At 32.3% G+C, this 72,089-nt stretch overlaps 2 protein-coding genes across 5 annotated transcripts; both read left to right on the forward strand.

Annotated features, from left to right (window-relative positions):
- Positions 1–829: 829 nt before the first annotated feature.
- On the forward strand, positions 830–29,643 carry LOC108221034 (uncharacterized). Of its 4 annotated transcripts, none has more exons than XM_064092829.1 (13): positions 830–1,114; positions 1,952–2,049; positions 2,139–2,225; positions 2,305–2,473; positions 2,559–3,281; positions 3,490–3,641; positions 3,734–3,931; positions 4,010–4,100; positions 4,176–4,344; positions 4,755–4,865; positions 4,945–5,041; positions 5,220–5,267; positions 5,368–5,688. In XM_064092829.1, exons 1-13 carry the CDS (start codon positions 974–976, stop codon positions 5,405–5,407), a joined length of 2,124 nt encoding a protein of 707 aa, XP_063948899.1. In that variant the 5' UTR covers positions 830–973; the 3' UTR covers positions 5,408–5,688. The 4 variants fall into 4 exon arrangements, with proteins under 4 accessions (XP_063948899.1, XP_063948900.1, XP_063948901.1 ...); XM_064092830.1 differs by having other exon boundaries at positions 2,562–3,281; XM_064092832.1 differs by having other exon boundaries at positions 831–1,114; positions 5,220–5,299; positions 5,427–5,687.
- A 17,323-nt stretch (positions 29,644–46,966) lies between these two features.
- LOC135152737 (uncharacterized) lies at positions 46,967–48,814 on the forward strand. The gene is made up of 7 exons (XM_064093825.1): positions 46,967–47,029; positions 47,310–47,377; positions 47,521–47,607; positions 47,685–47,853; positions 47,958–48,138; positions 48,242–48,564; positions 48,662–48,814. The coding sequence occupies exons 1-7, from the start codon at positions 46,967–46,969 to the stop codon at positions 48,812–48,814; spliced, it is 1,044 nt and encodes a 347-aa protein (XP_063949895.1).
- Positions 48,815–72,089: the final 23,275 nt, after the last annotated feature.

Genomic DNA, 72,089 nt, shown 5'->3' on the forward strand with positions numbered 1-72,089 from the left:
TAATTTTAAAATTTTCTTTTATTTATATTATAAATCAATTTTAATATAATTTGGTGTTGAAAATATGAGATAATATTATTTTATTAGTATATTAGGAGTTCGTATTTTGTTTTTTATTAAAAAGTATATTATAAATTATAAAGTCGATAAAATTTCCCGAATCCCCGCGGGGAATCCCGTACCCCGTTCGGGGCGGGGATGTGGGTTGAAAAGAATCCCTGTTCGGGAATCGGGGCAGGGGTCGGGGATGGGGTTGGAATTCGGGGATCGGGGCGGGGATAACACTCCCCGACCCCGCGTCCATCCCTAATGTTTGAGTTGTTGGAGGGAAGCTAAATATTACTCCCTCCGTCCCCTCCGATTCTTATCGTTTGGAGGGGACTGCTCGACACGCATTTTAAGACTCATGAAAAATATAGTTCTATAATTTATTATTAAAATTTTCTTTTTCTGAATAAAAATTTAATGTTTAAATTTTTATTCAGAAAAAGAAAATTTAAAAAATAAGTTATGAAACTATATTATTTATGAGTCTGAAAATGCATGCCGAGTACTCCATTTCAAATGATAAGAATTGGATGGGACGGAGAGAGTATATTCATAAATAAAAGTTAAAAAATAATGAACTCTTAAATTTTTAAATAGTTTTTAAGAGCCTATTAGAGCTCTAATTTTTGCTTTCCCTCTTTAAATTTGAATTTAAAAAGCTTGTTTAGAGAGCCCACGCTCAAAAAGGGGCCCAACAGCCACCTGAGGATTGAGGCGTGGTAAAACAACAAAAAGACAACAAAAAAGCTTGGCGCCTACATTCAAATTTCTGTTTCCCCAAAAATATTTCATTTTCTCCCGCCGCTTCGTAACACAAATTGAATCTATATAAACCCTAACAAACAACAACGGCACACATGTTAATACACCACATTACACAAACATTTCAATATTTCATACGCGAACACATTCTCTCGCTGATTCAATGGCTGTCAATTCAATTCCCCAGGCTGCTTCGAACCAGAACAAATCGCAGAGCGAGACGAAGCAGCGAACAACCGACCCGGGTGTCCGTGTTATCGGTGGCAAGATTTATGACTCCGAGAAAGGGAAAACGTGTCACCAGGTATAAACTATTATATATAAGCCCTAGATTTTTACAAATTTATGTTTTTTGATTGCGGAATTATGTTGTTTGGTATGTGGAATTTAATTTGATGTTTGGCAATAGGTTTGATGAATTTAGGGTTTAGTTGTATTCAGTTCTGGTTATGTTATTTGAATTGCGCCGCAACATTTTAGTGAATGTTATTCATTTTTATTCGATGTTTGGCGCAGATTTGAATGATTTAATTTTAGGTTGACCTGAATTAAGATCTGGATTTAATTATAGACACTTGGTACAATGCATTTTAAAGATACTAGGCATGCCTGAATTTTAGTAATATTTGTTAGTAGCTAAGGTGTTTGATTATTTTGGGGATATTAGGGCTCATTGGGGATAAATTTTTTGGTTGAAATGTTTGATTGTAGATTTCTGTATCTTACAAATATTAGCTTGTTGAGAATCTTTTATCTCTGTCATTAGCTTGTAATGCTATGTTACCCTTAACTAACCAACTTTCCCAACACGGTAGTTTAGCTTAACGAATTAAATACCATGTTAAACAAATAGATGGTATAATAAGTCATTGATATTACTTAATATTTCTCATCAATTAAGCTCATATTAACTAACACTGTAGGATTTGGTAACATAATAATTTACCTTGTGGATGTTGATTTGCTGCTATAGTTGGGGAGGTTTCCATGCCCAGGCTTATCTGATTGTTATTGAATTCCAATATTTGAAATCCGGCCTTTGTTTTGCAATTTCAAGAAATAAATGCTTAAGTTACTTATATTGATGATACAATTTTCCTATATTGTTGGTTCCTAATATCTTATTTTTGAATGTTTCTAGTGTCGTCAAAAAACGAGGAGCTTTACCGCTGCCTGCAAAAATAAAAAGAAAGACAAGACTTGCACAATGCTGTTTTGCCATAAATGTCTTTTGAATAGGTTGGTTGTCTAGTAAATAATTTAGTTACAAATGCAAATTTCTCAGTCCAAGGGCTCAGTTTAGTTTATGTTATACTTGACCTGAACAGATATGGAGAGAAGGCTGAGGAAGTTGAAGTTTTGGAGGAATGGATTTGTCCAAAGTGCAGGGGCATCTGCAACTGCAGTTGCTGCAGGTCTGTTTTTCATTTTTTATAGTCTGATGTTGTAAATACTCCCTTGATTCTGATTGTTCCCTCCATTCTATTGCAATAGGAAAAAACAAGGCCATCAACCTACTGGTATACTGACCCATAGAGCCAAGGCAACGGGCTATTCTTCTGTTTCTGAACTTCTCCAGGCCAATGGTCCTGAAAACTTTGGCCTTGTCAAGAATGTAAAAGATACCGGGGCTACTCCCAAAAGGCCGAGTTCTTCAGGAAAAGTATGATAGTGTAATTATTTTTGTAAATAAAGAAATTATAGTATATATTGCTTAAATGTTTACGCCATGTGTATTCCTTGAACAGCAGGTTACTTCACCAGGAAAGAAAGGCAAGGAAAACTTACTCGATGGAAGGGTGGATATGAATTTGGAACATCCGACCCCTTCTAAGTTGAAAGAAATAGAAAAAATGCAAGGTGTAACTTTGGAAAATAATGAAAAGCAAAAAAAAACAAAGCAGGGCAAATTGAGGACAGTGTCTGCAGGTCAGAAGGATGCTGCTGCTCTGAAATTGTGTAGTTCTGGTGCCTTACCTGAAAGTACTCCAGATAAATCTCAGGATTCAGACACAGTGTCTGCAGGTCCGAAGGATGCCGCTGCTCAGAAATTGTGTAGTTTTGGTACCTTGCCTGAGAGTAATTCAAATAAATCTCAGGATTCAGACATAAGCATTCATATGCATGCAGAACCAAATGAAAAGGTTAATGATCCTAAACTGGGGGATGGTTGTATGAAAAAAGTTTCTGCAGAAGTACCTGCTGATACTTTTGGAAACAAAAAGAGAAATGCGAATAAGGACATTGAAGTAATAGACCAAGAAAAAACAAAGAAACGGGTAAAACATGATACAGGCATGCCTTTCGTTAAGGATAACAACAGTGGGTTGCAGTTCCAGAGCCAAGAGGTTGGTAATGATATTCCATTGCCTCATGGAACTGAATTAATAACTATAGGTGATCTCGAATTGCCACCAGAGGATGTTGGTAATGCCTTACAGTTTCTAGAATTTTGTGCAGCGTTTGGAAAGGTACCAGATGTTATATTTTTTCTCTTCTTCTAGCTGATTTGCATCTAGTTTTACAATATCAATATTGACATTGGTGTACTTCAGATTTTTCTAATTTACTTCTTTTTTCTTCGAATTCAAAAATGGTACTCGATCAAAAGCCTGCCATTTGGCATTTTTGTTTGTACTTGTAATACAATTTATGCTATTTTGTGTATATGTTGAATAGAATCTGAATATGAAGAAAGGACAATCAAGTGTCATACTTAAAGAGCTAATGAATGGACAGAGTAGGATACTCCGCAGAACAGAGCAGCACTCACCTGTTGTCCACTTCCACATCCAGCTGTTATCTTTGTTGCGAAAGGATTATACTTTGAGGTACCCTTATTTACTTTTGCTCCCCTGCTATCTTCAATTGCTTTTTCTTATCATAGATGACATTACCTTTTTATACTCATCAACTTTTACAGGTCTCACAAACTAAGTCCATCCCATGGAAAAAGTTCATGGTTGTTTGCTTTGAAGAGTTGTTTATCTGAATCCCCCAATGCAAAAGATTTATTACCTATTATTGGCCTGGATAGTGAAAGTGGTGGATACAATACTCTAAATTTCTCAATGAAGCTTAGAATATTAATCTTCTTATGTGATGAAGTCCTTGAAACTGAGTAAGCATAATCTTCAATTCCTCCCTTTTAATAATAAATTTAAATTTTTACTTATTTCCAATATGATACATTTTTCAGAAGAATAAGGGATTGGATTAACAATCAGGAATCAAAATTTGCTCAAAAAGCAAAACAAGCAAAGAAAAAAGTTCTTGCTGCAAAAGATAAGGTAAGTGGTATTATGAATTTCTTGTATTTTGGTCCTGTGCATTGCATACAACTTTATATGTATTCATACTTGCAGGTGAAGAGTTTAAAACAGAAATTGGCAGATGAACTTGCGAAAGAAATAACTGCAAAGGATGGTTCTTCACTTTCAATCTCTGAGCATGACGAGATAGTCAGTCAAATAAAATGTGAAGCAGCTCAAGCTCACAAGGAGATGCTTGAATCAATGAACATGGTACCTAAAGGTATGTTTATTATTTCAACGAACTACCATAGCTTATTGTTTCATTTTATTTCTTACCTAATTGTTTCCATCTTTGGGGCAATCTTGTGTCCAAATTATATGTTTGAGAAATTTGAACTTTGGACTTAGTACTTATGACCGATATTATCTTTAGATTGAAACCCCCACCCCCTGAATGGAGCCATATAACCTTCAGTCTCTTTTTGAAACCAGAGCTGTTTAAGTAATTTCTATGATAATAACACTGTTCCGTGAAGTATAAAATAAAATGCTAGACTATCTCTTAACAACGGGCTGCATTTCAGCTTTTAGGCAGAGTTAGTATTTAGTCAGCTATTTTTCTACGTATTTTTTGTGGTTTACAATTGTTTTTATGTCTTTGTATGTGTCTGACTATATTTCTTTGTGCAGCTAAAAAAAGATCGCAGGCTCTGAGAACACAACCACTTTTTCTGGATGGTGATGGGCGTGCCTTCTGGAGGTTAAATTGTTATCCTGAAGAATCAAATATCCTGGTTCAAGGTAAACTTTGATGCATATTTTATTTAAGGTGTTTTGAGATGAATTTTAGAAGGCAATCTAAATTTCTACCAATGTACAGATATAGGGAATGGGGATGATTCAATTGTCTTTGGTGAGAAATGGATAACCTTCGACAATGAGCAGGAGAAGGTGGTCGAAAAGCACATCTCTCTCCGGTGAGTTCTGAGTCCACTATTGAGTATTGACCAATCAATGGCAAGTCTTAAGGACTTTTTACAGAGATTTACTTGCATGAACTGCTGTATAAAATTCTTAAATTTGCTCGTGTTGGATGATTGACACCCTCTGGCTATATTATTGAGGATCTTAATTTATTTTTTGTCCTATGTGAAGGGAGAGAATGGTAAGAGCTCAGTCAGCTGCTATAATACCTTATGCATTGTGAGTTTGCGACCACTTCCTGTAAAGTTAAGGTAATATATAATTAGATATACATACCAAATACAGTACATGATACTGCTACTATCATTGGCTTATGCAGGAGTATTAGTTTTCACAAGGGTGGCTATAATCAAAGCTAACTACCTTTGATTTGTGCAGGGTGGTTGGAAACGTTTGCGACAGCTTCATATGATTATGTTATCTTCCTAAAGACCAAATTGTGCAAGTGTAATCAAGTTCATGAGCAGCTTTCATGTAGATTTGAGGAATATCTTAAATAAATGTTTTTGTAAAACTTATATCATTGTGTTGTAGAGAGAAACAATAGAGAAACAACAATGTTTTTATTAATACGTTTTCTATTATATGTAGTCATGCATAGTATAACTTGTGCTTGATCAGGGAATTTTACTTAGATGATTTTCTATATGTCGGGCTTCTTTTTATTAAACTAAATTAGTTTAATTAAAAAAATAAACTTAGTACATTATGTTAGAGGAATGTGGTTATCGGATATTAAGTTAAATTTGTCCAATATATCATCGTCATAGAACTTGATTAAGGTGGGTGGAAAAATATTGAATATGATTTTATTATAATCATTGTTCTCAATTATAATAGAAAGAATTTTTATATAACAAATATTTAAATAATAATAAGTTAAATTATGAAATTAGTAAAATGATCATATAAATTGGAATGGATGGATCAATTATTATGATAAACATATTATTATCATTAGCAAAACTTTACATGATGATTTGACTTTTATTATCTTAATATTTTATTATATAAAACCAATCCCTAAATACAAATTACAAATAAGTTTCATGATCACTATTTACAACTACATGAATCATTATTCATTAGTTTACGATGCATTAATCATTGTTTAATGATGTAAAATCGGCATTTTTTTGCATAATTAAAAAAATATACTTATGTTAACTATTGGTTGTCGTTTATTAATGATTAATTATAGTTGTAGGAGGTTCACGATGCAGTAAATGATGAGAGGAGGTGTGTTATGATGGTAAGTAGTGACTAGTTGTGGTAAGTTATGATGGTAAGCGACGGTGGTCGTGAGTAATGATAGACGATGTTGACAAAGTCGTAAAAGGTGTTAATAACGGTGGAACAAAGTCCATTATGGCAATAGAGGTGAAGATAATGATAATATACGTTATATATATATATATGTATGTATGTATGTATATATTTATATTTGAAAGATTTTTTTATTAATAAGATAGTGATTTGTGAGGTACAAAATGGTGATTTGATGATTTTTATAATTAAAAACAGTCATTAAAATTGATTTTCAGTTTGTAGGTTGATTTGGTTTGTATATGTATATCATATACACTTTTTGTATCTAATACTTATCACTCCTATGTATAATGATTTTACAATTTTCATCTCCCGCCAATGGAAAGTTGATTTTAAACCAAGATATCTTTTTGTTCGATGGTTTTAATTTTATTAAACATCAAATTTGAGAACAGATTCACTGTGAATCTGTTTATGGTTTGTCTCAGAAGTGAATATGGTGAATACAATCGTCGAGGATCCTCAACAAATTAAAAATAGAACATTGATTGTTTTAGGCGATGAAGTCTTGGAAATTTTCTAAACATAATTTATAATTTTTTTACGATATTAAATTAATAATTTTGTTACATGTTTTGTTATTTATTTATTATTTTTAATTAGAACAATAAAATAATAAATTATTAATCATGATATGAAGTTGGAAAAAGAAAAAAGCAAAGAAAAGAGTTCTTGCGACAAAAGAGCTAAACAATAATGAATCTCCTTTTTTTTTTTTATTTTGACAGAACTATAATGAATCTCCTGATTTTAATGACAACATAAAGTTTTAAATATCTTTTTACATGCATAAAAAGAGCTTGATTAATGAGCTAGCCAACGCAATCGTTGCAAAGCATGACAAGTATATGTGAAGCTCACCATACTAATCATAATTATAATAGCGTGTATTTAATGACATTTATTTCTAAATTAAAAATTCAAAATTAAACATACTCCTATAATAACAATCCAAAATTTTCATGGGAGTTAAAGTAGCACTGTAAGTTAATAATTCAAAATCATAAAATTAGAGAGGCAATTCTAAAAATCAAAAAAACTGAGATCTAATAAATTTACTAAATTAATTAGTTAACACATACCAGCAACAAATTTAAGAACGTTGACGGATACCAACCTACCTCAAAACATTTTTAAAAATTGAGGATGGCCGCAAGTTTGAGCTCTCTCCACGCACATCACTAAATCAAGTGAAAACTTGTCACCTGGTATTCTCTTACATGACCCTTTGAGAACTTGCTCTCATTTTTTTTGCCATTATTTTTTTTTTATCTTTGCTGATAAAAAAAGAATTGTTTGGGCTGGAATAGAATTATTTAATCTGTGCCTGAAAGAATTATTAGATATTTGCAAGATTTAATGCTTCCTTGACATAAATTGTCATAATTTATTGGATATACCGTTGGTCATAGTAAGATATTTATATTTAAGTGTGCTGGGTATTCCTCCGAATTACTACATGCCCAAGGTCCGGAAAATTTTGGTCTTGTCAAGAATGCAAATGAAAATTTTGGATTTATGCGGTTAAATGTTTATATCATGTATATTTCTTCAAAGGAGATTGCTGCATCAGGATAGGAAGGAAAGGAACTTGTGGTGTTTGAAGGAACTCTTGATGCTCAACCTCTTATTGCCATTCCACTGCAACAATATACAATGGAGGATCTGAGTTATCCATCTGAAGAATTCTACGATTCTTGCATGGAAACTCAGACTCATATTTTGAGTCTAGTCATGGAAATCTCGAATCGGCTTGGCGATTCTGCTGATGAGGTCAAAAAAGGAGAGAAAAGATTGGGAGAAGCTTCATACGGAGTTGAAGCTAATCAAGAGAAAAATGTTGGTGACCAGGAGAAGGATGATTGTCCTAGTGGTTTTGAAAGACTTCAACGAAAATCACTTGGCAATTTGCCCGAGTCTGAACCTCTCCAACTGTAGATTGCCAAGAAAAGCCATGATTCATTTAATTCAACAGATTCACAATCTATTGTTTGTCTCAGAAGTCAACCTCAGGCATACAATACTCCTGGATATTGATTGTTTGAGGCCATGAATTTCTCGAAACTTTGTAAAAATAATCTATAATTCCTCTGGGTTGTGAATTTAATAATTTTCATTACCTGTTTTGTTATTTATTTATTAATTTTAATAAGAACAATAAAGGAACAAATTAATAATCAAGATGTGAAGTTGGATAAAAAAGAAAACAAGCAAAAGAAAGAGTTCTTTCTGCAAAAGGGATAAAACATATTCACTCTCCAAATTTATAGACTATTCAATCTCCAGATTTATAGACTACATACAGTTCTAAACATCTTTGTACATGCATAAGAAGAGCTTGATTAATGAGTTGGCCAACACAACTATTATCAAGGATGACAAGTTTTTGTGAAGCTGACTATACAAATTATATTTATAACAGCCTGATTTCATGGACTATTATTTCTAAATTTAAAATTAAAAATTAAATATACTCTTGTACTAAGAATCCATAACTTTCATGAGAGTCAGAGTAGGAGTGTATATAAGTTAATAATTCAAAATCATAAAATCAGAGACACAATTTAAAAAATCCAATAACTGATATCTAATAAATTTACTAAATTAATTCAAATAAATGATAAGTGTTTAAAAAATAATGTAATTAAGCACCATTATGATTCAAGAAAGAAAAACTATAATGGAACTAGCTTTTCTTGCCCGCGCTCCGCGCACGGGTGTATTGATATTGTAGTTGTTTTTTGTGGCGTTGTGAAATAATTTTTATGATTAAGAACAGAAAATCAAACCATCAAATAATCTCAAATGAAAAATTAAATAAAATAAAATGTCATTTAAATCAACATAGTCCGGATGAAAATGTCATACTCTATAAAGGATTTGAGCATAATCTCAAATACTTTATTACATTATCGTTTCATAAAAATCTAAATATTGTAGTACGATTATTCAGCTATCTCGGAAATGTTATAATCAGAGATCTAGCAATGATACATATTTATCACGATTAAGCCGAGAACGACATAAAAGATTTATAAATTATTCTCATATTGTTTTGAAATTAAATATACAATTATATGATTCTATGTGAATGATGAGCAAATTAAATAAATATCTATGTCTCATGCTATATACCAACATAGACTTTCGATGTCGGTGTGTTGATAAAGCTGATATCTCCTGTAGTTGTATAAAATGTCATCAAATAGATTTGGAAATTAAATATATTTAAATATGTATATGTATATGATTGAGCCAAATGAAAATTTTAATCTAACATTCACACATTTGAACCTTCATATACACTTGCTAGAACAAAGATCACCGGTGTTTCTAAATCGTCTTGATAAATATGAATAGCAGATATAACTTAATATCTAAAGGTTGATGCAGTACTTCATCAATATATTTCACAGGAATATAATTTGAAAATATTGTGATATACCAAAACGGAATATTAGACATGGATTAGTAAACTTCGTTCAAAGAAACCAGATGAATATACTCGTCAATGATATGAAAACATCAGACTTACCACCCATTGTTTCTTCATGCATTATATTTGTATTAGTCTTGCAATTCTCTTTTTGAGAAAGTCGAGTTAGACCGTAAGCTCCGACTCCGAAGGTACTTGAAGAAACAATTTCACAACCCGGTGGTTTGGTATCCTTCTGTGGTCTTCCTTTCTTCCATGGGAGTACAGACGAATTTTTCAATCCTTCATATCGATTATCAGCCAAGAAATTTAGGCCTGTTGTTCTAGGTATTAGTCAGAATACATGGTTTGTATTTCATCAAGCATTCGGAGATGACAATTAAAAAACATCGATTAGTTATCTCAATTAAATACAAATTTTATAATGTATGCATAAATTAAGGGATAATCAACGTAGAATTATAATTGATTCACTTCACTTGACTTTAATATAATCTTTCTATAAAATATATAATATATATGTCTTTTATTAAAAATATATAAAGATTTAATCTCTACACTTCATTTGATTAATATTTAAATAAACTAAAGATGTCTTTAATAGAGAAGTAAACTAATTATATCATTACTAATTATATATGTTACATAAATGAATAAGATATTAAATCAATAAATTAGAATCACGGATTATAATTTATATAATAAGATTTCAAACCGCGTTGCAATTTAAAATTTGCAACGGATACCATATACTTAATTGAATCTAAATGTTTCCTAAATTTAAGGGATACACTATATTTAAATTTACATGGTACACTTTAATTTTTAAAGCAATATAATACTAAAAATCTTCTAGAGTGTTTAGGAAGTCTTTCCATGTTTAATTCGAAAGAGATAAGAAGTTAATAATTACAATTAAATAAAAAAATATTTTAGTAATTAATGTCAAAATCCGTGGGAATCAAATAAAGTTTGACTTCCCTATTTGCATATGAGCTATAACAGTCTATATCCATGTATCCGATTATTTAAAAATCTAATATATAAAAACTTCCTTATCAAGAACTAAAATTGTGGAGTGAAAAAGAACTCCATTAATTTGAAATTATAACAAAAATTCTAGATTTGAAAATTGAATATGGTTAATATGGAAACCACCACATATTATACAAAAAAGGATTAATGCCAAAATAATTGAAAATTAATATTTTGACTACTTTTCCCTATTTACATATGAGTTATAGCAGGCTAGATTCATGTATCTGGACGGAAATTGCGTCATATTCATTCTCGGTGGCTCTTATCAAAAAACAATGATATACGATAAGATGTAAAGAAAAAATCTAGATCAATAAGAAAATGTTGAGGAAAAGTGAATATAAATCTTCACACGATGAGCATCTGATAGTGGCCTGGATGAATCATCTCTATTCAGCAGTTGCAAGGAAAACTCAATAACAAAAAGAGGCTCAATAAATGCATTAGAGGACATATATGCATCATAATCACTATAATTACGAAAGGAAATTATGCAAAAATAATGTAAAAAAAATAATTACAAATTATCTTGTCATCTATACAATATAAAACTCAAAAACTGGAACAAAAATACAAAACAGAGAACACAGACCAATGCTAAGCCACAATCCCATATGCGTAGGTCGTATAGTTTCATAAAAGACTCTCTAACTTTCCAAACTTTCACCCAGTGGCTGCCTTAATCGAATATCAAGTGAATCAAATGAGTGCCCCACATGAGAATACCCATTAAATAACAGACACAAACTTATTACAAATTGTTGCATATCACACAAATGATTTCGCATGAAGATGTTAACAACAATACGATCACGTCTAAGACTTTCTAGAAAGCAAGACCAAGAGTACTGTATCTTGGAATAAATGCGTATGGAAACTTTACTTTAGTGCGGAAATCGTTTTGTAATACTTGAACCAATTTCACTCTAAATTCTTCATTCATTTTTTGCCCGCGCTCCGCGCACGGGTGTCTTGATATTGTAGTTGGTTTTTTGTGGCGTAGTAACATATTTTTTTTGATTAAGAATAGAAAATCAAACTATCAAATAATCTCAAATGAAGAATAAAATAAAATAAAGTAAAATGTCATCCAAAATAAATATAGTCCGGATGATAACCACATAGTTTATAAGATTTGAGAATCTCAAATACTTATTACATTATTGTATCATAAAAATATGAATTGTAGTACGATTATTCAGCATTCTTGGAGATGTTATAATCAGAGATCTAGCAGCGATTCATATTCATCACGATCAAGCCTGGAACAAAATAAAAAAACTATAAATTATTCTCATACTATTTTGATATGAAATATACAATTATACGATTGTGTGCGAATGAATGAGCAAATTAAATATATAACTATGTCTCATGCTATATACTGCACTCAAACTTGGATTAACATCGACTTTCGATGTCGGTGTGTTGATAAAGCTGATATTTCCTGTAGTTGTATAAATTGTCACCAAACAGTTTTGGGAATTAAATATATTTAGATTAGATGTGTATATAATCAAGCAGAGCTACATATTACCTACACGTGCCTTCTAAATTGCTTACAAATTCTGATCCTCAAAGGATATTATTCTTCAAACAAAATTAAAAAGTTCAAACCAATTAAATATTTAAAAAGTACTGATTATTCAGCTGATTGAGCATGCTTAAATATCAACTAAATGCTGCTTCACACACCTTATTATTACGACGCTCTGTTACTCTTTGGTATATAAATTTGAATTAATTTCATATTTATTTTAAAATAAAAAAATTAGAGAGTAAAACATATATAATGACACATCTCACAGTTTTTTATATATAAGAATTACTTTATTAAAACTAAAAAAAATAAAATAACGAAGATAACAATAACACATAAATAAATTTAACAAAACAATAGTCGTATCATAATTTTTGAAAGTATAACATATTTAATGGTGCATCAATACCTTATTCTTTTTTGTATAATCTTATGAAAATATTTTAACTATAATTTATTTTTAAATATTTTAAGAAAAGACGATTAACAGTTTAAGAGGTTATCACCTTTTCAATATATTTAATTTTTAATGCAGTATCATACAAAAAATCTTCTAAGTGCTTGGGAAGTCTTTTCATTTTTAATTCGAAAAAGATAAGAAGCTAACAATTACAATTAAAAATATGTAAATATACAAAAATATACATGTAGATGTGAAATAATTAGACGTATAAAGATAAAAAAATTATTGTTTGATTTATTTTAAATATATTTTAATTTTAAATATTTTAAGAAAAGGCGATTAGCAATTTAAGAGATAATTCAATTTGTGAATTTTTAATTTTTCAGGCAATATCGTACAATAAAGTCTTCAGAGTGCTTAGGGAAGTCTTCCCACATTTTAATCAGACAGAAATAGGAAGTAAGTAATTACAATTATAGATACACAAATATGGATATATACACATACATATGAAATCAATTAAAAGACTCAAAATAAGTAAAGTAAAGTATGTTACAATTAGTATTAATTGTATGAAATAAACTTCCCGTGCAAGTTATACTAATTATTATTATTATTATTATTATTATTATTATTATTTTGTCAGATCTACATACTCGTAGATGAGTTGTATCATAGATACAATAAACCGCATCAGGGATTACTTTCATTCAATAAAGTTTATCATCTAACCGAAAGATACGCAAAGATATCTCCGGACGTTTAGATAATAAGACTTTAAAGTCTGATAAGAAAACCCGTAAAGTCTCTTTCCAAGCTCCTGAAAATCAAAGCAAGCAAAAAGAAACATAAGAATGATAAATTAAGTAAAAGAAAATGTGTGGGTAAACTAAACCCAATTATGACATGATTTCTGACAAAAAAATAACAACTTATTCAAAAATAAAAATATTAGAACTTATAAAATTATGAAACAATTATGAAAAGTTATTATGTCTAACCAAAGTAAGAACTTTGGTTAGACACACAATACTAAAGAATTCATAATAAAATACATAAACAAAAATTTAATTTTATGTTAGGAAAAGAATGAAAAGAATTGATCCTTCTCTATATGAAAATTATTTATTAAAAAAATTTAAATCCCAATTAAAATAAGTTAACAAAAGTTATCATTAGCATCACAAAAGTATAAGAATTAATAAAATCTAATTATTAATCCAAGGACAAAATTATCCGCATAATATTCATCTAGGACAATAATCGTGTCAACCATAATGGTCCAAAAATATATGCCACCAATTATGGCCGCCCAAAAAAAATGGTACAAACTCCTTGAACATAATCAAGATTTATAAAAGCCATCAGTTATGGCATCCAATAAATTCTAATTAATAATTAATAAAACAACAAATTTATATGTCATTTAAGCCGAATAAATGCACATAAAATACTTACCAAACACACATCTATTCAAAAGCATGAATACAATCAATTAATCCCTAATATGTATAGGAAAATGCTAGAGACCCCAAAAAATTGTCCCAAATAATTTTCCCAAATGATGTGTCCAAATTTGATTGGCTGAATTCACTCCCATAATAATGAGACCCCCTACAGATTCATCAATCACCCAATCATAACTAGCCACTTGTTTGCCACATCATTTGGTAAAGATTTTTGGGAATTTTTTTTGGGGTCTCTAGCATTGCCCAATATGTATATATGTAAATATAAAATCGCATTTAACAATATTTAATTTCTTCTCATATATAACCGGTGAATTTAATTCCTTCCTATCCAAAATTATTACACACTAACATATATACATGTATAATATATAAAATTATGTCATAGTTAAAACAATTGATATTTAAATCATAACAAATCAATAATCTATTCTACATGCAACTAAAAACAATTTTAACAACTGAAACTTATAATTTAAAAGATCAAACACACATTAAACACGTCCACCAATCAAGAACTACCAAGAACACAAAGAACACATATGGAAACTTAAAACCACCCCGATTTTCGACTAAATTTGTGGCTGACCACAACAAATCGGGCCAAGATAAAACAAGTTAGAAAAATATGACCACTAAACTCAAACAAAATTCAGAACATAATCCGAACAAATTTCAACGAAGTTACAAATGAATCCGATCACCTAAAAAACCCGATACTACCTCTTCATCAGAAGAGAAGATAAATAAAACATGAACTAATGTATGTCTACTATCATAATAAAATACAAAAAGCAACCAAACGCAAAAAAAACACACAACAAACATCAAAAAAAGACGTACCTTCTAAAGAGACGAAGAGAATTTGATTACAAATAAAATAAAGGAATAATGTTACCGATTTTGAAGAAACCCATAAATCATCATCGGATCAGAATTCTGACGCAAAAGGAGATCGGAGGCTAAAGACAAAACTCTACAAAATTCTGGACGGAGATTTTTTGGGATTTTTGATTGAATCATTAATGATTGGTTATTTGGGATTGGGCATGTGTTTGATTGAAAAAGGAGGGTGACAGGGATGTATAAATGGTGGAAGGGAGGGCCGGAGCTATTCCTCGCGTTACCGCCAGCGACGGTGAATCTTGGATGGAGAGGGATTGACATCCTCTCTACTAATTATTCAATTAACATAGATTTTAAAACCATACTTAGAGAGGAGGAGAAAAATAAAAAAAGATGAGAGAGATGGTGATGAATTTGAATTTTTAAAATAAATGATAAGAATTGATTTGATTCTGAATTTAGAAATAATGATGATTAGTTTCATATCTTGGAGAGTATTTGAGAAGGCTTTTCATATTTAAATTAGAGATATAGGATGTCAATAACTACATTTAAAAAATAAGCTAAAAAATAGGAAGGGAATGATTTTTAGTTAAAACAATTAAAAACAAATCCATGAATGCATGCATAATTTGTGGGATTGTAAAGAACTTGACATATATGAATTAACTAATGAGTTGGCTGATGTGGCATAATTAAGATATGTGGCTTCAAAAACTCAAGTCCTTTATGTTCTTATAAAAATATTATAAAATACGAATCATGAAAATTTTATTATCTCTTTCAAAAACAATAGATAAAAAATTTAAAAACCCGTCAATGGTTTATTTAAATAGATAACGCGATCAAAATTATAACAAACTCCTGAGACAATGCATGAGACAAATGAGAACTTGAAATATAATGACTAAAACAACTACTTCACAAATCACAATGAACTTGAGCGACTAAAAATACTAATGTGCGAAATTATATATTCTCAAGATAATAAACAAAGACTACATCAATGTAAATAGGGAGGCAATTACATTGACATCATTTCGTCAGACTTCTCCATATGACGTGATGCTTCCTCAATGTTAACTACATTGCTAGCCTCATCGTCTACATTCCTCACTCCCGTCTAACCATTTTAGATGCCTTTACTACTTCCTTTGTATTGAGAATCTGGCTGATGAGCTTTACCAAAGTTTCCCACACCAAATACTCTCCGCGTCAACTTCTTTGAAAACCTGCTGCTCAGATCAATAATGAGTTGTTTTAAGGATTTTGAGATTGTTAAAAAAGCACCCAAGCTTTCGTCATTCCTTTTTAGATGCTTGTAGACAACTGACAACTATCCAAACAATTGTATCATACATACACATAAGTTATACATACATATGTAAATTCTAATGATTGATATTAAGTTCCAATAAATGATTTCATTTGTTATATAATCAATCTAAATAAGTATCAATAAGAATTTTCACACATTTGCACAGAAAAAGCTGAGATTCAATTTACCAAGTGAGACAACAATATATCATTATCCATTTATTGACAACTCTAAAATTTGTATCACATGAATCTGTTTAGCCAGATTGCTGTGTTGCTTATCAGAGACAAATGGTGGTTCAAGTATTCTATATACACATACACAAAAATAAATAATTAGTGTCAATTAAATGATAATCAAGCCAGCAAAACATATGATAACACCAAAAATCAGTTGAATGTAGTAGGAAATTACTATGCCTTTAGATTATTTGAGTCTCACGACTTGTCTCAGCCATGCTTTCTTCATTGTAGTGTAGTTTCCTCGGCCTTTGATAGCTACAAATTGTAAAAGAAGATCCCATTAACATTCACATCCACATATCTTGTAAATTAAAAACATGTTTAAAATTTTAAAAGAAGTGCTTACGGATACAGAAAAAAGAATGAAAACCTCAAACTATAACGTCAGAAAAGAAAAAGAAAAACAAAGATGAATACAGACAATCAAAGATATGAGGTCTTGATAACGGTTATATATATATCCACTATCTACAAAATATATAGATATATAGACATATACATATACATAGATATGAAATCAATCAAACAAATTAGCATAAATAAAATCATTGTTTTAATTCGTGTCATACTATTGTTCAACGAAAGCTATAATCAAGGAAATTTAAATATAAAATTGAAGAGAGACAACTAATATGATTCCAATTTTACAAATACTTACTTTGAATTCAAATTCTTAGATGGTAATGGAAAGAATTAAATGAAATTCACTCCCCATTCTGAAGCACCAAGTTTGAGTATAATCAAGGAGAGCTTCATATATAGTGACTACATGTGCCTTTTAAATTGTTTACAATTTTTGATCCTCAAAAGATATTATTCTTCAAACAAAATTAAAAAATTTCAAACCAATTAAATATTTAAAAAGTACCGATTATGCAGCTGATTGAGCATGCTTAAATATCAACTAAATGCTTCTTCACACACCTTACCATTACGATGCTATGTTACTGCTTTGGTATATAAATTTAAACTATTTTCATATTTATTTTAAAATAAAAAAATTAGAGAGTAAAACATATATAATGACGCATCTCTCATTTTATATATATAAGAATTACTTTATTAAAACTAAAAAAATAAAATAATGAAGAAAATAATAACACATAAATAAATTTAACAAAACAATAGTTGAATCATAATTTTTCAAAGTATAACATATTTAATGATGCATTAATACCTTATTCTTTTTTCTATAATCTTATGAAAATATTTTAACTATACTTTATTTTTATATATTTTAAGAATAGACGATTAGCAGTTTAAGAGGTAATCACCTTTTCAATCTATTGAATTTTTAATGCAATATCATACAAAAAATCTTGTAAGTGCTTAGGAAGTTTTATCATGTTTAATTCGAAATAGATAAGAAGCTAACAATTACAATTAAAAATAGGTAAATATACGAAAATATACATGTAAATGTGAAATAAATTATATGTATAAAGATAAGAAAATTATTGTTTGAAATTTTTTTAACTATATTTTAATTTTTAATATTTTAAGAAAAGGCGATTAGCAATAAAGAGATAATTCAATTTTTGAATTTTTAATTTTTCATGCAACATTATACAATAAAGTCTTCAGAGTGCTTAGGAAGTCTTCCCATATTTAATCAGAGAGAAATCGAAAGTAAGTAATTACAATTATAGATACGTAAATATATGAATATATACACATACATATGAAATCAACTAAAAGAATCAAAATAAGTAAAGTAAAGTCTGTTACAATTAGTATTAATTGTATGAAATAAAATTCCCGTGCAAGTTATACTAATTATTCAATTAACATAGAGCTTGAAACCCTATTTAGAGAGGAGGAGAAAGAAAATAAAAGATGAGAGAGATACCGATGAATTTGAATTTTTAAAATAGATGATAAGAATTGATTTGATTTTGAATTTAGAAATAATGATGATTAGGTTCATATCTTGGAGAGTAATTGAGATATCTTTTCATATTTAAATTAGAGATATAAGAAGTCAATAACTACATTTAAAAATAAGCTAAAAATTAGGAAGAGAATGATTTTTTGTTAAGACAATTAAAAACAAATTCATGAATGCATGCGTAATTTGTGGGATTGTAATGAACTTGACATATATGAATTAACTAATGAGTTGGCGCTGCTGACGTGGCATAATTAAAATATGTGGATTTATGACGTGGCATTTTACGAATTACGTGGACTTCTTGACGTGGCATCGTTCAGGAATTATGATATACATAGATATGATGCTGCATTTAGGAAATTTTAAAACCTATTTATTATTATTATTTTTTCACAAACATGTCTATCAAAATGACCGCTTGAAGAAAAAAGGGCCAATAACATACCAAACCGTATATAAGTTTGCATTTAAAAGGGACCGGTACTCAACTTCCTATGTTAAAAAGATAAGCAGTCCTAAGAACACAATACTAAAATATATTGGAGAGAAAAATATACCGGGGAGAAGAATGTGTAGATAATATTAAATATTAAAAAGGGGTTATGGGTGCCGAAGATGTAAGATTTTGCTGGAAAGTCAAATCATAAAAGTAGCACAATGCAAAAATATGCCCACCGCTAAAAAGCAAGGACAATAAAGATTGATGCAAGAATAACTTTGCGCCAAAAGTTTGTAAAAGATCGATGCAAAACAACCAAAGCTTCATATATGGTTTCATGAATATGAAAGGAGAAGTAGTTCTTAATTAGAAATTAAACACTCTCCAAACTCGTATAAGGCTTCTCTTGATAGAAAATTAAAAAAATAAAAAATAAGACATATTATTATATGTCTCCTTTTTTTAACTTAACTTTAGCTCCGATCATACTTGCATTAGGATTTCTCGTTCAAATTTTAACATCGGTTGAGAAATTTTTCAAGGCAGAAACGATATCTCATATCTCCTTTAAAAAAGATCATCTTTTTTGCCCAAGTGTAAGCTCTTGTTGAATCTATATTTGCTCGAGCATAGTTTATTATTAAAACGGTGTTTTCTATGCGCATCCCACCATAACTACAATGAATGACATTCGACACCAAATTACCTCTTCGGTTTTATTTTTGTGATGACTTACACACGTCAAAGTTTGATGCTCATGTGCTTGATAAAACGAAAAAGCATCTTTCATAGTATGAAAATGTTGATTTGTCTTTGGTTTATAAATATCATCACAATAAGGAGTCGAAAATTTGAAAATGTTAGGAATAACAAAATTACATCACATTCATCCCATCCTGGACTTGTTCTTTACTCTTCTCCGCAGATTAGAACTTTCCTGGGCAGAACTTATGTATGAGTGTTGAGGTATGAAATTCTTAACTTTTGATTTATTAATAGCATATCCTCACTACCTATGTACAAAAAAGCACAACACAATAATTAATTACTCTAAAAGAATATAACTTAGCAAAACAACATACATGGGTTAACCGGAAAATAATATAAATATCTACACTCAACACAACACAACACATGGATTACTTTCTAGTTTATTGAAATATTTTAAAAAGGACTACTAAACATGAAACTAAAAGCAAGAGTAATTCAACACCTTTGTGTTAGAGTACTCAAACAAAAAAAATTGTGAAAGAGAATGCAAGACAACAAATGTAAATGAGAATATCTAAAGACGTACTAAACACATGTTTGGCAATAAAATGAAAATGAATATTAATTATTTTAAAATTTAATTGAAGCATCAACTTAGTTAGACATGATTGGATTTTTCACTAAACAAATAATTTTAAATGATAAAGACAACATCTCATGTGTAAGTTATTCTAGAGAAAGAATAAGGATAGATATTGAACACACCATATGATTTAATGGACTCGGATTATAAATCTAGACACAATAATGACAGAAAAATATAATCTTTGAACAATCCTGTTATTCCTGCAAATAACCGTTAATACTTTTTTTTAAAATAAAAGAAACATAAAAAAACAGCAGCTCTTGGATCCTATATATATACCAACAACGGCCATGGTTAAGGCTCTAAAGACTCAACAAAAGATGGAACTCCATAGTTTTGTTTTTGAAAGTATAAAAACTTATTCATGAGTATTAATACAAAGTTTTGTTATTTGCAAATTAATATTTGCTATTTTGGTCGAGTATTAAACTAAAAGAGGCATGTATTGGACTTTTATTATTCTTGTATATTTTTTACAAAAATAAAATTGAAAACAAATAGTTAAAACCGGTATGCCTTTGTAAAGTTAATCTTAATATATATTTTTAAAAATAACAGTAAATTAATTATTATTAAAATTACTAAAATACATACACAAATAATTAAATATGTAGATCAATATTAGACAAATTAGTAAATCTGCAAATCTAAGTTGAAGATTTTGAGAAGTGTAACATGTATTAAAGAAAAGTATATTTAATTTGAATTTTCAGAAGAATTTTTATTCAAAATTGTCGAGTATATTCTATTCGATTTCATAAGAGTAGTGCTGAATCAATATATTTTCTTATATCTTGATGTATGTGATTTTAATTTATCAATGATAAGCAATATAATTTTCATAACCCGCATTGGAAAGTAAAATTATTTTTGAATTTTATAAGTTAACCAACATCTTTATGTTTTATAATTATCATATTAATTTTCATACTTAGTAATTAAAGTCCGTAAAAGTTTATTAGATTTGAAAATATTGGTGAAAATTATATTGTATAATGGGACAAATGGAATGAAAAAGGTATTTAATGACCAAATAAAGGCTAAATAGCTCCAAAAGTAGTGTAAATTTCACCTAGACGAGATAGACAAAATCACCTAGATCGTATCACCTTTTTGTCTCCTTCCTACCTTCTTTTGGGGATACAGTGAAGTTACAATCTCTTATATGTTAAGTTTTTTTGGTCAGAATATTGATTTAAAATTTTAAAATATACATTATAATAAATATTAAATATAAGAGAATGAGATATTATAAAAAATATAGATATCATAAAAAATACAAAAGATAACATTAAATACTTTTAAAGCAGGTATCCTTGTTTTCTCCTCCTCACCATATATATCATAAACAAACTTCTAGTTAACACATACCTGCAATCAGTTTAAGAACATTGACCGACACCAACCTACTTCCAAAACATTTTTAACAATTGAGGATGGCCGCAAATTCAAGCTCTCCTGGCACATCAGTGAATCGAGAAGTCAAAACTTGTCACCAGGTATTTTCTTATATGACCCTTTGAAAATTTTCTCTCATTTTTTTGTCATTAATTTTTTTTAATCTTTTCTGATAAAGAAGGAATTGTTTACCCTAGAATAGAATATAATTATTTAATCCGCTCGTGAAAGAATTATTAGATATTTGCAAGATTTAATGTTTTGCTTGACAAAAATGTCATAATTTGTTGAATATACTGTTGGCCATAGTGAGATATTAATATTTAAGTGTGTTCGGTATGTTGTTGGTTCTTGATTTTTTTCCCTTTTCAATGTTTGAAGTGTCGTCAGCATAGGAGCTCTGCTACCGCGTGCAAAGGTCAGCGGAAAAGGAAGCCCTGCACTTTGCTGTACTGTCAGAAATGTCTCCTTAATAGGTTGATATTGATAAAGCTATTTTATGAAACAAATACAGATTTTTTAGCCATGTTCATATCACAATTTTGCAAATTCGTAGCTTGGTAACTACTCATCAATTACTTGTACTCAACAGATACGGAGAGAAGGCAGAAGAAGCTGAAGCATCTGAGGTATGGAGTTGTCCAAAGTGCCGAGACATATGCAATTGCAGTATCTGCAGGTGTGTTTTATTGATTTTTTATGTTTGCCAAGTATTACATGTCGATTCTGAAAATACCGTCTCTTTAATTTCTTAGAGCAAAGCGAGGTCATTTACCTACTGGTAATCTTAGCCATAAAGCCAAGGCAGCAGGGTATTCCTCCGTTTCTGAATTACTGCATGCCAAAGGTCCTGAAAATTTTGGTCTTGTCAAGAATGCAAATGAAACCGGTGCTTCTCTAAAAAGGCGGCGTGCTTCAAAGAAGGTATGTAGTTGTTTATATAATAATGGAAAGTTTGTAATTAAATTTCTAAAATTTCTTTGGGATTTATGCGGTTAAATGTTTATGCCATGTATATTTCTTCAAAGGAGATTGAAGCACAAGGAAAGAAAGGAAAGGAACTTGTGGTTTTTGAAGGAACTGTCCTTGATGCACAACCTCTTACTGCCATTCCACTGCAACAATATACAATGGAGGAGCTGAGTTATCCATCTGAAGATATGATGGAAGAAGTTGGTGAAGCAGCCGAGGATGTTAATGCTGAAAATGGTAAAATTTATCAGTCTCTCGTCCTTAATTGGAAATCTAATTTTAAAACTGCATCGATCTGCAGACCTGTCTCCTGTCTTATTATGTGATGTATCTTTTGCAGATATTTCTTCTAAGATTGCAGTCCCTGACCGCCCAAAAAATTCTGATGAAAACGGAAAAGAGTTTGTTGGCGTGGCAGAAAACTATGCAGCAGGCAAGAAAATGTTTACCGATCAACCCTTTCTTGATTCACCTGAGAACGGAAAGGCTATGGAGGAGGAAACAGAAAGAGCCAATCAACAAGTCGATGAAGAGGCTGATAAGAAGAAACCCGATAATTTGGTAGCTCTCGGAAATAAGGTGGACAAACTTAGTACCATGATCACTGGGATCGACAAAAGAATTGCTACAATGAGTGATGATTTCAAAAATGTTTCCGAAAATGTCAGGAAACAAGCTACCACCTCTTATGCAGCTCAACAAGATCTTATAGAGAGAGTGAATCTCCTGCAACAATCCTACAATTCTTGCATGGAAACGCAGACTCACATTTTGAGTCTAGTCATGGAAATCTCGAATCGGCTTGGCGTTTCTGTTGATGAGGTCAGAAAAGGAGAGGAAAGATTGGGAGAAGATTCATGCGGAGTTGAAGCTAATCAAGAGAAGAATGATGGTGATCAGGAGAAGGATGATTAATCACTTGGCAATTTGCCAGAGTCTGGACCTCGCCAGCTGTAGATTTCAAAAGAAAAGCCATGATTCATTGAATTCAAGAGATTTACTATCTATTGTTTGTCTCAGAAGTCAACCTCTCTGGTGGATACAATACTCCAGGATTCTCAATATTAATTGTTTGTGGCCATGAATTTCTCGAAACTTTGTAAACATAATCTATAATTCCTTTGGGTTGTGAATTTCATAATTTTCGTTACATGTTTTATCATTTATTTATTAATTTTAATAAGAACCATAAAGAAACAATTAATAATCAAGATTTGTGAAGTTGGATAAAAAGGAAAACAAGCAAATGAAAGCGTTCTTGCCACAAATGGGATAAAACATATTCGATCTCCAGATTTATAGACTACATACAGTTCTAAACCTCTTGGTACATGCATAAAGAAGAGCTTGATTAAAGAGCTAGTCAATGCAACTATTGTCGATTGGATGACAAGTTTTTGTGAAGCTGGCTATACAAATTATAATTATAACATCCCGATTTCACGAACTATTATTTCTAAATTCTAAATTCAAAATTAAACATACTCTATACTAAGAATCCATAACTTTCATGAGAGTTTGAGTAGGAGTGCATATAAGTTAATAATTCAAAATCATAAAATTAGAGACATAATTCAAAAAAATCCAATAACTGATATCTAATAATTTACTAAATTAATTAAATTAATGATAATTGTTTAAAATATAATGTAATTAAGCACCATTATGATTCAAGCAAGAAAAACTGTAATGGAATATGATGGATATTTAACTCTCCATCTAAGAAATTTCGATTATATTTATTATTATTTCACAAACATATACGAGGGAGAAGAATGTAGATCAAATTAAATGTGGAAAAAATTCATGGTTGTTTGCTTTGAAGATTTATTTATCTGAATCCCCCAATGCCAAAGATTTATTACCTATTATTGGCCTGGATAGTGAAACTGGTGGATACATTAATACTCTATATTTCTCAATGAAGCTTAGAATATTAATCTTCTTATGTGAATAAGTCCTTGAAACTAAGTAAGCATAATCTTCAATTCCTCCCTTCTAATAATATATTTAAATTTTTACTTATTTCCAATATGATACATTTTTCAGAAGAATAAGGGATTGGATTAACAATCACGAATCAAAATTTGCTCAAAAAGCAAAACAAGCAAAGAAAAAAGTTCTTGCTGCAAAAGATAAGGTAAGTGGTATTATGAATTTCTTGTATTTTGGTCCTGTGCATTGCATACAACTTTATATGTATTCATACTTGCAGGTGAAGAGTTTAAAACAGAAATTGGCAGATGAACTTGCGAAAGCAATAACTGCAAAGGATGGTTCTTCACTTTCAATCTCTGAGCATGACGAGATAGTCAGTCAAATAAAATGTGAAGCAGCTCAAGCTCACAAGGAGATGCTTGAATCAATGAACATGGCACCTAAAGGTATGTTTATTATTTCAACGAACTACCATAGCTTATTGTTTGAGAAATTTGAACTTGGGACTTGGTACTTATGACCGATATTATCTTAGATTGAAACCCCCACCCCCTGAATGGAGCCATATAACCTTCAGTCTCTTTTTGAAACCAGAGCTGTATAAGTAAGTTCTATGATAATAACACTGTTCTGTGTAGTATAAAATAAGGGTCCTGTTCCCTGACAACTGTGTGTCAGGGAACAGTTATCCAACACATCATTCCCCAGCCGTTGGATCGTTGATCCAACGGCTGGGGTAAAAGAAAATATTTTTAGCGTTCCGCGGTTTTTTTCCGCGGATGGGGTGTTTGCAACAGACGATCCGCGTATTTTTTCCGCGGATCAGCGGGAGTTTTTTAAGCGTTCCGCGGTTAATATCCGCGGAACTATCAGACGAGTTTAAAACAAAAGAAACCGCTGAAACACAAACATATCAGTTGTATACATCACAAACCCTCGCGATCAGTTACAATCACACACAAAAACCACAGCCTCCTGCGATCATCCTGCGTGCGATCATCTTGCCTGCAATCACAAGGTGCCTGCAAATCCCCATTTTCTGCTTTGTTTGTATCCCTGCATTACAGTTTTGTGCTTATTTTTGTTTGGTGCTTCAATCTTTAGTTTTAAGCATACATTATTTACGATTGGATGTATAATGGATTGTTGGATTGTTACTTGATTTAGGCTTGATACATGTTGTGTAATTCATGTATTCTAGTTCATATATATTTCTGAGTGCAAAGTGTTTGGTAAAATGCCAGTAAGAAAATATTGTTTTTTTTGTTAGTTTTTGTCAGTGAAGCTGTGTGATTTGCTGATTTAACTTGCTATCCTTTTTTGAATGTAGCATTGTCAGTATAATTTAATTAATTAATTTAATTTCCTAGTGGTATTTTAATAAATTTTGGTATATATATATGTGTGCTTGAATTGTGGTATATGTAGGTAGTATATGTAGGTAGATTGTGATTGTGATTATGGAATTAGTGCTTTTCCTACCGATATTTTAATGAATATGATCATATAAATGGTTGTGTGGATATAGTATATGTAGGTAGTTTGAATATAGTATAGGTTCTTCTGTGCTTCTTATGAACTTCTTATGCTTTACTTGAATCTTTTAGTTTTATGTTGTCTGATGTTGATTTCATGTTAAATTTTCAGGATGGAAGATATTCTACCCGGGCCAGTTAGTCAGGAAGTTATCTTAGATAACTCGTATCATGTGAGTGCTGCTGTTTGGGCTGGTGTTGATCGGGGTCCATTGGAGTGTTTCTGTGGCAACCGGTCTATGAGGAGCTGGTTTCTTTCTGATGCTCAGAAGGAAATTCTACATGCTATAGGGTTTGGCGTGTTTGCCAATCCCAGACTTATACTTCAGACTGACGCGAGGCTAGTGAGTGCTCTTGTTGAGAGGTGGCGTCCGGAGACCAACACATTCTTCATGAGACAGGGGGAGATGACTGTGACCTTGGAGGATGTTGATTACATATTGGGGTTGCCCATTCATGGTCGGCCTTTAGTGAGAGATGCTATTGACAACCAGAAGGACTTTTTTCGGAGGAACTGGTTTGAGGAGTTGTCGACAGCTGACGTGGATTCGGCTCATACTAGGGGCGGGGTGAGGTACACATGGTTGTTTGAGACGTACGGAGCTGATCCCGGTCCTGATCCAGAGCGGATTCTCATCCACACAGAAGGATGCCAAGAAGATATCATGTTGTGTGTGGTTGTTGATGCTATGGTCTTATGAGAGGTTCGAGATTGGTAGACCTATTCCCGATGAGAGCAGGGGCAGCTATCCGGTAGCTGAGTTCTGGGCTATGCCTGACGAGGATGAGGAGGAGGACGAGGGTAAGGGGAAGAAGGGGAAGGTGGAGGGCAAGGGGACGGGAAAGGAAGAGGCGAAGGGCAAGGGGAAGGGGAAGGGGAAGGGGAAGGGAAAGGAAGAGGTGAAGGGCAAGGGGAAGGGGAAGGAAGAGGGGAAGGGGAAGGGGAAGAGGGGTAAGGGGAAGGGGAAGGGGAAGGAGCCTGATATTCCCGAGGAGATTGAGGAGGAGGAGGAGATTGAGGAGCAGGGCTGGATTGTGGGTGGGAAGAGAAAACGGGTTAGGCGTGACAGTAGAGCGGCGCCTCATCATAGCTTGCCACATTACAGGGGTGAGTTTGATGGAGTAGCATCAGACTTACTGAGTTGGACACCCTATTCCCATTTTCATGAGATGGAAGGGGATTCGGATGGGGATCATGACATATCTGCAGAGGATTGGGAGGCTCGTTATGCTGGCCTTGCTCGGGTCCCATTACTTCATTATGACATAGTGGAGTATCAGCATTCAGATAGCCTTCCACCGATCCTCAAACACAACTTCAGTCAAAGAGTGATAGATGCAATTGTTGAAATCAAATTTAAACCCTTCCTTTGAGTAATATGTTGCAAGTTTCTCGGGGAATTTGTTGCTAATGTGCCATGAGCATAACAAATGTGAGGTATTCGGTAGTTGTGATTCAATAGCCGCGGCCATGGCTTGATCTTGATCGGTTATGATAGCTAGGGGTTCTTTGCCTTCCATCGCCTCTAGCCAAGTACTCAAAACCCACTCAAAAGTTGTCTTCAATTCATCCCGCACGAGTGCAAAACCAAAAACTATTGATTGATAGTGATGATTGACTCCGGTGAAAGGCACAAATGGCATAGCATATCTATTAGTTCGATATGTTGTGTCAAACGCAACCACATCACCAAAATTTCGATAGGCCATCATAGAGCGGGGATCGACCCATACAAGACACTTCAATCTTTGTTCGTCATCAAGGAGAGTCTTGATAAAAAACTTACCGCCACTCTCTTCTTTCAAACGATACAACAAATCCAAACCGGCTTGAGCATCGTTTACTCCCATGTTGTCCTTTCTAAAATCGCGCACGACATTTCTTAAATGTTGGCTATTAAAACCTACTTGTTCCGCTCCCCCGTGCATTTGACCAAAAATATTCATTTGTTGTCTTGGTGGGACACCCGAAGCATGTAAGGTCTTGATTAAATTTCTTTGAGCCGCGGTCACATGTCTCTCCCGTCTTATCAAACTCATCTTGGAAGGAGTAACGACTTCGTGATTGTGTTCTAATTCCAAAGAGGTTATCTCCCAATGAGTTGATTTTTTCTTATTAACCACGTACATTCTAACTTTGCAACCACTTCTAGGCAGCACATCTCTACGCCGTTTGCCCTTAACACTCCCAACACTACCAATCAATATTTCTTCTTCCTCAACGGGGTTTTTCCCGCGATTTCCCCCCGCTAAATTACAGACGTACATTCGACCATATATGGATTTATCATTGACTCGCCTCTGCGTGTTTTGTATCTTAATTGCAAAACCATGGTTTAAAGCATACGCCCTAAATAAATTTTCCGCCCTTTGTAAATTAGCAAATTTTTGATTCAAGCAAGGGATACTAATAGGCTCATCTTCGTCCACAATATTATCACTACTATCATGCAAATTATCACTACTTTTATGCATACTACCTCTATTCTCATGCAAAATTTCTTCTTCATCTAATTGGTCACTACAAAAAAACTCCTCACCATCACTATCAACATTAACATAATCAATATTATCTCTATCATTACCACATTTACCATCATCATCATGTACATCAACATAATCATTTTTTTTAAACTTTTTCTACCTTCAAATCTTGCAAACATCTTATCCATTACAACACAACAAAATAACAACAACACACCACTACAAATGGAGCTTACCCAAGGGAAGGATGGGTCTTGGAAGAGAGAAATGAAGAAATTCTGCTGATCAAAATGCTGAAATGAAGATTTTTTTGGAATTGAAGTGTTGAATGATCACATCTAGGTTATAAATCATCAACTGCACCCGTCTGATAGTTCCGCGGATATTAACCGCGGAACGCTTAAAAAACTCCCGCTGATCTGCGAAAAAATACGCGGATCGTCTGTTGCAAACACCCCATCCGCGGAAAAAAACCGCGGAACGCTAAAAATATTTTCTTTTACCCCAGCCGTTGGATCAATGATCCAACGGCTGGGGAGTGATGTGTTAGATAATTGTTCCCTGACACACAGTTGTCAGGGAACAGGACCCATAAAATAAAATGCTGGACTATCTCTTAATAATTAACCTTCGACAATGAGCAGGAGAAGGTGGTCGAAAAGCATATCTCAATCCGGTGAGGTCTGAGTCCACTATTGAGTATTGACCAATCAATGGCAAGTCTTAAGGTCTTTTTACAGAGATTTACTTGCATGAACTGCTGTATAAAATTCTTAAATTTGCTTGTGTTGGATGATAGACACCCCCTGGCTATATTATTGAGGATCTTAATTTATTTTTTGTCCTATGTGAAGGGAGAGAATGGTAAGAGCTCAGTCAGCTGCTATAATACCTTCATCTCAGACCATTGTTTAGTTGCCCTTTCTATGCATTGTGAGTCTGCGACCACTTCCCGTAAAGTTAAGGTAATATATAATTAGATATACATCCCAAATACAGTACATAATACTGCTACTATCATTGGCTTGTGCAAGAGTATTAGTTTTCACAAGGGTGGCTATAATCAAAGCTAACTACCTTTGATTTGTGCAGGGTGGTAGGAACAGTGTACGTTTGTGACAGCTTCATATGATTATGTTATCTTCCTAAAGACCAAATTGTGCAAGTGTAAACATATCATTATCATTAGCAAAACTTTACGCCATGATTTGAGTTTTATTATCTTAATATTTTTTATATAAAACCAACCCCTAAATACAAATTACGAATCAGTTTCATGTTCACTATTTACAACTACATGAATCATTATTCGTTAGTTAATTTACGATGCATTAATCATTGTTTTATGATGTAAAATCGGCATTTTTTTGAATAATTAAGAAAATATACTTATGTTAACTATTGGTTGTCGATTATTAATGATTAATTATAGTTGTAGGAGGTTCACGATACAGATGAGAGGAGGTGTGTTATGATGGTAAGTAGTCACTAGTTGTGGTAAGTTATGAATCTGACAGATTCACTATGAATCTATTTATGGTTTGTCTCACAAGTGAAGTGAATATGGTGAATACAATAGTCGAGGATCCTCAACAAATTAAACATAGAACATTGATTGTCTTAGGCGATGAAGTCTTGGAAATTTTGTAAACATAATTTATAATTTCTTTACGATATTAAATTAATAATTTTGTTACATGTTTTGTTATTTATTTATTAATTTTAATTAAAACAATAAAATAATAAATTATTAATCATGATATGAAGTTGGAAAAAGAAAAAAGCAACGAAAAGAGTTCTTGCGACAAAAGAGCTAAACTATAATGAATCTCCTAATTCTAATGACAACATACAGTTTTAAACATTTTTGTACATGCATAAAAAGAGCTTGATTAATGAGCTAGGCAACACAATTGTTGCAAAGCATGACAAGTTTATGTGAAGCTCACTATACTAATCATAATTATAATAGCATTATCATTAGCAAAACTTTACACGATGATTTGACTTTTATTATCTTAATATTTTTTTTATATAAAACCAATCTCTAAATACAAATCACAAATCAGTTTCATAATCACTATTTACAACTACATGAATCATTATTCATTAGTTTACGATGCATTAATCTATTGTTTTGTGATGTAAAATCGGCATTTTTTTGCATAATTAAGAAAATATACTTATGTTAACTATTGGTTGTCGATTATTAATGATTAATTATAGTTGTAGGAGGTTCACGATGACAGTAAATGATGAGAGGAGGTGTGTTATGATGGTAAGCGGCGGTGGTTGTTAGTGATGATAGGTGATGTTGACAAGTCGTATAAGGTGTTAATAACGGTGGAACAAAGTCCATTATTGCAATACAGGGGAAGATAATGATAATATACTTTGTATATATGTTATTTTACACAGAACTTAGAGAAAGATTGTAGAGGGGGTTGAAGACAATCTTTTAAAAACTTAAAAGATTCAAGAACAAAACACAATAGAAATAGCAGAAATGATATAACATTAGTAATTAAAAATTACGGGTTGATTGTTTGATTCACCCGAGAAATTTTATATCAAGAAGAAACCTGTGGATTGATTACAATTCTCATAACTGCCGGTTAAACACTAGTTCTCTCAATTTACTCAAGCTTGCTAATGTTTCGAACAAGAACTATTGTTGTTTCTAATTTGGTTATATATCCCAAGTTTACAAAGATAGCTAGAATACAAAAATTGAACTTTAAACTAAGTCTTGCTGCGCCACATTTGTCTTATGCATTTCTTCTGAAATGTCTTCATCTTTGACTGATCTTCTTCAAATAATCTAAGTTGCATTGTATAAAACAGATGTGTTTCTGTTTCTTCTTTATTGTCCTAAATAGGCTACCATGTCCAAATTAGTGTAATCAACCCATGTGATCTGTCAGAATTAAGCTCCAGTCACTTTCAACGGCTGTTTGCTTCATCCGTTGAAAGTTGCTTCATCCATCGATTGATTTACAAACTTTATCGATCGAACACTGTACCAGCTTTAGCAGTTGAAGGTTCTGATCTTCATCCATCGAAAGTAGTGCAGCCTTCATGAAAGGCATATGTTTAGCCTATTTGTATTTAAGAGGTACAACTCAACTCAGATAAGAAAGCTCAGTAAATAGCAAGTCATCGGAATCCGTACGAAGAACGTCAAATGACTTATGGGAATTATACGTCAGAAGAATTCCAGGATGCTGCTACACACCACTGAAAGAAGTTCATTAATATGTTCAAGCCTCAGTGCACAAATAATCTTTTGTGGCACGTCCATGAGTTCAGAAGATATAAAGTTTCTATACTTTATTTATTCAGAAGATTCCATTCAATGAAGAAGAACTTACAAGACGAAGACTCGACGAACAAACCAATTTCTTATTGTTTATTTGACGAAGAATATTTGATTTAACTAGATACAGATGAACCAGACAGTACATCTGTGTATCAGTTATTCAAATTAAATATTTGAAGTCAAGCAGAAGTGGTAGTTCGATCGATCGACAAATCAAGACGAAGTTATTAAAGTTTAAAGAAGACAGGAAGCAGTTCTACTGAAGATTGGGTGATTAAATATTTAATAGACTATTATTTCACTTCTCAAATAATTATATTAATTATGTAATTTATTTATTAAATTACTTCACTCTCGAATTAATTTAATTTATGAATTTATATGATTAACTTAATTAAGTGGATAATTTTCAATTAAATATATATTACATTACATTACAAAATCACTTAAATCTACTCAGCAAGACAATCTAAGATTGTCTTGCCGAGTGCACATCTCACTACCAAGACAACCTGCAAGACAATTGGATTGTCTGACCGAAGCATGGAAGCAACAACCAAGACAATCTACAATTGTCTTACAGCATGACATAGATTGCAGCAAGACAATCCTAAAAGATTGTCCTACCGAAAGCCACTGCCAAGACAATCATATTGTCTGTCCTCTGTTAAAGTGGCAGCAAGACAATCAATTGTCTGCCGAACGGTGTGTGACAAGACAATTTTTGTCCTACCGAAAGTGATGAGTGGCCAAGACATTTCAATTGTCTTGCCCTTCTTTGATTGTCTTTCTGCCGAGATAAAAGAACTTGGTAGGCAATTTTCAATTGTCCTACCTTGTTTCTTTTTGTCTTGCCCAAGCTAATTTGTCTTGCCCCTCTTGTTTTGTCTTTCCATCACTTGTAATTGTCTTATCTCTTATTTGGCTTACAAGTTCATTCCTTTGCCTATATATATGGCTTAGTTTCTTCATTAGAAAGTGTTCATCACTTTGATATTCAAAGCATTTGTAAAGCTTTCAAGTTGTTCGTAACTTGCTTGATCGTTATATCCACAGTTTTTCGTGCTTTGATAACCCGGTTGTTTTAATCACTAATCTAGAATATACCCTGTCGAATTTATTCTACGAACATTAGTGGACATTAAAACTGAACCATATTAATTATATAACGACTTAAAACATTGTTATATTAATTAATTATAATCTGATTAACAAGTTATATTCCAATCAGATTCACTTCCGCGATTATTTGGTATCGATTGTATTCAACCCCACCTTCTACAATCGTATCTGGACCTAACAATTGGCATCAAGAGCGGTTAATACGAATACACCGTATTAGATCCTATACACACTCTGTAACGTTTCAAATATTTTTTATTCGAATTAATTTTATTCCAAAAATTTATTCTGATTTAAAATATTTTTCTTTCAGTAATCCAAATCTCATCCATACACTATTCACTTTAAATCCTTAAAAAAGAGTACACAAAAGATTAGTAGCATTAAAATCCCACCGTTCAGCAAAGAACACTTTGGCCTATGGAAGAGGCACATGTTACTATTCCTCCGCACTGCGAACAGAAAATACATCGGGATTCTGAACAAAGGTGTTTCTACTCTGATGAATGTCATATTAGCACACGAAGAGGATGGTGTGTTAATACCTCATCAGACATTTCCAAAAGAACCTTCTGAGTATACAGATGAAGAGAATGAACAGATGAACTTAGATGATACTCTTCAACTGATCTTAGTTGAATCCCTAGATCCTGTCATGTACAATGCTGTTGTTAATTGTACGAACGCGAAGCAAATCTGGGATACATTAGAGATTATAAACGAAGGCTCAGAAGAAGTAAGAGAGAACAAGAAAGAGATACTGATGGCTCAGTATGAACAGTTTGGTTCCAGTCCCGGAGAAGGGATTTCAGAGGTGTTTACCAGACTTAATAATTTGATAAATAATTTAAATCTGAATGGGAAATACTATGACAAGAAAGAGGTCAACATGAAGTTTCTCTTAACCTTCCTGAACATCTGGGACACAGAATCACTGCTATCAGGGAAAGTAGAGATCTGAATCAGATTTCTCTGGAGAAACTCTACGGAGTTTTGAAAACTTATAAACTCGAGCAAGTTCAAAGTAAGCAGAGATATGGCTGGGGTAAAACACTGAACCATTCAAGAGCTCTAGTTGTTGAATCACCTACACCGGAAGAAAAGAAGGATGTTGTTGTTCCTTCTAAGGCCATTCAGGAATTTGTTGTACCTGAGATTTAGGTATTAAAACCTAAAATTGAACAACTGACTATGGATTTAGGATTACAAAGTGCTAAAGTCAGAGTTCTAGACAAAGGTGAGATTGCTTTAAGACTACAGCTAGACGAAGAGAAAGTGAAATGTAAAGCCTTTAAGGAAGCCTCCACCATAGTCAAAAAGCTTAATGATAAACAAGAGATCAAGAGAATAGTTGGAATAGGCTTTGACTATAACAAATCTGTAGGTAAGGCTAGTAACATTACTCCCTTTAAGAAGAGTGCTGAGGAGAGAGGAATTCCTTTTGTTTTGAAAGATTCCCCTCACCCTTTGTTTAAATCCTCAGAAGCTGAACAACGACCATGGTTAAGGCTCTAAAGACTTAACAAAAGATGGAACTCCATAGTTTTGTTTTTGAAAGTATTAAAACTTATTCATGAGTATTAATACAAAGTTTCGTTATTTGAAAATTAATATTTGCTATTTTGGTCGAGTATTAAACTAAAAGAGACATGTATTGGACTTTTATTATTATTATTATATAATATTTATAAAAATAAAATTGAAAACAAATAGTTAAAACCGGTATGCCTTTGTAAAGTTAATCTTAATATATGTTTTTAAAAATAACAGTAAATTAATTCTTATTAAAATTACTAAAATACATACACAAATAATTAAATATGTAGATCAATATTAGACAAATTAGTAAATCTGCAAATCTAAGTTGAAAATTTTGAGAAGTGTAACATGTATTAAAGAAAAGTATATTAATTTGAATTTTCAGAAGAATTTTTATTCAAAATTTTCGAGTATATTCTATTCGATTTCATAAAAGAGTAGTGCTGAATCAATATATTTTCTTATATCTTGAGGTATGTGATTTTAATTTATCAATGATAAGCAATATAATTTTCATAACCCGCATTGGAAAGTAAAATTATTTTTGAATTTTATAAGTTAACCAACATCTTTATGTTTTATAATTATCATATTAATTTTCATACTTAGTAATTAAAGTCCGTAAAAGTTTATTAGATTTGAAAATATTGATGAAAATTATATTGTATAATGGGACAAATGGAATGAAAAAGGTATTTAATGACCAAATAAAGGCTAAATAGCTCCAAAAGTAGTGTAAATTTCACCTAGACGAAATAGACAAAATCACCTAGATCGTATCACCTTTTTGTCTCCTTCCTACCTTCTTTTGGGGATACAGTGAAGTTACAATCTCTTATATGTTAAGTTTTTTTTGTCAGAATATTAATTTAAAATTTTAAAATATACATTATAATAAATATTAAATATAAGAGAATGAGATATTATAAAAAATATAGATATCATAAAAAATACAAAAGATAACATTAAATACTTTTAAAGCAGGTATCCTTGTTTTCTCCTCCTCACCATATATATCATAAACAAACTTCTAGTTAAGTTTAAGAACATTGACCGACAACAACCTACTTCCAAAACATTTTTAACAATTGAGGATGGCCGCAAATTCAAGCTCTCCTGGCACATCAGTGAATCGAGAAGTCAAAACTTGTCACCAGGTATTTTCTTATATGACCCTTTGAAAATTTTCTCTCATTTGTTTGTCATTAATTTTTTTTAATCTTTTCTGATAAAGAAGGAATTGTTTACCCTAGAATAGAATATAATTATTTAATCCGCTCGTGAAAGAATTATTAGATATTTGCAAGATTTAATGTTTTGCTTGACAAAAATGTCATAATTTGTTGAATATACTGTTGGCCATAGTGAGATATTAATATTTAAGTGTGTTCGGTATGTTGTTGGTTCTTGATTTTTTTCCCTTTTCAATGTTTGAAGTGTCGTCAGCATAGGAGCTCTGCTACCGCGTGCAAAGGTCAGCGGAAAAGGAAGCCCTGCACTTTGCTGTACTGTCAGAAATGTCTCCTTAATAGGTTGATATTGATAAAGCTATTTTATGAAACAAATACAGATTTTTTAGCCATGTTCATATCACAATTTTGCAAATTCGTAGCTTGGTAACTACTCATCAATTACTTGTACTCAACAGATACGGAGAGAAGGCAGAAGAAGCTGAAGCATCTGAGGTATGGAGTTGTCCAAAGTGCCGAGACATATGCAATTGCAGTATCTGCAGGTGTGTTTTATTGATTTTTTATGTTTGCCAAGTATTACATGTCGATTCTGAAAATACCGTCTCTTTTAATTTCTTAGAGCAAAGCGAGGTCATTTACCTACTGGTAATCTTAGCCATAAAGCCAAGGCAGCAGGGTATTCCTCCGTTTCTGAATTACTGCATGCCAAAGGTCCTGAAAATTTTGGTCTTGTCAAGAATGCAAATGAAACCGGTGCTTCTCTAAAAAGGCGGCGTGCTTCAAAGAAGGTATGTAGTTGTTTATATAATAATGGAAAGTTTGTAATTAAATTTCTAAAATTTCTTTGGGATTTATGCGGTTAAATGTTTATGCCATGTATATTTCTTCAAAGGAGATTGAAGCACAAGGAAAGAAAGGAAAGGAACTTGTGGTTTTTGAAGGAACTGTCCTTGATGCACAACCTCTTACTGCCATTCCACTGCAACAATATACAATGGAGGAGCTGAGTTATCCATCTGAAGATATGATGGAAGAAGTTGGTGAAGCAGCCGAGGATGTTAATGCTGAAAATGGTAAAATTTATCAGTCTCTCGTCCTTAATTGGAAATCTAATTTTAAAACTGCATCTATCTGCAGACCTGTCTCCTGTCTTATTATGTGATGTATCTTTTGCAGATATTTCTTCTAAGATTGCAGTCCCTGACCGCCCAAAAAATTCTGATGAAAACGGAAAAGAGTTTGTTGGCGTGGCAGAAAACTATGCAGCAGGCAAGAAAATGTTTACCGATCAACCCTTTCTTGATTCACCTGAGAACGGAAAGGCTATGGAGGAGGAAACAGAAAGAGCCAATCAACAAGTCGATGAAGAGGCTGATAAGAAGAAACCCGATAATTTGGTAGCTCTCGGAAATAAGGTGGACAAACTTAGTACCATGATCACTGGGATCGACAAAAGAATTGCTACAATGAGTGATGATTTCAAAAATGTTTCCGAAAATGTCAGGAAACAAGCTACCACCTCTTATGCAGCTCAACAAGATCTTATAGAGAGAGTGAATCTCCTGCAACAATCCTACAATTCTTGCATGGAAACGCAGACTCACATTTTGAGTCTAGTCATGGAAATCTCGAATCGGCTTGGCGTTTCTGTTGATGAGGTCAGAAAAGGAGAGGAAAGATTGGGAGAAGATTCATGCGGAGTTGAAGCTAATCAAGAGAAGAATGATGGTGATCAGGAGAAGGATGATTAATCACTTGGCAATTTGCCAGAGTCTGGACCTCGCCAGCTGTAGATTTCAAAAGAAAAGCCATGATTCATTGAATTCAAGAGATTTACTATCTATTGTTTGTCTCAGAAGTCAACCTCTCTGGTGGATACAATACTCCAGGATTCTCAATATTAATTGTTTGTGGCCATGAATTTCTCGAAACTTTGTAAACATAATCTATAATTCCTTTGGGTTGTGAATTTCATAATTTTCGTTACATGTTTTATCATTTATTTATTAATTTTAATAAGAACCATAAAGAAACAATTAATAATCAAGATTTGTGAAGTTGGATAAAAAGGAAAACAAGCAAATGAAAGCGTTCTTGCCACAAATGGGATAAAACATATTCGATCTCCAGATTTATAGACTACATACAGTTCTAAACCTCTTTGTACATGCATAAAGAAGAGCTTGATTAAAGAGCTAGTCAATGCAACTATTGTCGATTGGATGACAAGTTTTTGTGAAGCTGGCTATACAAATTATAATTATAACATCCCGATTTCACGAACTATTATTTCTAAATTCTAAATTCAAAATTAAACATACTCTATACTAAGAATCCATAACTTTCATGAGAGTTTGAGTAGGAGTGCATATAAGTTAATAATTCAAAATCATAAAATTAGAGACATAATTCAAAAAAATCCAATAACTGATATCTAATAATTTACTAAATTAATTAAATTAATGATAATTGTTTAAAATATAATGTAATTAAGCACCATTATGATTCAAGCAAGAAAAACTGTAATGGAATATGATGGATATTTAACTCTCCATCTAAGAAATTTCGATTATATTTATTATTATTATCTCACAAACATGTCTATGAAAATGATCCCTTGAAGAAACAAGGGCCAATAACATACCAAACCGAAAACTATACGAGGGAGAAGAATGTAGATCAAATTAAATGTGGAAAAAATTCATGGTTGTTTGCTTTGAAGATTTATTTATCTGAATCCCCCAATGCCAAAGATTTATTACCTATTATTGGCCTGGATAGTGAAACTGGTGGATACATTAATACTCTATATTTCTCAATGAAGCTTAGAATATTAATCTTCTTATGTGAATAAGTCCTTGAAACTAAGTAAGCATAATCTTCAATTCCTCCCTTCTAATAATATATTTAAATTTTTACTTATTTCCAATATGATACATTTTTCAGAAGAATAAGGGATTGGATTAACAATCAGGAATCAAAATTTGCTCAAAAAGCAAAACAAGCAAAGAAAAAAGTTCTTGCTGCAAAAGATAAGGTAAGTGGTATTATGAATTTCTTGTATTTTGGTCCTGTGCATTGCATACAACTTTATATGTATTCATACTTGCAGGTGAAGAGTTTAAAACAGAAATTGGCAGATGAACTTGCGAAAGCAATAACTGCAAAGGATGGTTCTTCACTTTCAATCTCTGAGCATGACGAGATAGTCAGTCAAATAAAATGTGAAGCAGCTCAAGCTCACAAGGAGATGCTTGAATCAATGAACATGGCACCTAAAGGTATGTTTATTATTTCAACGAACTACCATAGCTTATTGTTTGAGAAATTTGAACTTGGGACTTGGTACTTATGACCGATATTATCTTAGATTGAAACCCCCACCCCCTGAATGGAGCCATATAACCTTCAGTCTCTTTTTGAAACCAGAGCTGTATAAGTAAGTTCTATGATAATAACACTGTTCTGTGTAGTATAAAATAAGGGTCCTGTTCCCTGACAACTGTGTGTCAGGGAACAGTTATCCAACACATCATTCCCCAGCCGTTGGATCGTTGATCCAACGGCTGGGGTAAAAGAAAATATTTTTAGCGTTCCGCGGTTTTTTTCCGCGGATGGGGTGTTTGCAACAGACGATCCGCGTATTTTTTCCGCGGATCAGCGGGAGTTTTTTAAGCGTTCCGCGGTTAATATCCGCGGAACTATCAGACGAGTTTAAAACAAAAGAAACCGCTGAAACACAAACATATCAGTTGTATACATCACAAACCCTCGCGATCAGTTACAATCACACACAAAAACCACAGCCTCCTGCGATCATCCTGCGTGCGATCATCTTGCCTGCAATCACAAGGTGCCTGCAAATCCCCATTTTCTGCTTTGTTTGTATCCCTGCATTACAGTTTTGTGCTTATTTTTGTTTGGTGCTTCAATCTTTAGTTTTAAGCATACATTATTTACGATTGGATGTATAATGGATTGTTGGATTGTTACTTGATTTAGGCTTGATACATGTTGTGTAATTCATGTATTCTAGTTCATATATATTTCTGAGTGCAAAGTGTTTGGTAAAATGCCAGTAAGAAAATATTGTTTTTTTTGTTAGTTTTTGTCAGTGAAGCTGTGTGATTTGCTGATTTAACTTGCTATCCTTTTTTGAATGTAGCATTGTCAGTATAATTTAATTAATTAATTTAATTTCCTAGTGGTATTTTAATAAATTTTGGTATATATATATGTGTGCTTGAATTGTGGTATATGTAGGTAGTATATGTAGGTAGATTGTGATTGTGATTATGGAATTAGTGCTTTTCCTACCGATATTTTAATGAATATGATCATATAAATGGTTGTGTGGATATAGTATATGTAGGTAGTTTGAATATAGTATAGGTTCTTCTGCGCTTCTTATGAACTTCTTATGCTTTACTTGAATCTTTTAGTTTTATGTTGTCTGATGTTGATTTCATGTTAAATTTTCAGGATGGAAGATATTCTACCCGGGCCAGTTATCTTAGATTGAAACCCCCACCCCCTGAATGGAGCCATATAACCTTCAGTCTCTTTTTGAAACCAGAGCTGTTTAAGTAAGTTCTATGATAATAACACTGTTCTGTGAAGTATAAAATAAAATGCTGGACTATCTCTTAATAACCTTCGACAATGAGCAGGAGAAGGTGGTCGAAAAGCATATCTCTCTCCGGCAAGTCTTAAGGACTTTTTACAGAGATTTACCTGCATGAACTGCTGTATAAAATTCTTAAATTTGCTCGTGTTGGATGATTGACACCCTCTGGCTATATTATTGAGGATCTTAATTTATTTTTTGTCCTATGTGAAGGGAGAGAATGATAAGAGCTCAGTCAGCTGCTATAATACCTTCATCTCAGACCATTGTTTAGTTGTTGCCCTTTCCATGCATTGTGAGTTTGCGACCACTTCCCGTAAAGTTAAGGTAATATATAATTAGATATACATACCAAATACTGTACATGATACTGCTACTATCATTGGCTTATGCAGGAGTATTAGTTTTCACAAGGGTGGCTATAATCAAAGCAAACTAGCTTTGATTTGTGCAGGGTGGTGGGAACAGTGTACGTTTGTGACAGCTTCATAAGATTATGTTATCTTCCTAAAGACCAAATTGTGCAAGTGTAAACATATCATTATCATTAGCAAAACTTTACACCATGATTTGAGTTTTATTATCTTAATATTTTTTTATATAAAACCAATCCCTAAATACAAATTATGAATCAGTTTCATGATCACTATTTACAACTACATGAATCATTATTGGTTAGTTAATTTACGATGCATTAATCATTGTTTTATGATGTAAAGTCGGCATTTTTTTGCATAATTAAGAAAATACACTTATGTTAACTGTTGGTTGTCGATTATTAATGATTAATAATTATAGTTGTAGGAGGTTCACGATACAATAAATGATGAGAGGAGGTGTGTTATGATGGTAAGTAGTCACTAGTTGTGGTAAGTTATGAATCCGACAGATTCATATGAATCTGTTTATGGTTTGTCTCACAAGTGAAGTGAATTTGGTGAATACAATAGTCGAGGATCCTCAACAAATTAAACATTGAACATTGATTGTTTTAGGCGATGAAGTCTTGGAAATTTTGTAAACATAATTTATAATTTCTTTACGATATTAAATTAATAATTTTGTTACATGTTTTGTTATTTATTTTTTAATTTTAATTAGAACAATAAAATAATAAATTATTAATCATGATATGAAGTTGGAAAAAGAAAAAAGCAAAGAAAAGAGTTCTTGCGACAAAAGAGCTAAACTATAATGAATCTCCTAATTCTAATGACAACATACAGTTATAAACATCTTTGTACATGCATAAAAAGAGCTTGATTGATTAAGCTTAGCAAAAAAAAAAAAAGAGCTTGATTAATGAGCTAGCCAACACAATTGTTGCAAAGCATGACAAGTTTATGTGAAGCTCACTATACTAATCATAATTATAATAGCATTATCATTAGCAAAACTTTACACGATGATTTGACTTTTATTATCTTAATATTTTTTTATATAAAACCAATCCCTAAATACAAATTACAAATCAGTTTCATAATCAATATTTACAACTACATGAATCATTATTCATTAGTTTACGATGCATTAATCTATTGTTTTATGATGTAAAATCGGCATTTTTTTTTTGCACAATTAAGAAAATATACTTATGTTAACTATTGGTTGTCGATTATTAATGATTAATTATAGTTGTAGGAGGTTCACGATGACAGTAAATGATGAGAGGAGGTGTGTTATGATGGTAAGCGGCGGTGGTTGTTAGTGATGATAGGCGATGTTGACAAGTCGTATAAGGTGTTAATAACGGTGGAACAAAGTCCATTATTGCAATACAGGGGAAGATAATGATAATATACTTTGTATATATGTTATCTTACACAGAACTTAGAGAAAGATTGTAGAGGGGGTTGAATACAATCTTTTAAAAGCTTAAAAGATTCAAGAACAAAACACAATACAAATAGCAGAAAAGATATAACTCCAGTAATTAAAAATTACGGGTGGATTGCTTGATTCACCCGAGAAATTTTATATCAAGCAGAAATCTGTGGATTGATTACAATTCTCACAACTGCTGGTTCAACACTAGTTCTCTCAATTCACTCAAGCTTGCTAATGTTTCGAACAAGAACTATTGTTGTTTCTAACTTGGTTATATATCCCAAGTCTACAAAGATAGCTAGAATACAAAAATTGCACTCTAAACTAAGTCTTGCTGCGCCACATTTGTCTTATGCATTTCTTCTGAAATGTCTTCATCTTTGACTGATCTTCTTCAAATAATCCAAGTTACATTGTATAAAACAGATGTGTTTCTGTTTCTTCCATTTTGTCCTAAATAGGCTACCATGTCCAAATTAGTGTAATCAACCCATGTGACCTGTCAGAATTAAGCTCCAGTCACTTTCAACGGCTGTTTGCTTCATCCGTTGAAAGTTGCTTCATCCATCGATTGATTTACAAACTTTATCGATCGAACACTGTACCAGCTTTAGCAGTTGAAGGTTCTGATCTTCATCCATCGAAAGTAGTGCAGCCTTCATGAAAGGCATATGTTTAGCCTATCTGTATTTAAGAGGTACAACTCAACTCAGATAAGAAAGCTCAGTAAATAGCAAGTCATCGGAATCCGTACGAAGAACGTCAAATGACTTATGGGAATTATACGTCAGAAGAATTCCAGGATGCTGCTACACACCACTGAAAGAAGTTCATTAATATCTTCAAGCCTCAGTGCACAAATAATCTTTTGTGGCACGTCCATGAGTTCAGAAGATATAAAGTTTCTATACTTTATTTATTCAGAAGATTCCATTCAATGAAGAAGAACTTACAAGACGAAGACTCGACGAACAAACCAATTTCTTATTGTTTATTTGACGAAGAATATTTGATTTAACTAGATACAGATGAACCAGACAGTACATCTGTGTATCAGTTATTCAAATTAAATATTTGAAGTCAAGCAGAAGTGGTAGTTCGATCGATCGACAAATCAAGACGAAGTTATTAAAGTTTAAAGAAGACAGGAAGCAGTTCTACTGAAGATTGGGTGATTAAATATTTAATAGACTATTATTTCACTTCTCAAATAATTATATTAATTATGTAATTTATTTATTAAATTACTTCACTCTCGAATTAATTTAATTTATGAATTTATATGATTAACTTAATTAAGTGGATAATTTTCAATTAAATATATATTACATTACATTACAAAATCACTTAAATCTACTCAGCAAGACAATCTAAGATTGTCTTGCCGAGTGCACATCTCACTACCAAGACAACCTGCAAGACAATTGGATTGTCTGACCGAAGCATGGAAGCAACAGCCAAGACAATCTACAATTGTCTTACAGCATGACATAGATTGCAGCAAGACAATCCTAAAAGATTGTCCTACCGAAAGCCACTGCCAAGACAATCATATTGTCTGTCCTCTGTTAAAGTGGCAGCAAGACAATCAATTGTCTGCCGAACGGTGTGTGACAAGACAATTTTTGTCCTACCGAAAGTGATGAGTGGCCAAGACATTTCAATTGTCTTGCCCTTCTTTGATTGTCTTTCTGCCGAGATAAAAGAACTTGGTAGGCAATTTTCAATTGTCCTACCTTGTTTCTTTTTGTCTTGCCCAAGCTAATTTGTCTTGCCCCTCTTGTTTTGTCTTTCCATCACTTGTAATTGTCTTATCTCTTATTTGGCTTACAAGTTCATTCCTTTGCCTATATATATGGCTTAGTTTCTTCATTAGAAAGTGTTCATCACTTTGATATTCAAAGCATTTGTAAAGCTTTCAAGTTGTTCGTAACTTGCTTGATCGTTATATCCACAGTTTTTCGTGCTTTGATAACCCGGTTGTTTTAATCACTAATCTAGAATATACCCTGTCGAATTTATTCTACGAACATTAGTGGACATTAAAACTGAACCATATTAATTATATAACGACTTAAAACATTGTTATATTAATTAATTATAATCTGATTAACAAGTTATATTCCAATCAGATTCACTTCCGCGATTATTTGGTATCGATTGTATTCAACCCCACCTTCTACAATCGTATCTGGACCTAACAATTGGCATCAAGAGCGGTTAATACGAATACACCGTATTAGATCCTATACACACTCTGTAACGTTTCAAATATTTTTTATTCGAATTAATTTTATTCCAAAAATTTATTCTGATTTAAAATATTTTTCTTTCAGTAATCCAAATCTCATCCATACACTATTCACTTTAAATCCTTAAAAAAGAGTACACAAAAGATTAGTAGCATTAAAATCCCACCGTTCAGCAAAGAACACTTTGGCCTATGGAAGAGGCACATGTTACTATTCCTCCGCACTGCGAACAGAAAATACATCGGGATTCTGAACAAAGGTGTTTCTACTCTGATGAATGTCATATTAGCACACGAAGAGGATGGTGTGTTAATACCTCATCAGACATTTCCAAAAGAACCTTCTGAGTATACAGATGAAGAGAATGAACAGATGAACTTAGATGATACTCTTCAACTGATCTTAGTTGAATCCCTAGATCCTGTCATGTACAATGCTGTTGTTAATTGTACGAACGCGAAGCAAATCTGGGATACATTAGAGATTATAAACGAAGGCTCAGAAGAAGTAAGAGAGAACAAGAAAGAGATACTGATGGCTCAGTATGAACAGTTTGGTTCCAGTCCCGGAGAAGGGATTTCAGAGGTGTTTACCAGACTTAATAATTTGATAAATAATTTAAATCTGAATGGGAAATACTATGACAAGAAAGAGGTCAACATGAAGTTTCTCTTAACCTTCCTGAACATCTGGGACACAGAATCACTGCTATCAGGGAAAGTAGAGATCTGAATCAGATTTCTCTGGAGAAACTCTACGGAGTTTTGAAAACTTATAAACTCGAGCAAGTTCAAAGTAAGCAGAGATATGGCTGGGGTAAAACACTGAACCATTCAAGAGCTCTAGTTGTTGAATCACCTACACCGGAAGAAAAGAAGGATGTTGTTGTTCCTTCTAAGGCCATTCAGGAATTTGTTGTACCTGAGATTTAGGTATTAAAACCTAAAATTGAACAACTGACTATGGATTTAGGATTACAAAGTGCTAAAGTCAGAGTTCTAGACAAAGGTGAGATTGCTTTAAGACTACAGCTAGACGAAGAGAAAGTGAAATGTAAAGCCTTTAAGGAAGCCTCCACCATAGTCAAAAAGCTTAATGATAAACAAGAGATCAAGAGAATAGTTGGAATAGGCTTTGACTATAACAAATCTGTAGGTAAGGCTAGTAACATTACTCCCTTTAAGAAGAGTGCTGAGGAGAGAGGAATTCCTTTTGTTTTGAAAGATTCCCCTCACCCTTTGTTTAAATCCTCAGAAGCTGAACAACGACCATGGTTAAGGCTCTAAAGACTTAACAAAAGATGGAACTCCATAGTTTTGTTTTTGAAAGTATTAAAACTTATTCATGAGTATTAATACAAAGTTTCGTTATTTGAAAATTAATATTTGCTATTTTGGTCGAGTATTAAACTAAAAGAGACATGTATTGGACTTTTATTATTATTATTATATAATATTTATAAAAATAAAATTGAAAACAAATAGTTAAAACCGGTATGCCTTTGTAAAGTTAATCTTAATATATGTTTTTAAAAATAACAGTAAATTAATTCTTATTAAAATTACTAAAATACATACACAAATAATTAAATATGTAGATCAATATTAGACAAATTAGTAAATCTGCAAATCTAAGTTGAAAATTTTGAGAAGTGTAACATGTATTAAAGAAAAGTATATTAATTTGAATTTTCAGAAGAATTTTTATTCAAAATTTTCGAGTATATTCTATTCGATTTCATAAAAGAGTAGTGCTGAATCAATATATTTTCTTATATCTTGAGGTATGTGATTTTAATTTATCAATGATAAGCAATATAATTTTCATAACCCGCATTGGAAAGTAAAATTATTTTTGAATTTTATAAGTTAACCAACATCTTTATGTTTTATAATTATCATATTAATTTTCATACTTAGTAATTAAAGTCCGTAAAAGTTTATTAGATTTGAAAATATTGATGAAAATTATATTGTATAATGGGACAAATGGAATGAAAAAGGTATTTAATGACCAAATAAAGGCTAAATAGCTCCAAAAGTAGTGTAAATTTCACCTAGACGAAATAGACAAAATCACCTAGATCGTATCACCTTTTTGTCTCCTTCCTACCTTCTTTTGGGGATACAGTGAAGTTACAATCTCTTATATGTTAAGTTTTTTTTGTCAGAATATTAATTTAAAATTTTAAAATATACATTATAATAAATATTAAATATAAGAGAATGAGATATTATAAAAAATATAGATATCATAAAAAATACAAAAGATAACATTAAATACTTTTAAAGCAGGTATCCTTGTTTTCTCCTCCTCACCATATATATCATAAACAAACTTCTAGTTAAGTTTAAGAACATTGACCGACAACAACCTACTTCCAAAACATTTTTAACAATTGAGGATGGCCGCAAATTCAAGCTCTCCTGGCACATCAGTGAATCGAGAAGTCAAAACTTGTCACCAGGTATTTTCTTATATGACCCTTTGAAAATTTTCTCTCATTTGTTTGTCATTAATTTTTTTTAATCTTTTCTGATAAAGAAGGAATTGTTTACCCTAGAATAGAATATAATTATTTAATCCGCTCGTGAAAGAATTATTAGATATTTGCAAGATTTAATGTTTTGCTTGACAAAAATGTCATAATTTGTTGAATATACTGTTGGCCATAGTGAGATATTAATATTTAAGTGTGTTCGGTATGTTGTTGGTTCTTGATTTTTTTCCCTTTTCAATGTTTGAAGTGTCGTCAGCATAGGAGCTCTGCTACCGCGTGCAAAGGTCAGCGGAAAAGGAAGCCCTGCACTTTGCTGTACTGTCAGAAATGTCTCCTTAATAGGTTGATATTGATAAAGCTATTTTATGAAACAAATACAGATTTTTTAGCCATGTTCATATCACAATTTTGCAAATTCGTAGCTTGGTAACTACTCATCAATTACTTGTACTCAACAGATACGGAGAGAAGGCAGAAGAAGCTGAAGCATCTGAGGTATGGAGTTGTCCAAAGTGCCGAGACATATGCAATTGCAGTATCTGCAGGTGTGTTTTATTGATTTTTTATGTTTGCCAAGTATTACATGTCGATTCTGAAAATACCGTCTCTTTTAATTTCTTAGAGCAAAGCGAGGTCATTTACCTACTGGTAATCTTAGCCATAAAGCCAAGGCAGCAGGGTATTCCTCCGTTTCTGAATTACTGCATGCCAAAGGTCCTGAAAATTTTGGTCTTGTCAAGAATGCAAATGAAACCGGTGCTTCTCTAAAAAGGCGGCGTGCTTCAAAGAAGGTATGTAGTTGTTTATATAATAATGGAAAGTTTGTAATTAAATTTCTAAAATTTCTTTGGGATTTATGCGGTTAAATGTTTATGCCATGTATATTTCTTCAAAGGAGATTGAAGCACAAGGAAAGAAAGGAAAGGAACTTGTGGTTTTTGAAGGAACTGTCCTTGATGCACAACCTCTTACTGCCATTCCACTGCAACAATATACAATGGAGGAGCTGAGTTATCCATCTGAAGATATGATGGAAGAAGTTGGTGAAGCAGCCGAGGATGTTAATGCTGAAAATGGTAAAATTTATCAGTCTCTCGTCCTTAATTGGAAATCTAATTTTAAAACTGCATCTATCTGCAGACCTGTCTCCTGTCTTATTATGTGATGTATCTTTTGCAGATATTTCTTCTAAGATTGCAGTCCCTGACCGCCCAAAAAATTCTGATGAAAACGGAAAAGAGTTTGTTGGCGTGGCAGAAAACTATGCAGCAGGCAAGAAAATGTTTACCGATCAACCCTTTCTTGATTCACCTGAGAACGGAAAGGCTATGGAGGAGGAAACAGAAAGAGCCAATCAACAAGTCGATGAAGAGGCTGATAAGAAGAAACCCGATAATTTGGTAGCTCTCGGAAATAAGGTGGACAAACTTAGTACCATGATCACTGGGATCGACAAAAGAATTGCTACAATGAGTGATGATTTCAAAAATGTTTCCGAAAATGTCAGGAAACAAGCTACCACCTCTTATGCAGCTCAACAAGATCTTATAGAGAGTGAATCTCCTGCAACAATCCTACAATTCTTGCATGGAAACGCAGACTCACATTTTGAGTCTAGTCATGGAAATCTCGAATCGGCTTGGCGTTTCTGTTGATGAGGTCAGAAAAGGAGAGGAAAGATTGGGAGAAGATTCATGCGGAGTTGAAGCTAATCAAGAGAAGAATGATGGTGATCAGGAGAAGGATGATTAATCACTTGGCAATTTGCCAGAGTCTGGACCTCGCCAGCTGTAGATTTCAAAAGAAAAGCCATGATTCATTGAATTCAAGAGATTTACTATCTATTGTTTGTCTCAGAAGTCAACCTCTCTGGTGGATACAATACTCCAGGATTCTCAATATTAATTGTTTGTGGCCATGAATTTCTCGAAACTTTGTAAACATAATCTATAATTCCTTTGGGTTGTGAATTTCATAATTTTCGTTACATGTTTTATCATTTATTTATTAATTTTAATAAGAACCATAAAGAAACAATTAATAATCAAGATTTGTGAAGTTGGATAAAAAGGAAAACAAGCAAATGAAAGCGTTCTTGCCACAAATGGGATAAAACATATTCGATCTCCAGATTTATAGACTACATACAGTTCTAAACCTCTTTGTACATGCATAAAGAAGAGCTTGATTAAAGAGCTAGTCAATGCAACTATTGTCGATTGGATGACAAGTTTTTGTGAAGCTGGCTATACAAATTATAATTATAACATCCCGATTTCACGAACTATTATTTCTAAATTCTAAATTCAAAATTAAACATACTCTATACTAAGAATCCATAACTTTCATGAGAGTTTGAGTAGGAGTGCATATAAGTTAATAATTCAAAATCATAAAATTAGAGACATAATTCAAAAAAATCCAATAACTGATATCTAATAATTTACTAAATTAATTAAATTAATGATAATTGTTTAAAATATAATGTAATTAAGCACCATTATGATTCAAGCAAGAAAAACTGTAATGGAATATGATGGATATTTAACTCTCCATCTAAGAAATTTCGATTATATTTATTATTATTATCTCACAAACATGTCTATGAAAATGATCCCTTGAAGAAACAAGGGCCAATAACATACCAAACCGAAAACTATACGAGGGAGAAGAATGTAGATCAAATTAAATGTGGAAAAAATTCATGGTTGTTTGCTTTGAAGATTTATTTATCTGAATCCCCCAATGCCAAAGATTTATTACCTATTATTGGCCTGGATAGTGAAACTGGTGGATACATTAATACTCTATATTTCTCAATGAAGCTTAGAATATTAATCTTCTTATGTGAATAAGTCCTTGAAACTAAGTAAGCATAATCTTCAATTCCTCCCTTCTAATAATATATTTAAATTTTTACTTATTTCCAATATGATACATTTTTCAGAAGAATAAGGGATTGGATTAACAATCAGGAATCAAAATTTGCTCAAAAAGCAAAACAAGCAAAGAAAAAAGTTCTTGCTGCAAAAGATAAGGTAAGTGGTATTATGAATTTCTTGTATTTTGGTCCTGTGCATTGCATACAACTTTATATGTATTCATACTTGCAGGTGAAGAGTTTAAAACAGAAATTGGCAGATGAACTTGCGAAAGCAATAACTGCAAAGGATGGTTCTTCACTTTCAATCTCTGAGCATGACGAGATAGTCAGTCAAATAAAATGTGAAGCAGCTCAAGCTCACAAGGAGATGCTTGAATCAATGAACATGGCACCTAAAGGTATGTTTATTATTTCAACGAACTACCATAGCTTATTGTTTGAGAAATTTGAACTTGGGACTTGGTACTTATGACCGATATTATCTTAGATTGAAACCCCCACCCCCTGAATGGAGCCATATAACCTTCAGTCTCTTTTTGAAACCAGAGCTGTATAAGTAAGTTCTATGATAATAACACTGTTCTGTGTAGTATAAAATAAGGGTCCTGTTCCCTGACAACTGTGTGTCAGGGAACAGTTATCCAACACATCATTCCCCAGCCGTTGGATCGTTGATCCAACGGCTGGGGTAAAAGAAAATATTTTTAGCGTTCCGCGGTTTTTTTCCGCGGATGGGGTGTTTGCAACAGACGATCCGCGTATTTTTTCCGCGGATCAGCGGGAGTTTTTTAAGCGTTCCGCGGTTAATATCCGCGGAACTATCAGACGAGTTTAAAACAAAAGAAACCGCTGAAACACAAACATATCAGTTGTATACATCACAAACCCTCGCGATCAGTTACAATCACACACAAAAACCACAGCCTCCTGCGATCATCCTGCGTGCGATCATCTTGCCTGCAATCACAAGGTGCCTGCAAATCCCCATTTTCTGCTTTGTTTGTATCCCTGCATTACAGTTTTGTGCTTATTTTTGTTTGGTGCTTCAATCTTTAGTTTTAAGCATACATTATTTACGATTGGATGTATAATGGATTGTTGGATTGTTACTTGATTTAGGCTTGATACATGTTGTGTAATTCATGTATTCTAGTTCATATATATTTCTGAGTGCAAAGTGTTTGGTAAAATGCCAGTAAGAAAATATTGTTTTTTTTGTTAGTTTTTGTCAGTGAAGCTGTGTGATTTGCTGATTTAACTTGCTATCCTTTTTTGAATGTAGCATTGTCAGTATAATTTAATTAATTAATTTAATTTCCTAGTGGTATTTTAATAAATTTTGGTATATATATGTGTGCTTGAATTGTGGTATATGTAGGTAGTATATGTAGGTAGATTGTGATTGTGATTATGGAATTAGTGCTTTTCCTACCGATATTTTAATGAATATGATCATATAAATGGTTGTGTGGATATAGTATATGTAGGTAGTTTGAATATAGTATAGGTTCTTCTGCGCTTCTTATGAACTTCTTATGCTTTACTTGAATCTTTTAGTTTTATGTTGTCTGATGTTGATTTCATGTTAAATTTTCAGGATGGAAGATATTCTACCCGGGCCAGTTATCTTAGATTGAAACCCCCACCCCCTGAATGGAGCCATATAACCTTCAGTCTCTTTTTGAAACCAGAGCTGTTTAAGTAAGTTCTATGATAATAACACTGTTCTGTGAAGTATAAAATAAAATGCTGGACTATCTCTTAATAACCTTCGACAATGAGCAGGAGAAGGTGGTCGAAAAGCATATCTCTCTCCGGCAAGTCTTAAGGACTTTTTACAGAGATTTACCTGCATGAACTGCTGTATAAAATTCTTAAATTTGCTCGTGTTGGATGATTGACACCCTCTGGCTATATTATTGAGGATCTTAATTTATTTTTTGTCCTATGTGAAGGGAGAGAATGATAAGAGCTCAGTCAGCTGCTATAATACCTTCATCTCAGACCATTGTTTAGTTGTTGCCCTTTCCATGCATTGTGAGTTTGCGACCACTTCCCGTAAAGTTAAGGTAATATATAATTAGATATACATACCAAATACTGTACATGATACTGCTACTATCATTGGCTTATGCAGGAGTATTAGTTTTCACAAGGGTGGCTATAATCAAAGCAAACTAGCTTTGATTTGTGCAGGGTGGTGGGAACAGTGTACGTTTGTGACAGCTTCATAAGATTATGTTATCTTCCTAAAGACCAAATTGTGCAAGTGTAAACATATCATTATCATTAGCAAAACTTTACACCATGATTTGAGTTTTATTATCTTAATATTTTTTTATATAAAACCAATCCCTAAATACAAATTATGAATCAGTTTCATGATCACTATTTACAACTACATGAATCATTATTGGTTAGTTAATTTACGATGCATTAATCATTGTTTTATGATGTAAAGTCGGCATTTTTTTGCATAATTAAGAAAATACACTTATGTTAACTGTTGGTTGTCGATTATTAATGATTAATAATTATAGTTGTAGGAGGTTCACGATACAATAAATGATGAGAGGAGGTGTGTTATGATGGTAAGTAGTCACTAGTTGTGGTAAGTTATGAATCCGACAGATTCATATGAATCTGTTTATGGTTTGTCTCACAAGTGAAGTGAATTTGGTGAATACAATAGTCGAGGATCCTCAACAAATTAAACATTGAACATTGATTGTTTTAGGCGATGAAGTCTTGGAAATTTTGTAAACATAATTTATAATTTCTTTACGATATTAAATTAATAATTTTGTTACATGTTTTGTTATTTATTTTTTAATTTTAATTAGAACAATAAAATAATAAATTATTAATCATGATATGAAGTTGGAAAAAGAAAAAAGCAAAGAAAAGAGTTCTTGCGACAAAAGAGCTAAACTATAATGAATCTCCTAATTCTAATGACAACATACAGTTATAAACATCTTTGTACATGCATAAAAAGAGCTTGATTGATTAAGCTTAGCAAAAAAAAAAAAGAGCTTGATTAATGAGCTAGCCAACACAATTGTTGCAAAGCATGACAAGTTTATGTGAAGCTCACTATACTAATCATAATTATAATAGCATTATCATTAGCAAAACTTTACACGATGATTTGACTTTTATTATCTTAATATTTTTTTATATAAAACCAATCCCTAAATACAAATTACAAATCAGTTTCATAATCAATATTTACAACTACATGAATCATTATTCATTAGTTTACGATGCATTAATCTATTGTTTTATGATGTAAAATCGGCATTTTTTTTTTGCACAATTAAGAAAATATACTTATGTTAACTATTGGTTGTCGATTATTAATGATTAATTATAGTTGTAGGAGGTTCACGATGACAGTAAATGATGAGAGGAGGTGTGTTATGATGGTAAGCGGCGGTGGTTGTTAGTGATGATAGGCGATGTTGACAAGTCGTATAAGGTGTTAATAACGGTGGAACAAAGTCCATTATTGCAATACAGGGGAAGATAATGATAATATACTTTGTATATATGTTATCTTACACAGAACTTAGAGAAAGATTGTAGAGGGGGTTGAATACAATCTTTTAAAAGCTTAAAAGATTCAAGAACAAAACACAATACAAATAGCAGAAAAGATATAACTCCAGTAATTAAAAATTACGGGTGGATTGCTTGATTCACCCGAGAAATTTTATATCAAGCAGAAATCTGTGGATTGATTACAATTCTCACAACTGCTGGTTCAACACTAGTTCTCTCAATTCACTCAAGCTTGCTAATGTTTCGAACAAGAACTATTGTTGTTTCTAACTTGGTTATATATCCCAAGTCTACAAAGATAGCTAGAATACAAAAATTGCACTCTAAACTAAGTCTTGCTGCGCCACATTTGTCTTATGCATTTCTTCTGAAATGTCTTCATCTTTGACTGATCTTCTTCAAATAATCCAAGTTACATTGTATAAAACAGATGTGTTTCTGTTTCTTCCATTTTGTCCTAAATAGGCTACCATGTCCAAATTAGTGTAATCAACCCATGTGACCTGTCAGAATTAAGCTCCAGTCACTTTCAACGGCTGTTTGCTTCATCCGTTGAAAGTTGCATCATCCATCGATTGATTTACAAACTTTATCGATGGAACACTGTACCAGCTTTAGCAGTTGAAGGTTCTGATCTTCATCCATCGAAAGTAGTGCATCCTTCATCAGTTGAAATGCTATGATTCATCTGTTGAACATCCTTCACTTGGACAAAATTACATGGCATTAGATATTTACAATTAGCCATCCTATTTTATCCATCCGTTGATGTATCTCAAGATAAATAAAATAACAATTACAACTGATTAAATGATAAAGATTCTAATTGAACAAGTTACAAGGTGTACGTTTATGTTATCATCAAACTTATTGATTCCTAACACTCTCCCCCAATTTATGACTGGAGAAAATGCAGACATAAATTCTACACTTGATGATAACAAAACACAAAATAAAACAAAGTACAAAATTGAAATACAAGAGATAAGAAAGATACAGATGAGTTTGCTCCTCTAGCCTGAGCAGTTTACTTGTTCCTAGAAGATCTTCTTCTGGACTTGAGATTTTCTTCATGAATCTCAATCTGTTTTTGAAATATTCTGTGCAACCATGCTTCATCACTATCTTCAACATTGAGCTTGGATTGTAGAGTCTTCAAGGTCTTGATGCTAGCAATTTTGAGTTGCTTTAGGCCTGAAAAATCTCCTTGTGCCTTCATTGTCCTTGAACTCCATGATTGGCTCGGGTTCATGATGAATCTTCTTTCCATATCATATACACTTTTTGTATCTAATACTTATCACTCCTATGTATAATGATTCTACAATTTTCAACTCCAGCCAATTTTAATGGAAAGTTTATTTTAAACAAAGATTTTTTTTTTGTTTGTTGGTTTTAATTTTATTAAACATCAAATTTGAGAACATCAAAAAGAAGAGTAGAAATAATCTTCACTCTCACCCTTATGAGAGACATGAGAATTTGATTTATGGACCTTTAAATGAAACTTCAAGGAAAAATACTTGGCAATTCGCCCGAGTTTGAACCTAAGTCGACTGTTAAAGAAAAGCCATGATTCATTGAATCCAACAGATTCACTATGAATCTATTTATTGTTTGTCTCAGAAGTGAATTGAATATGGTGAATACAATAGTTGAGGATACTCAACAAATTAAACATAAAACATTGATTGTTTTAGGCGATGAAGTCTTTGAAATTTTCTAAACATAATTTATAATTTCTTTACGATATTAAATTAATAATTTAGTTACATGTTTTGTTATTTAATTATTAATTTTAATTAGAACAATAAAATAATAAATTATTAATCATGATATGAAGTTGGAAAAAGAAAAAAGCAAAGAAAAGAGTTCTTGTGACAAAAGAGCTAAACTATAATGAATCTCCTGATTCTAATGACAACATACAGTTTTAAACATCTTTCTACATGAATAAAAAAAGCATGATTAATGAGCTAGCCAACACAATCGTTGTTAAAGTATCACTGTAAGTAAATAATTCAAAATCATAAAATTAGACAAGCAATTCTAAAAATCAAAAAACTGATATCTAATAAATTTACTAAATTAATTAGTTAACACATACCGGCAACCAGTTTAAGAACGTTGACCGATACCAACCTACCTCAAAACATTTTTAACAATTGAGGATGGCCGCAAGTTTGAGCTCTCCACGCACATCACTAAATTAAGTGAAAACTTGTCACCGGGTATTCTCTTATATGACCCTTTCAAAACTTGTTCTCATTTTTTTTATATTAATTTTTTTTTGATCTTTTCTGATAAAAAAAAATTGTTTGGGATGGAATAGAATTATTTAACCTGTGCCTAAAAGAATTATTAGATATTTGCAAGATTTAATGTTTGCTTGACATGTATTGTCATTATTTATTGGATATACCGTTGGTCATAGTAAAACATTTATATTTAAGTGTGCTGGGATCCATTTCTCAATTACTGTATGCCCATTGCCCAAGGTCCTTAAAATTTTGGTCTTGTCAAGAATGCAAATGATACTAGTGCTTCTCTAAAAGGGCAGCGTGCTTCAAAAAAGGGCAGCGTGCTTCAAAGAAGGTATGTCGGTGTTTATATAATAATGGAAAGTTTGTAATTAAATTTCTAAAATTTCTTTGGGATTTATGTTAAATGTTTATATCATGTATATTTCTTCAAAGGAGATTGCTGCATCAGGATAGAAAGGAAAGGAACTCTTGATGCTCAACCTCTTACTGCCATTCCACTGCAACAATATACAATGGAGAAGCTATCTTTTAAAACTGCATCGAACTTAAGACCCATCTCCTGTCTTATTATGTGATGTACCTTTTGCAGATTCTTCTTGTAAGATTGCAGTCCCTGCATGACCGCCCAAAAAATTCTAATGAAAACGGAGAGTTTGTTGATGTCAACTTCGAATTTGAAGATCATTTCCAAGACACAAATGTTCCACCCACTCACCAGTCTGATTATCATGACCAAATCTTGCCAGAAACATTTGACAGAGTTCAAGAGATAGTGAATCTCCTGTAACAATTCTACGATTCTTGCATGGAAACTCAGACTCACATTTTGAGTCTAGTCATGGAAATCTCGAATCGGCTAGGCAATTCTGTTGATGAGGTCAAAAAAGGAGAGAAAAGATTGGGAAAAGCTTCATATGGAGTTGAAGCTAATCAAGAGAAAATTGTTGGTGACCAGGAGAAGGATGATTGTCCTAGTGGTTTTGAAAGACTTCAACGAAAATCACTTGGCAATTTGCCAGAGTCTGAACCTTGCCAACTGTAGATTGCCAAAGAAAAGCCATGATTCATTGAATTCAACAGATTCACTATCTATTGTTTGTCTCAGAAGTCAACCTTGGGGATACAATACTTCAGGATTCTCAATATTGATGATTTTTTTAGGCCACCAATTTCTCGATACTTTGTAAACATAATCTATAATTCCTCTGGGTTGTGAATTTAATAATTTTAGTTACCTATATTGTTATTTATTTATTAATTTTAATAAGAACAATAAATTAAGGAACAAATTAATAATCAAATTGTGAAGTTGGTTAAAAAGGAAAACAAGCAAAAGAAAGAGTTCTTTCTGCAAAAGGGATAAAACATATTCAATCTCCAGATTTATAGACTGCATACAGTTCTAAACATCTTTGTACATGCATAAGAAGAGCTTGATTAATGAGTTAGCCAACACAACTATTATCAAGGATGACAAGTTTTTGTGAAGCTAACTATACAAATTATAATTATAACAACCCGATTTTACCGACTATTATTTCTAAATTTAAATGTTAAAATTAAATATACTCTTATACTAAGACTCCATAACTTTCATGAGAGTCAGAGTAAGAGTGTATATGAGTTAATAATTCAAAATCATAAAATCAGAAACACAATTCAAAAAATCCAATAACTGATATCTAATAAATTTAGTAAATTAATTAAAATAAATGATAAGTGTATAAAAAATAATGTAATTAAGCACCATTATAATTCAAGAAAGAAAAACTATAATGGAATATGATGGATATTTAACTCTGCATCTAGGAAATTTCAAAACATAATTATTATTAATTTTTCTCAAACATGTCTATGAAAATGACCCCTTGAAGAAAAGGGCCCATAACATACCAAACCGTATATATGTTTGCAATTAAAAGGGGCTGGTACTCAACTTCCTATGTTAAAAGATAAGCTGTCCTAAGAACACAACACTAAAATATACCGGAGAGAAAAATATACCAGGGAGAATAATGTTTAGATTAAATTAAATATTAAAAATGGGTTTTTGATGCACAAGATGTAAGATTTTGCTGGAAAGTCAAATCATAAGAGTAGCATAATGCAAAAATATGCCCACTGCTAAAAAGCATAGACAATAAAGATTCATGCAAGAATAACTTCATGCCAAAAGTTTGTAAAAGATCGATGCACAACAACCAACGCTTCATATATGGTTTCATGAATATGAAAGGAGAACTAGTTCTTAATTAGAACATAAACACCAACGCTTCATATATGGTTTCATGAATATGAAAGGAGAACTAGTTCTTAATTAGAACATAAACACTCCACAAAGTCGTATAAAGGCTTCTCTTGATAGAAAAATAAAAAACAAAAAATAGTTTCTATTAGTATGGTATGTAGATTCAAACGAAACAATCACCAACAATATTAAAATTAGCTTGTCCGATTATATCTATTAAGAAAAGCCCCATTAAAACTTCCTACTCCATCAATCTTTTAGTCAAAATAAGACATATTATTATAGGTCTCCTTTTTAGCTTAACTTTAGCTACGATCATATACTTGCATTAGGATTTCTCGTTCAAATTTTAACGTCGGTTGAGAAATTTATAAAGTCGGAAACTATATCACATATCTCCTCTAAGAAAAGACCATCTTTTTTGCCGAAGTGTAAGCACTTGTTGAACCTATATTTGCTCGAGCACAATTCATTATTAAAATCTTGTTTTTTATGCGCATCCCACCACAACTACAATGAATGACATTCGACACCAAATTACCTTTTCGATTCGAATTTTGAGATGACTTACATACGTCAAAGTTTGATGTTCATGCGCTCGATAAATTACAAAAAAGCATCTTTCATAGTATGAAAATGTTGATTTGTCTTTGGTTTATAAATATCTTCACAACTAGGAGTTGGAAATTGAAAATGTTAGGAATAACAAAATTATAGCACATTCATCCCATCCGGGACTTGTTCTTCACTCTTCTCGGCAGATTTAGAACTTTCCTCCGGGCAGAACTTATGTATGAGTGTTGAGGTATGAAATTCTCAACTTTTGATTTGTGGAGCATCCTCACAACCTATGTACTAAAAAGCACGACACAATAATTAATTAGTTATTCTAAAAGAATATAACATAGCAAAACAACGTAGATGGGTTAACCGGAAAATAATATAGATATCTACACTCAACACAACACAACACATGGATTACTTTCCCATTTATTGAAGAGTGATTGACAGTTCTATAGGATTCTCCTATGCTAGAGCCAGAAAAAAGGTACTTGAAACTAAGATCACTGGGTGCTCCACTGCTCCAGCAGTTCTCCTCGCTTTAGCCAGGCAAAGAGTTTTTCGAGGATTTGAGGATACTACAACTCCCCTATATGCCACAGGTATAATTATCCTACATATAATATTCCAATCAACTTGAGCAAGGATAACATTAATGCACAGCACCTACTAAGCCCATGCTTAATGTTTGAAACAGTTGCCGGTGATGTAGCAAATGTCATACTTATATTTGTTTGACATATGGGAGTAAGTGGTGCAGCAATTGCTCATGTGTTATCTCAGTAAGTTCAGTAAAGGCAACTGATTCAACATTTTGCTTTGCTATTCTCTTCTATAAGTTTATTTTCTATCAAAATCCCCTAGTGTATCAATGTGTTTGAACTTGAAGGATGCCTAGTACACCTCCCATAACCAACGCTCTTGATGCCACTAGCCAACTTCAAAGGTGAGGGTTTACATTTATAAAAAAAATATTTCAAAATATTCATGAAAAAAATTTAAAATTGTGGGGTGCAAAGTGAAAACCCAACATTAACGGTCAATTAAATGGAGAGTCGTCAAAGGGGTGCAAAGCGAAGCGCTATTCAAACTTAAGGGTGCATATTGTCAAAAAAAATTGTTTGTGAACAAATCGAAAAAGCGCCTAAACATAAGGGGTGCAAAGTGTCAATCACTCTAAATATATAGATGTTTGTAATAATAATTTTTATAAATCAATAATTATAAATTATACACATATATAAACTAAGTCAATGTAAAGTTTTGCAATAATAAATTAAATATATAAGTTATAAAGTTTTTTTATCTTTCATTTTCAGAAATGAACAAATATTTCGAAAAATAAGAGAATTTAAACGATCAAACAAATTCACATAAATCTCACTGACATTATAATCAAATTATTAGAATACAAATTCTAATAATTATTTGTAAAAAAATCGTTCAAAAGAAAAAAAATTAAATATATGGGTAAATAAAAATTACTACGAACAAACGGATATTTAATTGACTTATTTAATATATAATTTTTGATTTATTTAAATTATATTATGTAATAGTTTCAAGAAAACAACAATGAATAAAATTTAGACCCCTTAATATTTTCTCATATAATTTACCCGTTAACAAAATCGAAGTCTTGTTTTTTTTTTTTTTTGCCAGCATCGAAGTCTTGTTTAAAATTAAGATCACAACATATGTATATGCCTTTTGTTCATTTCCAATTTTCATAAAAAATTTCTTAATTTTTTTTTAAAAAAATGACTGAAGTCTTCAATATTTATAGTATAAATCAGGCATTCTTTTGAATGTCCTAGAGAAATTATTTAGAATAAGTACGAGTACTATTTTAATTAATTTAGGACAAAAGATGATATAATGTCGGATTGTTATGATGAAATGATTATTGTTTTGAGATTATAATAATATGTGTAATTATATCTTTCTCGGTTTGAGATATATAGAAATCTTAGAGATATTGACTATAACATTCCTTTCGTTATATACAAAAATATTTCTTAATTTTGTTAAAACTTTAAATATATTGATCCGTAATAAGTGTTTAAGAAAATCTCATTAAAAGTTTATTAAGATATGTATTAGAATGCATGGATGAACAAAAATCAATATACATGATCTAAAATTTAGCGTATCTAATTGTTATTTTCTAATATATTTAAATTATTTTATGTATGATTTTCAAAATGAAGAATAAAATATCTGCACATATTCGAAGGGTAGATTTAAAAATCTTGTATTAAATTCATAGATTTGATTATACGCTTTGATATATTAAATAGATTGAAATCCAAAAAATGTTCCCAATTATTTTTCCAAAATATAGTTGACAATTTATGATGGGTCAACTCAAAACTAATACTTCCTCTAATTTTTTTATATGTCATTTTTCACTTGGGCATGTACCTTTAGGTGGGTTGACCGGATAGTAAAAATTATTATTTTTAATTGATTTTTTTATGAATTAAAATTTTAATTATATATTCTTATTCAGAAAAAGAAAATTTCAAAAATAATATTTTTAACTATCCGGTCAAAGGATTTAAAGTGTGTGCCAAAAAGTCAAATATCATATATTAAAAACAGAGGAGTAGTAATGAACCTCGTATGACATAAATCACTAAATTAAAATTAGTCATCGTCAGCTTAGGAAAAAAATTTGAGAACACATATTGGGGTACTTAAAACTAATAATAATGGACCTCGTATGCATATAAATCACCAAATTAAGGTTACTAACAAAATTTAGGATCACATGTTGGGGTACTTAGCATTACTCATTTCAATTTGTTTATGTATATTTTTTAAGAAATCAATGTATATAGATTTGTCATCTATTAAAATATAATATCTGCATTTATCGCATTAATAGCAATTGAGAGGTTTCAAAATATTTTTTTGTTCAATTTGGGACCCATACATTCATGAGATTGTGTATATATTGGGATCATTAGGCGGATGGAGAATACCAAGCCAAAAACACACTAACTCATTGAGGCCAAATACTATCTCCAGCTTAATTAAAAATGTCGAAGTCATCTTCCTCCTCTTCCACCACCAACAAACAGGCCGATTCCCCCACTTTCATTGATAACATCGTGCCTAATTCCTCTTCCACCACCGTTACTTATTAGAGCAAACATTTCAGTTCCCCAACTTTCCATGATAACACCGGGCCCAATTCCTCATCATTGCCGGTGATTGATGCACAACCAATAAATAATGAGCCTATAGCACCAGCCAGTGCAAGGACCTATCCCTATCCCAAATGCAATATGGTCTTCCCCACCCGAATGGCCATGGGCAGCCACCAGAACGCCCACAAAGCGGAGCGCGCAGCTGAAAAGCGGGTTGAAACTCAGGGTGCCAAACCTCTTTCCAAGACTGCATCATCAGTGGTCAATCCATTTCCGGTGCAGTCCACCGCAAAAGGGCAGGGAACAATGCTGGGAACATCCTAGCATCAATTTAAGTGGTCAAGCCAAGAAGCCGAGAAAGGAGGAGTATGCTTTGCCTGGGTATTCTCCTGCATCAGGGGCGGTATCTCCTATTCAACCCCTCCCTAGCCATCCTCCCCTTAAATGGGCCCCACCCGTCCCTAGCCATCCTCCCATTAAATGGGCCCCACCGGCCCCACCTCATTTATCTCTTTCAACCCCTTTGACTCTTTCTGCACCGGACTCCCTGAATTTTCTTGCAGGAGCCTCTTTGCAAGGTCTTGCAACAAACAGGAGTACCAAGTTTTTTGGAGTGTCTGATTTTTTCGGGTCTGCTTCTAATCCTGATGAGGGCTTTAGCAGGCATTCCGTTTCCCCTACTGCTGTTCCTGATGAGGGCTCAAGCAGGCATCCTGATGCACCGGCTGCTCCTCTAGGCGATGGAGCAAGCAGCGGTCCTGCTGTCGCCCAAGACGGGGAGAACGAGGTTGAAGAAGAGAATGACATAGATTTAGATCTTAAACTCTAGGGCAAGAGACTACATTCTTGTTTTTTTTAGTGTTGGTCAAAGTCTGTACTTAGGGCTGTTTAACGAACCGAGCTTTTCGCGAACAAGCTCGAGCTCGGCTCGTTAAGAGCTCGTTCGGCTCGGCTCGTTAAGTTAACGAGCTCGAGCTCGAACACAAAAAATTGTTCGTTAAATAAACGAGCTCGAGCCGAGCTTTTAGTATGTTCGGCTCGAGCTCGGTTCGAGCTCGACTCGAGCTCGCTCGGCTCGTTAAAACTCGAAAAAATGTAATATTTTCGGGGTTTTTTTATAATTTATATATATTATTGAACTCAGAATTCAACATATAATTAATATATATATATATATATATATATATATATATATATATATATATATATATATATATTAGTGATGTAACCAAAATTTCAGAAAATAATAATTTTATATGGTTTGCTATTTTAACAATCAAGTAGAAGGTTAACTAGTACCGCTAACTACTGTTTAATCCTAATTTAGTGTTTCAATATTTTAAAAAATATTTCTTACCGATCCAACCGTATGGATGTTAACATATATACATTTTAGTGATATAAACAAAGTTTAAAAAAAATTAAAATTATTTGGTTAGTATTTTAAGAGTCAACTAGCGGTTTGTCCTTATTTTTTTTCTGGCTCGGCTCGACTCGATTCGACTCGGCTCGGCTTGTATTTGTTCGCGAACAAGCTCGTGTTCGGCTCGTTAGTTAACGAGCCGAGCTTGAACACAATTTTTGTTCGATAAAAAAGCTCGGCCCGGCTCGGCTCGTTAGAAAAAAAATTAAAGCTCGGCTCGGTTCGATCAAAACTCGGCTCGGCTCGGTTCGTGAACAGCCCTATCTGTACTGGTTGCTTGTTTTTCAGTTTTTTTTTTTTTACTTCATTTTGTTAAGTTGATTGGATTTTATATGAATATTTTTGGAGTACAGTTTTTATCATATCAATTTAATGGTTAATATATATTATATATATATATATATATTAATATTTAATTTCATATCATATATACGTAACTTTTCACTATTATTTTGAACTTCTATAAATTAATAAAAGAAAAGAACTTTAGTTTGTCACTTCAACTATTATTAAGTAAGTAATTTTTTAATAATTTCAAAAACAATTACTTAATAATAATAAATATAGTATTAAATTTGGTACACAATTTATTATCTTTTATTTTTGTTTTTTTAATGTAATAGGACAGTTTTAATGAAAAAATGATTTAAACATATAAGACCCCATTATTTTCGAGTAACATATAATCTCGTTTACACAAAGTAACAATTATAATTCATACCTAAATCATGCAAAATACATTTTTTAACTTCCTCTGGACATCCCTAGTGCGTAAGAGCACGTCCAACAATATTCTAACAAGTGACTTATAAATATAATAAAAAATAGTGTCGTAGTGGTTTAGGATATCATCTTAATATATCAACTCCAACAATATGTTTTATAATTATGACTTATTATTAAAAATTAAAATAGTAATATATTTGAATTATTGTTGGAGGGAAATGAAAAACAGATATGAGAGATATGTGTTAAAATGAGAGGAAGCTAATTTTTTATTGATAGAAATGGTTTAGGTGAGTGTCTAAAAAATAAGACATTTGTTAAATCTCCTAGTATTTTGAGGCACCACTAGGAGATTGTTGGAATAGTTATTTGCTTCAAATTACTTAAATTTTGATTTAGTACATTAATTTAGGACACTCTTGGACTTGCTCTAATCTTATTAATAGAATGTTTAACAAAAAAACAGAGTAGAAGTAACCGAAATAGGGTTAATTGTTAACTGTGATAGACAACTGTATCAAATAATATGGGCCCAACCCATATTGGATTGTTTTTTAAGAGGTGTGAACAAAAATTTACTTTGATGTGGTGGTTAATTGTTAATTGTGGTTGAGAGCGCTATCAAATAAAATGGGGCCTACTCAAATATGAAAAACATCCAAAAATAAAACAAGTTTACATGAGCGTTATTTTTGTCACTTATATAGTTTTTTCTACCGTGAGCGTTTATTTTTGTCATTTATTAAATAAATACGATGATATATCCATTCATTTGAAATCATAGATGAATTCACAATTAGTTGAGAGGAGAACAAGTAAGAATGAATAAATGAATGGGTCTAAATCCATATGATAACATATCTATGGGATTTTCTTAGGTGTTTATTAATTAAATATCCCGGTTTCTTTATATATATAAAATTTGAGAAAGAAGTTTTAAACTACATCAGATATGCCCTCTATCTAAAGATAGTTAATCTCCAATATCTGTCACCAAACTAATAAATCTCTATTTGATCGGGAAGTTCCATCATCTATCACCAAACTAATAGATCTCAGCCGAGTTCATAAATCTTAGCCAACTCTTCTCACCAGCCAAACAATGTCGACTTCCTCCATTAACACACCAAGAAGGCCAAGGACCTATGTTTGTCCTACTTGCAGCCGAGTCTTCTCCTCCCGCATGGCGGTGGTGGGACACCAAAATGCCCACAGAGATGGGCAGCCGGCACAAAAGCGGAGGAGGGTTTTGAAACCCACCTTGAAAATCCTTTATCCATGACCGGTAGCGGATCGGTCAACCCATTTTCAGGGCTGTCCACCACTAATCCGCCAGGGACAGTGGTGTCTTTTTTGCCTGGTCTTCCATCAGCCACTCCCGCTCCACCTGCAACAGCCGCTCTCATTTCTTTTGGACCGGTCCCCGGGTATCATCCTATATCTGCCTCTCTAACTCCTTCTCCACCAGCCCCTTTGAATCCTCTTCCGGGAGGCTCTCTGCAGACTCCTGCCATTGGAAGCTGTCCCAGGTTCTTCGAAGTTCCCCACTTATTAGGGCCTTCTGTTGCACCCACTGCTCCTGATCTAACTGATGGAGCAAGCAGCAGTCGTCCTATAGTGCTTGACAGCGACAACGAGGAAGAAGAAGAGAATGCACTAGACTTAAATCTTAAGCTCTAGGGCTAGTACTGATGCTTGTAACAGTTGTCTATCATATTTGTTAAATGCCCCCTTCCCCTTCTTTCGATTAATGTTAGTAGACATTGGACAAAATTGATAGTGTAATAATATTGTTCCTGCAAAGCATCTCATTTTAATATATATTTTTAATATATAAATAATTAGTCAAAATTAAATCATGTTAGTCATAAATCAAAATTTTAAACTCATCCAAACGATCTCTTAAAGTCTAGTATTACGGCCGAAGGAGGTGTAAGATTTAATTTTTAATTATATCAAGGTGTTTCTTTATTTTACAGAAAACAATTATAATATACTTTTTTCATCCTCCAACCTTGTTTTCACGTGCTCTACATACTAATTCTAATACCACTATGACACACACACACAATACATTATATATACAAAAATAATATTAGATACATCTAATTAGGAGTGTAAAATGAGTCTAACTATTCGTATACGTGCTACTCGAACTCGACTCGTAAAATATTCGAATTTGACTCGGTAATAATCCAGCCGAGCTCGAGCTATTTAAGTGTTTTACCGAGCCAAACTCGAGTTTCAAATTACTCAGCTCGTAAGGCTCGAGCCTCTATTATTTTTAATTGTTTTTATTATAAGTATATTTTTTATAAAAATATTTAATATTTTATTTGTATCATATATATTTAATCGAATTGAACTCGAGGCAAAACGATCATATCTCGAGTTTTTGTTAATATTTGTTGACTCGATTCGAGCTTTCGAGTCAAACTCGAGCTCGAGCCGAGTCCAATATTTTTCAATCGAGCTTGAGCCAAGGCTCGCAGTCTTCGACTCTGCTCGGCTTGATTACACCCCTATATTTAATATACTAGTATTCTTGTACATGCTCCTCTGATCAAGAATGAATTTTAAATTTTATTTACGACAACACTCATAGGAGTAGATGGAGGAATTTACTGACTTCACTCATAGGAGTTGAGGGTGATGATGCCTATGAGAACCGAAATGATCGGATGATTACTCTGAACAGACAATGAACGATCTAGATTATTTTATGCACACATATTTTACCTATAAAAAAGAATTAATCTTACATCTCAAAATAATAAAAAACTTAGGCAATTACATCCTACTGGGTAAGTGGGAGATTTGAATTTGCAAAGTGATCCATTTTTAACATATTCAAACATATTCTAATGCTTACTCCTTACATCATGTTCGGTATGATTTTGTACAGGTACAACATTAAAAAAATTGTATTGTTCTTCATATGTACAACTAAACCTTCTATTGTTAAAATTTGTATTGTTGCATATGTATAATCAAACATTTGATTGTTATGCCGAAGTACAATTAAAAATTGTATTCTTAAATTAAATATTATATTGTTATGCAAAAGTATAATTAAAAGGTGTATTGTTCTTAATCATGTGTGATATAAAAAATATAAGAAACAATTTATTTGATTTCACATTATCAGTTACTCTATAGTCCTCTTCTTCAAAAGTATAATACATGTAACTGTGTATTCACAATACACAATATCCTCCAATGCACTACTGTTAATATCATAGGGGTTTGACTTTTACCAGATTTAGAGTATTTGATTGGTTTAATATAATTATAATTAATTAAGAGTTTAAAACTTTAGAGAATACTTTAATTTCAATTAATTTTGAGTTGATTCATTTGGTTCATATTTCAAACTAAGTAATGGTTCCAGAGTGTGGCGTGCTGGTATCTTCTTTGCTATTTCCATGTTTTTTTGGGGGTATGTATGAGGTCGGTGAGGGTGATCAGATTTGAAGATACATTATACATATTCTTCCCCTCGTTCAATCTAAACCTAGTTGCAATTATTTTGAGGAACTTCATCCTTCAAAGATTCTATATATCCTAAGATTATTGCAAGAGATCTCGAATTTCCGGACTAATTTTTTGATGAATTTAGAAATCTAATTGTCATTCTACTAAAGACTAATTAATACATATTACTTGTGATATATATATATATATATATATATATATATATATATATATATATATATTACTTGAGTTAAGTTCTATGGAGTACAAAAAAAATTAGAGTATTGGAGTACAAAGTTTGATAAAATGTAATCTAGTCATCTAAATTTCAATTTTTTTTGTCCAATAATATTTGTAAATATTTGACAACCTGCACATTATGTTGTGCAACATAAACATCGTGATCAAATGGTAGAATAATTACTTTTATAAATCATAGGAGCAATATAACTAATAAGCAGAACTTATATCATTGTGTTGTAAAGAGAAACAATAGAGACACGACATTGTTTTTATTACGTTTTCTATTACATGCAGTCATGCATAATATAACTTGTGCTTGATCAGAGAATTTTACTTGGATGATTTTCTATGTCGTGCTTCTTTTTATTAAACTAAATTAGATTAATTAAAAAAATAAACTCAGTAAATTATGTTAGAGGAATGTGGTTATCAGATATTAAGTTAAATTTGTCCAATATATCATAGTCATAGAACTTGATTAAGGTGGGTGGAAAAATATTGAACATGATTTTAGTATAATCATTGTTCTCAATTATACTAGAAAGAATTTTTATATAACAAATAATTAAATAATAATAAGTTAAATTGTCATATGAAATTAGTAAAATGATCATATAAAGTGGAATGGATGGATCAATTATTATGATAAACCTATCATTATCATTAGCAAAACTTTACATGATGTTTTGACTTTTATTATTTTAATATTTTATTATATAAAACCAATCCCTAAATACAAATTACAAATGAGTTTCATGATCACTGTTTACAACTACATGATTAAATCATGATTCATTAGTTTACGATGCATTAATCTATTGTTTTACGATGTAAAATCGGTATTTTTTTGCATAATTAAGAAAATATACTTATGTTAACTATTGGTTGTCGATTATTAATGATTAATTATAGTTGTAGGAGGTTCACGATGGCAGTAAATGATGAGAGGGAGTGTTATGATAGTAAGTAGTCACTAGTTGTGTTAAGTTATGATGGTAAGCGGCGGTGGTTGTTATTGATGATAGGCGATGTTGACAAGTCGTAAAAGGTGTTAATAACGGTGGAACAAAGTCCATTATTGCAATACAGGGGAAGTTAATGATAATATACGTTGTATATATATTATTTTACATAGAACTTAGAGAAAGATTGTAGAGGGGGTTGAATACAATCTTTTAAAAACTTAAAAGATTCAAGAACAAAACACAATACAAATAGAAGAAAAGATATAACACCAGTAACTAAAAATTACGGGTGGATTGTTTGATTCACCCAAGAAATTTTATATCAAGAAGAAATCTATGGATTGATTACAATTCTCACAACTGCTGGTTCAACACTAGTTCTCTCAATTCACTCAAGCTTGTGTTTCGAACAAGAACTATTGTTCTTTCCAACTTTATATATCCCAAGTTTACAAAGATAGCTATAATACAAAACTTGCATTCTAAACTAGGTCTTGCTGCGCCACATTTGTCTTATACATGTCTTCTAAAATGTCTTCATCTTTGATTGATCTTCTTCAAATAATCCAAGTTGCATTGCATAAAACAGATGTGTTTCTGTTTCTTCTTTATTGTCCTAAATAAGCTACCATGTCCAAATTTGTGTAATCAACCCATGTGATCTGTCAGAATTAAGCTATAGTCACTTTCACTGGCTGTTTGCGTCATCCGTTGAAAGTTGCTTCATCCATCGATTGATTCACAAACTTTATCGATCGAACACTGTACCAGCTTTAGCAGTTGAAGGTTCTGATCTTCATCCATCGAAAGTAGTGCAGCTTTCATCAGTTGAAATTCTATGATTCATCCGTTGAACATCCTTCACTTAGACGAAATTACATGGCATTGGATATTTACAATTAGTCGTCCTATTCTATCCATCCGTTGATGTATCTCAAGATAAATAAATTAACAATTACAACTGATTAAATGATACCGATTCTAATTGAACAAGTTACAAGGTGTACGTTTATGTTATCATCAAACTTATTGATTCCTAACAAGCTCCCCCAATTTATGACTAGAGAAAATGCAGACATAAATTCTACACTTGATGATAACAAAACACAAAATAAAACAAAGTACAAAATTGTAATACAAGAGATAAGAAAGTTACAGTGAAGTTACAATCTCTTATATGTTAAGTTTTTTTTTGTCATAATATTGATTTTTAGTTTTAGAATATACATTATAATAAATATTAAATATAGGAGAATGAGATATTAAAAAATATATATATAGATATTATAAAAAATATAAAAGATAACATTAAATACTTTTAAACCAAGTAACCTTGTTTTTTCCTCGTGACCATATCATAAACAAACTTCTAGTTAACACATACCTGCAACCAGTTTAAGAACATTGACCGAAACCAACCAACCTCAAAAACATTTTTAACAATTGAGGATGGCTGCAAGTTCGAGCTCTCCTGGCACATCAGTAAATCGACAAGTAAAAACTTGTCACCAGGTATTTCCTTATATGACCCTTTGAAAATTTGCTCTCATTTTTTTGTCATTAATTTTTTTTAATCTTTTCTGATAAAGAAAGAATTGTTTGGACTAGAATAAAATTATTTAATCCTAAAAGAATTATTAGATATGTGCAAGATTTTAGTGTTTTCCTTTGAAAAATTGTCATAATTTGTTGAATATATATACTGTTGGCCATAGTAAGATATTAATATTTAAGTGTGTTTGGTATGTTGTTGGTGCTTGATTTTTTTTCTTTTTAATGTTTGAAGTGTCGTCAGCATAGGAGCTCCGCTACTGCCTGCAAAGGTCAGCGGAAAAAGAAGCCCTGCAATTTGCTGTATTGTCAGAAATGTCTCTTGAATAGGTTGATATTGATAAAGCTATTTTATGAAACAAATACAGATTTTTTAGCCATGTTCATATCACAATTTTGCAAATTCCTAGGTTGGTAACTACTCATGAATTACTTGTACTCAACAGATACAGAGAGAAGGCAGAAGAAGCTGAAGCATCTGAGGTATGGAGTTGTCCAAAGTGCTGATCGAGACATATGCAATTGCAGTATCTGCAGGTGTGTTTTATTGATATTTTATGTTTGCCAAGTATTACATGTCGATTCTGAAAATACCGTCTCTTTTAATTTCTTAGAGCAAAGCCAGGTCATTTACCCATGGGTAATCTTAGCCATAAAGCCAAGGCAGCTGGGTATTCCTCCAGAAAGCTGGGTATTCCTCCGTTTCTGAATTACTGCATGCCAAAGGTCCTGAAAATTTTGTTCTTGTCAAGAATGCAAATGAAACCGGTGCTTCTCTAAAAAAGCGGCGTGCTACAAAGAAGGTATGTAGTTGTTTATATAATAATGGAAAGTTTGTAATTAAATTTCTAAAATTTCTTTGGGATTTATGCGGTTAAATGTTTCTACCATGTATATATATTTCTTCAAAGGAGATTGCTGCACAAGGAAAGAATGGAAAGGAACTTGTGGTTTTTGAAGAAACTGTTCTTGATGCACAACCTCTTACTGCCATTCCACTGCAACAATATACAATGGAGGAGCTGAGTTATCCATCTGAAGATATGATGGAAGAAGTTGGTGAAGCAGCCGAGGATGTTAATGCTGAAAATGGTAAAATTTATCAGTCTCTCGTCCTTAATGGGAATTGTAATTTTAAAACTGCATCGAACTGCAGACCTGTCTCCTGTCTTATTATGTGATGTACCTTTTGCAGATATTTCTTCTAAGATTGCAGTCCCTGACTGCCCAAATAATTCTGATGAAAACGGAAAAGAGTTTGTTGGCGTGGCAGGAAACTATGCAGCAGGCAAGAAAATGTTTACCGATCAACCCTTTCTTGATTCACCTGAGAACGGAAAGGCTATGGAGGAGGAAACAGAAAGAGCCAATCAACAAGTCGATGAAGAGGCTGATAAGAAGAAACCCGATAATTTGGTAGCTCTCGGAAATAAGGTGGACAAACTTAGTAAAATCCCACTTCTGTGCAGATTTCTACTGATTCAATGGATCTTGTGTTGAGGGCTTCAGCTGAGGTAAATCGTATGGTACGTTCCTTGGAGATGAGGGAGGTGCCACGTGCGTTCTTAAATGAACAGATGCATCGCCTGGCCAATGAAGCCTTTCCAGACCGTGATAAGCCAGTGGAGCAGGAACTATGGACCCAGTACATGCAACTAGCGACGGCTTTTGTTGTTGAAGCCTTGGAATTGAATGATAAGGTCATTTTGGAGGTAATTACTTACTTGATTATTACTTAGTTATGTCTAATTAATTGAACAAAAATATAACATATATAATAGTTAGATATAATAGGTGGGTGAGTAATAAAAATATTGTTTGCTGTGATAATCTAGTGATGTTTCCTGTGATAATCTATTGATTTTGATTATTGAAACACACCTGGTTCGATGTAAAGTGAGTTGTTAGTGGTTGGTTGGTTAAACGGCTATGCTCTCATCATCAGGATCTTAATTTGAAATTAGTACTA

Source organism: Daucus carota, chromosome 5 (assembly GCF_001625215.2).
Source record: "Daucus carota subsp. sativus chromosome 5, DH1 v3.0, whole genome shotgun sequence".
In the NCBI taxonomy this organism is placed as follows: domain Eukaryota; kingdom Viridiplantae; phylum Streptophyta; class Magnoliopsida; order Apiales; family Apiaceae; genus Daucus; species Daucus carota.

Bases quoted from the DNA above. Each gene is read 5' to 3' on its own strand.
- LOC108221034 (XM_064092829.1), top strand. From the start codon at position 974: ATGGCTGTCAATTCAATTCCCCAGGCTGCTTCGAACCAGAACAAATCG. The intron at 2,226-2,304 runs GTCTGTTTTTCA...CTATTGCAATAG, and splicing joins TGCAACTGCAGTTGCTGCAG to GAAAAAACAAGGCCATCAAC. The intron at 4,101-4,175 runs GTAAGTGGTATT...TCATACTTGCAG, and splicing joins TTCTTGCTGCAAAAGATAAG to GTGAAGAGTTTAAAACAGAA.
- LOC135152737 (XM_064093825.1), top strand. From the start codon at position 46,967: ATGGCCGCAAATTCAAGCTCTCCTGGCACATCAGTGAATCGAGAAGTC. The intron at 47,854-47,957 runs GTATGTAGTTGT...ATTTCTTCAAAG, and splicing joins GGCGGCGTGCTTCAAAGAAG to GAGATTGAAGCACAAGGAAA. The intron at 48,139-48,241 runs GTAAAATTTATC...TATCTTTTGCAG, and splicing joins GGATGTTAATGCTGAAAATG to ATATTTCTTCTAAGATTGCA.